At 38.6% G+C, this 72,089-nt stretch overlaps 1 protein-coding gene across 50 annotated transcripts; it reads left to right on the plus strand.

Moving 5' to 3' along the window:
• The first annotated feature begins 3,769 nt into the window (after positions 1–3,769).
• Positions 3,770–46,264, plus strand: LOC116408742 (high mobility group nucleosome-binding domain-containing protein 5-like). 50 transcript variants are annotated; one of them, XM_031896471.1, is made up of 70 exons: positions 3,770–3,852; positions 6,710–6,730; positions 7,361–7,384; positions 8,566–8,595; positions 8,786–8,815; positions 8,995–9,024; positions 10,705–10,734; positions 11,016–11,045; positions 11,275–11,304; positions 11,495–11,524; positions 11,712–11,741; positions 11,819–11,848; positions 12,021–12,050; positions 12,128–12,157; positions 12,344–12,373; positions 12,562–12,591; positions 12,779–12,808; positions 13,088–13,117; positions 13,492–13,521; positions 13,710–13,739; positions 13,930–13,959; positions 14,148–14,177; positions 14,455–14,484; positions 14,672–14,701; positions 14,779–14,808; positions 14,997–15,026; positions 15,104–15,133; positions 15,305–15,334; positions 15,443–15,472; positions 15,661–15,690; positions 15,768–15,797; positions 15,985–16,014; positions 16,199–16,228; positions 22,953–22,982; positions 23,275–23,304; positions 23,493–23,522; positions 23,817–23,846; positions 24,035–24,064; positions 24,142–24,171; positions 25,266–25,295; positions 25,484–25,513; positions 25,701–25,730; positions 25,903–25,932; positions 26,226–26,255; positions 26,364–26,393; positions 26,581–26,610; positions 26,688–26,717; positions 26,906–26,935; positions 27,013–27,042; positions 27,231–27,260; positions 27,447–27,476; positions 27,585–27,614; positions 27,802–27,831; positions 27,909–27,938; positions 28,125–28,154; positions 28,452–28,481; positions 28,654–28,683; positions 28,873–28,902; positions 29,132–29,161; positions 29,341–29,367; positions 29,840–29,869; positions 30,153–30,182; positions 30,373–30,402; positions 30,592–30,621; positions 30,699–30,728; positions 30,935–30,938; positions 31,125–31,150; positions 31,548–31,574; positions 37,377–37,406; positions 46,121–46,264. In XM_031896471.1, the coding sequence occupies exons 1-70, from the start codon at positions 3,777–3,779 to the stop codon at positions 46,141–46,143; spliced, it is 2,088 nt and encodes a 695-aa protein (XP_031752331.1). In that variant the 5' UTR covers positions 3,770–3,776; the 3' UTR covers positions 46,144–46,264. The 50 variants fall into 50 exon arrangements, with proteins under 50 accessions (XP_031752331.1, XP_031752330.1, XP_031752347.1 ...); XM_031896470.1 differs by lacking the exon at positions 22,953–22,982 and adding an exon at positions 23,060–23,089; XM_031896487.1 differs by lacking the exon at positions 23,493–23,522.
• Positions 46,265–72,089: the final 25,825 nt, after the last annotated feature.

Here is a 72,089-nt window from a genome sequence, read left to right on the forward strand (position 1 = left end):
ACGTGCAGCATTTTCTGCTGTTTTGCAAATCTTTTGAAAGATTCACAGATTTTTCAGTGAAACGGGACAGATTCACTCATCACTAGTGATAAGCGAAACGGTGAAAAATCTGTGAAATGCGTTTGTCACGTGCATCTTTTTATGCCTTGAAAGCACTCGTTTTCACATGATTACGTCCATTCTGATGCGACCATGCCTAGTTTGACGCGACCCTCCCAATTTGATGCCAATTTTGTCATGACTGCACCCAATTTGAAGCAACAGCGCACATTTTTTGACGTGCAACGATTTGTCCACACCGAATTTTCTCTGACATTTTGCACAACAAGTGGGGTCCTTAACCTTTTTTTCCTGTGAGCCACGTTCAAATATCAAAAAGAGTTGCAGAGCTACACAAGCATGTAAAAAATTCCTGGGGTTGCCAAATATGTGATTGGCAATTTGTAGCCCATTAGTAGCCTGGCAGACTTCCAAAGGACTTTAAAAACAAGCAACTGCATTTAGGCCCATGGGAGCAATATCCAATGAGGTGGCGAGGAAGGACAAAAATTGCAATAAATATAAATACACATGGTTACAAGTTATTAAGTGCCATGTGCTAAGAGACACACAAGGAAGGAAATCCCTGTAACTTACAGAAACAAATAAAAGATTTATAAGAAAGTGCTTCACAGTAATTAGGGCACTGGCCCAAAAGTGCTAAGACTGAATCAGATACCGTGCTACTGCTTCAAAAGGAAAGATCTGATTATATTCTGAGGAGGCTGAGAGAGTTCCTTATGATTTTGAGGATGAATTCCAACCAGGGTGTTGTCTGCAAGCAATTTGTATCTTCTCCCCATGTCTGCATGGATTTCCTCTGGTCACTCCAAAAACATATAGACAGGTTAAATGGCTTTTAATGAAATTTATTTTTAGTAGTATGTGCCTTTGGGTAATCCTATATAAAAAAAATTGCCATTTGAGGACTACGGGCCATCTACTGGGATCACGGTGCACAGAAACAAGCCAAGGGAACACATACATGTTAAGTCACATCAGCCAATGAATGGGCAAAGTTCTGTTTATTACTCCCACACTACTTCCTGTTACAGTTAAAGCTGCATCACTTCCTGTCAAATGACCTCTCACAAAATGGTGGTTCAAAGGAAAGTATGTAAGGGCATTTACTATATATATATATATATATATATATATATATATATATATATATATATATAGCACAGTTTGGCAAGCTTCTATAGTAGGCCACTTAATATAATATAAACTATCTGTTGGTTAAGTATTCATTCTGAAGATATACTTTTCCTTTAATGAAGATTCACACATAGGGGCTCATTTATTAAAGTATGATTGCTTCCAAATACAAAAAATAATTTTTTTACGTTTTCTTACTGTGCATATTTTTTGTGACTTTTTCATTAATTTGTAACTTTTTTGTACTTTGAACTTGTGAATATTTTGGATTCATTCAAGCTTTGGTATCATGACTTTCCTCCAGGTCGGAGCTGCAGAGTGCCATTGAGCCCTATGGGAGACTTTCCTTGGGCCGGGTTGGAGCTGCAGAGTGCCATTGAGCCCTATGGGAGACTTTCCTTGGGCCGGGTTGGAGCTGCAGAGTGCCATTGAGCCCTATGGGAGACTTTCCTTGGGCCGGGTTGGAGCTGCAGAGTGCCATTGAGCCCTATGGGAGGCTTTCCTTGGGCCGGGTTGGAGCTGCAGAGTGCCATTGAGCCCTATGGGAGACTTTCCTTGGGCCGGGTTGGAGCTGCAGAGTGCCATTGAGCCCTATGGGAGACTTTCCTTGGGCCGGGTTGGAGCTGCAGAGTGCCATTGAGCCCTATGGGAGACTTTCCTTGGGACGGGTTGGAGCTGCAGAGTGCCATTGAGCCCTATGGGAGACTTTCCTTGGGCCGGGTTGGAGCTGCAGAGTACCATTGAGTCCTATGGGAGACTTTCCTTGGGCCGGGTTGGAGCTGCAGAGTGCCATTGAGCCCTATGGAAGACTTTCCTTGGGCCGGGTTAGAGCTGCAGAGTGCCATTGAGCCCTATGGAAGACTTTCCTTGGGCCGGGTTGGAGCTGCAGAGTGCCATTGAGCCCTATGGGATACTTTCCTTGGGCCGGGTTGGAGCTGCAGAGTGCCATTGAGCCCTATGGGAGACTTTCCTTGGGCCGGGTTGGAGCTGCAGAGTGCCATTGAGCCCTATGGGAGGCTTTCCTTGGGCCGGGTTAGAGCTGCAGAGTGCCATTGAGCCCTATGGGAGACTTTCCTTGGGCCGGGTTGGAGCTGCAGAGTGCCATTGAGCCCTATGGGAGACTTTCCTTGGGCCGGGTTAGAGCTGCAGAGTGCCATTGAGTCCTTGAACTCTTACTTGGATGAATCAGCCCCATAGCCTCAAATACATTTTGGTACTATTCTTTCTTCAGACAATGGGGATTATTTATGTCCGCAATTGTTGTGTTTTTTCCCCACAATGCAGTGTTTTCACGAGAATGATAGCATCATTTTGGTCTAAAGGGGGCAATGTACCTGGTGCAATTGCATCTGATTTGCCAAAATTAGCGCAAATGTGCTTGCAAGTGACACCCCCACCCAATTCTTTAGGCTCAGGTGTGCTGTGCCTATTAATGCGGGGCATGAAGGGAACCCTGAAACTTTCACCTAGTCAGGAGGTGGCAGTAGCTCCAGAAGTCAGAAAGCACTGAGCGGTGCAGATTGCAACTACAGTAGAACCCCCAATTTACATCCCCGGATTTTAAGTTTTCCCGCTTTTTACACCGTTTTTTTGTGGTCCCACCAATTTTAATGCATTCCTATGGGCTCTATTCCCGGATTTTACATATGAATTTCCCGCATTTTACACTGTTTTTATCATGCCTCTCCCTAGCAAATCGCTTAGTTTTAAGGTAAAAATACAGCTTACTTTAGGAATTAAAGTTTCCCCCATGTCTTGCGATCACAGGCGCCATCTTAGGAAGGTCAGCGGCACCACTATCGCCTCATATTTCATACTGCGCATGCGTACCTATCGGGGAGCGTGCAAAATACCGCGAGAGTGGCACAAGTATGGGGAACAGCTGTTCAAGGTGCAGATTTTTAAAAGAGTACAGATTTTTGTTTCAGTGCTGTACAGTATTCTTTTCCGCATCTTATTAATTTATAGTGATATTCAAACTTTTAGCAAACACATGCATTAAATGCAAAATGTTTTACAGTACTGTAAAAAGTTGTTTCAGTACTTCTGCTAAAACCTGTGAAATAACTCAGTAAAGGAACTGTGTTGCAAATAAAAAATTATTCCTGTACTTATTTCCTTTAAATCATTGACATTTATGTGTCCTTAACGCATTTCCCTGATTTTACATTTTCCCTGATTTTACATCTTTTTTTCATGGTCCCCTGAAAAACGTAAAATGGGGGTTCTACTGTATACTGAAGCATCTTTAATGAGAGGGGTATTTTGCACAATTGATTGTGGGGAAATTTGCAGGACAGCAACTGCCCTTGTGGTTGTAAATGTCCCCTAATGTCTCACATGCCCTGCACTCCTGGAACCAAGATGCTTTCTCAAGATGAAAGTGCTGACTTTGCTTTTAAGTTCACCGCTCTTCCAAAATATTGAATTGGTGAATGTTTGCTTTTCATAACCTTGTTTATTCATGATTGATTTTAAAATCTCTTTGTTGTGGCTTTGTCACACGATCACTGTACACACACTGTAACAATATATAAAATGTGAATGGGATTACGGGATGTCTGCAAAATTTTGTAAAGATGGGAACTACAAAGCCAAAACTCCTCTGTGCTTACATTTTACTTCTTTTACACCTAATCAACACTCAAGATGTTGGTAAGAAGACATTTCCCTATATGTGCAGCTTTAATTGATGTAGTTTCCTTTTTAATATATAATGTATGTATATGACATGTGATTCCTTTCTCAGAAATGTTCATACTGATGGTAAAGTAAAGGTGTACAATATTATATCTAACACATCTTATGGTGCTTTAACACTTTTTCCTTTGCATTTGGAATAAGTAAATCTTGCTCAGTGTTTAAAAGCAGATATCACAAGAAGATTCCAATAATTTGATAATTTTATGACCAAAGGTTAGTGGGCTAACCTTTCTTAGGGGAGTGGGCTCCCCTAAGAAATTATATTTGGCTATACAAATTGAGGATCATTGATGAGTTTTTCATTTTTCAGTTGTTCCACAAAGTGAGGTCAACTTTTTAGACCAATATTTGGTGGACCCATTCTCAGTAAACACTTCAACACTTTGAGTTCACAAAGGGCTGTAGATTCATGGGTCTAATGTTTAAATGGTCTATAGGTTTTGGCTTTAGTTTTTTCAGTGGTAGTGATAACGCCTTTATCGAAGTGTACTGAATGACTAACAACCACATTTCATTAACAACTGCGATGAATATGGATTAACTGATAGACCCATCCCCATTTAATTGACTCCATATTAATTGTTACCATATAACCTTTTCAATGTATTTCTGCTATCTTTCATTTGATCTTTTATTTTAACTTTTAGAAAAGATACACATTGGTTGCAGGGCTTGTTGCATTAATACATTCTTAGTGCTAGAAAATGAGAATGGACAGATCTGACAAACTACAATTTCTTTTACTGCTTCATTAAGGATTTTCTTTTATCTCCAATAGTTGTAATAATTACACAAATACTAAAGAGTCAGCTTTTGGATCTCTGCCACACTTTGCATGTTAATAAATGTGCATAAATCAAAGATCTGCCAGTGCATATCATACAAAAAGTCTTGTGGGGAGGACTAACCAATCAGTAGGCATTTACTATGAGTTTTATGCCTACAAACAGCATCTTTACACAAATTAAGAAATCCCCCATGAGCACTGGAGCACCATAAATGATTTCAAAAATTGCTTTTATTTCTTCCAATAAAATCAAACAGCACTACTCAGGAGCAAATACCCCATCCCATAGAGATTTATCTGAAGCTCTGTGGGAGGCTTAAGCTATTTTCAAATGCATGCTTCATACTACAATTGAATGACACACAGTTTGGTCACTCCTGGCCAGATAACATAATTAGTTCAATTTTGTAATTGAAAAGTTGTGCACAATTACTGCAGGAATCAGTGAGAAAATAACATGTTTTCAAATGTTAATGCACAGTTACATTTTATATCACAAACTTTTAAAAATAGGAATGAAAAACAAATATTAATTGTTGCCCTAGTAAGTCAATATTTGGCTCAGATCACAGTGTCTCATATTCAGCTTTTCTTGTTGTGGGATTTTTCCCACTCTTCCAACTCCCAAATCTTGGGCAAGTTTCTTTCATGTTTAGAAACCACTCACAGATTTTTAATGCTGTTTAAGTCATTCCAAAGCAATCTGCTCACTTCTTTAAGTAGCTCATGGTGGATCTGAGGTATGCTGTCTTGATTGTCTTTTTGTAGGAGCTGGATTCTTTTTTCATCTCTGCTTACTGGCTGGCTGTTGCACATTGGCAAATTGGCAAATATTAAATGGAATCTTCCCACTACATATACAATTTTTCCTGTGCCACTGGCTGCCACAGAACTGCACCCCATGCACCCCATGTTTAACAGTTAGCAAGTTGTTTACGATATCCATCCACAGAACTTGTTTCCAAAATGCCTCTGGCTTGTCTAGATGCTGTTTTACATACCTCAAAAACTACTGTTTGAGATGAAGCTGCAGGTAACTCTAAGCCTGATGTTTATTTTCTTTACATTTGCAAATGTGTTGTTGGCTGGTGTCCAGCATTAAATTGCATTTATTTTGGTTATTTTGTAAAGACATAGACAATAATCAATACACTTGAACAAAATTATAAACAATAACAACAAAAAAGGGCTAACAAAAGGTGGACAAATAATCATTATCTCTAATTAAATCTTCCACAAACAAAGTCTAAATGCCCCCATACACGGGCCGATAGAAGCTGCCGATATCGGTCCCTCGGACCAATTCAGCAGCTAATCGGCCCGTGTATGGGCAGAAACGAGCGGCCTGGCCGACCGATATCTGGCCTGAAATTGGCCAGATATCGATCGGCCAGGTTAGAAAATCCAGTCGGATCAGGGACCGCATCGGCTCGTTGATGTGGTCCCCGAAATGACTGCCCATGGCCGCAAATGTAATCCGATCGTTTGGCCCCAGGGCCAAACGATCGGATTATTTTTTTTTTAAAGCAACTTGCTACCCGATATCGCCCACCCGATCAAAGCCCATCGCCAAGCGAGCGGATCTTATAGTGTATGGGGACCTTTAGATTTCTGGATTGACCCTCTGTTCTTTTTCCCTATGTTTTGCCCATTGGTTGCACTGTGATCACACTGGTATCTCTTGGTTTTGCAAAGCTTTTATGGCTAAAAGGTGTGTCATTGGCTGTTATATGGCAAAACTCCTTGCATTTGTTTGTCAATCATCTGCTTATTGAAGAAAGAAGAAGTACATTTTCTGTAATATGAGGAAATATAGACATAGACTGAATGATTCCAGACTACTGGACACAGAGCATTTTACTTTTTACATACTACAATATATTCTCCTTCTTATATTGGGCTGTGATCATAATGATTAAAAAAAAACTTATAATACATACAGCATATATTCTATTATTTGTTATATTAATTGTTAGTTTATTTCCTGAATTCTATGAATAAAAATCCTTTTTTTAATTTTAGGTACAGCACAAGCAGAAGAATGTAAGGGCTCATTTCATTTTCAATCATTTTCTAGCTCTTCAAGATCATGTTGAGCAGATTTATCTATTTTTGAGTTTGAGGGAAAAATCATATTGTTAGATTCATTTTCAATCAGGCTAAAAATGAAATGTTTTAAAACATTAAAAAATGAAATAAAGTTCTGCTACAGAAACTCACCCGTTTTGACTTGCCAGGTTTTTTTTTTAATGCAAATTTTCTTTTGCATTATTCTTTAATAAATTGCGAAAGACGAAATCATACATTTTGATAAATCTATCTCTTAAAGTCATTAAGTGTGACATTTTGTGAAAAAAATATATATACCCCCCGCCCAGCAGTATCTCAATGTGTTACAGGAAGGAGTTACCATACCCAGGGCAAATATGCAAATGGTAAAGACCCTTCTGTCTAAAAACTAAAGCTGTAGGGATTTAAAGCCATACATTCTGTTAACCCTATGGGTCCCTACACATTTTTAGTCTGAAGAGCAGAGAGTTTCCTAGGCACAGCTGCTGTTGAAATGTATAATTCAGTTTAAATTTTACCTTTAGAGCCATGTGTCCCTGGTTGCTAGAAATAGACGAAAACTAACTTTAAGATACTAAATCTTTGTAATTCTTGTGGTTCTAGGTATGGAATTACAACCAGAAAAAGGTTAGAAGACATCTATCAAGAAATACATAAATGGTTGTATGCATTGTTATCTACAGAAATATTTTTTTAGTCAATGCTACAAATGTAATTTTGTTTCTAGAAGCTAAAAATGAGAGCCTGCACTTAACAGATATCTCTTTTGCAAACTGCAGAGAAGAAAACACATTTTTTACCCAAGGTGGCAATTAAAAGAAAATATTCGACTTGAAAGGGGGAATTTAACAATGATTTAGATGCATGTGCTAGAGCATTTAAGTACACAGAATCTTGATCCTTAGTTCTCCTTCACCAAGCTCTTTCATATAAGTCAATTAGGTGTGAATGCATGTGTGAATGCGTTAGTGTGCTCTAATGTGGGCATCTGAATGATGGGCAAAATAGACAGTATATAACTCTCCTCGCCCTTCATGAATACAACAATGATAAATGCAGGCAGGATAGTATTCTTGAGAAAAGAGCAAATACTTGTGCTCCATATCTAATACATAACTAAAACTCATCTGGTGGTATCCATTGAAGGGCCAAAAGGTACTTAGAAAACAGTTTACTAGAACACTATGAGGCAGATTTATCAAGCGTGAAATTAGAGCTGACCACTAGTGATGGCCAAATCTGTCTCAGTTTTTTTCACCAAAAAATTTGTGAAAGACACAAATTCGCAAAAACATTGCACTTTTTTTTTACAGCACAACTTTTTTTTTGCAGCCATTAAAGTCTATGGGCATAATTTCATGGTGAAACAGACAAAAAAAATCACATCTTAGTATTTTGTGACCCAGATTTAACACATTTTGGCCATATTGTTTCAATAATTCATGTTTAAAATAGGTTTACATTAATATAAACATGATATATTTAATACCTTGGTTTGAAAAAGTGGCATCATAGGGTTTTTTTTTTTTACTGATTTTAGATAACCAACAATGATGGTAAGGGTATTTCCAATTTTAGGTAAAGGATAAAATATGTTCAAACATTTTCAGAAAATGCTCTACTAGAAATCTTGCCAATTTGTTGGAGACAAAAACATAATACAAATTGCGTTATACATGCAGCTTCAATGTTAACATTTACATTTTAGCAATTTCTACCAAAGAAAATAATGAGATTACATTTATGAGAGTTAAATAAGAGATCTTTAATTGGTTTCTAATTTGGAAATATTCACCTTTTTGTGCTAGATGTACAACAGAATCAAGAAGCGACACAGGGTAAGGTGACATTTGAGTATTTTGTGACCCAATCTAACATATTTTGGCCACATAATTTCTACTGCTTCAATGCTAATATTAAAATGTTAACACTTAATACAAAATAAAATGTTGAGATTATATTCATAAGAATTAAATAAGATATCTTTAACTGGTTTCTAATTTGACAATATTTACCTTTTTATGCTAGATGGACAACAGAAACCAAAAGCAACAGAGGGTAAAATCACAGCTCAATATTATGTTACCCAGATTTGGCCATATTGTGTCAATAATCCATATTAACTTTCAAATATAATCAACTTTTACTTTAGAAAATGATGAGAATATATCAATGAGAGTTAAACAAGGTATCTTTAATTGGTTTGTAATTTGATAATATTCACCTTTTAATGCTAGATGGACAACAGAAACCAGAAGCAACAGAGGGTAAGATCACAGGTCAATATTTTGTGACGCAGGCTTAATTGGTTTCTAATTTTATACAAACCGGATTCCAAAAAAGTTGGGACACTAAACAAATTGTGAATAAAAACTGAACGCAATGATGTGGAGGTGCCAACTTCTAATATTTTATTCAGAATAGAACATAAATCACGGAACAAAAGTTTAAACTGAGAAAATGTACCATTTTAAGGGAAAAATATGTTGATTCAGAATTTCATGGTTTCAACAAATCCCAAAAAAGTTGGGACAAGTAGCAATAAGAGGCTGGTAAATAAAAAAAGTAAATTTGAGCATAACGAAAAGCTGTAAGACCAAATAACACTAATTAGGTCAATTGGCAACATGATTGGGTATAAAAAGAGCTTCTCAGAGTGGCAGTGTCTCTCAGAAGCCAAGATGGGGAGAGGATCACCAATTCCCACAATGTTGCACAGAAAGATAGTGGAGCAAGATCAGAAAGGTGTTACCCAGCAAAAAATTGCAAAGATTTTGCATCTATCATCATCAACTGTGCATAACATCATCCGAAGATTCAGAGAATCTGGAACAATCTCTGTGCGTAAGGGTCAAGGCCATAAAACCATACTGGATGCCCGTAATCTCCGGGCCCTTAAATGACACTGCACCACAAACAGGAATGCTACTGTAAAGGAAATCACAGAATGGGCTCAGGAATACTTCCAGAAACCATTGTCAGAGAACACAATCCACCGTGCCATCCGCCATTGCCAGCTGAAACTCTACAGTGCAAAGAAGAAGCCATTTCTAAGCAAGATCCACAAGCTCAGGCATTTTTACTGGGGCAGGGATCATTTAAAATGGAGTGTGGCAAAATGGAAGACTGTTCTGTGGTCAGACAAGTCACGATTCAAAGTTCTTTTTGGAAATCTGGGACGCCATGTCATCCGGACCAAAGAGGACAAGGACAACCCAAGTTGTTATCAACGCTCAGTTCAGAAGCCTGCATCTCTGATGGTATGGGGTTGCATGAGTGTGTGTGGCATGGGCAGCTTGCATGTATGGAAAGGCAGCATCAATGCAGAAAAATATATTAAGGTTCTAGAACAACATATGTTCCCATCCAGGCGTCATCTCTGTCAGGGAAGACCCTGCATTTTTCAACAAGATAATGCCAGACCACATTCTGCATCAATCACAACATCATGGCTGCGTAGGAGAAGGATCTGGGTACTGAAATGGCTAGTCTGCAGTCCAGATCTTTCACCTATAGAGAACATTTGGCGCATCATAAAGAGGAAGGTGCGACAAAGAAGGCCCAGGATGATTGAACAGTTAGAGGCCTGTATTAGACAAGAACGGGAGAGCATTCCTATTCCTAAACTTGAGAAACTGGTCTCCTCGGTCCCCAGACATCTGTTGAGTGTTGTAAGAAGAAGGGGAGATGCCACACAGTGGTGAAAATGGCCTTGTCCCAACTTTTTTGGGATTTGTTGACACCATGAAATTCTGAATCAACATATTTTTCCCTTAAAATGGTACATTTTCTCAGTTTAAACTTTTGTTCCGTAATTTATGTTCTATTCTGAATAAAATATTAGAAGTTAGCACCTCCACATCATTGCATTCAGATTTTATTCACAATTTGTTTAGTGTCCCAACTTTTTTGGAATCCGGGTTGTAATATTCACCTTTTAATACAAGATGGACAACAGAAACAAGAAGCGACAGAGGGTAAGATCACAGCTCAATATTATGATACCCAGATTAATATATTTGGCAATATTGTGTCAATAATCCATGTTAGAAAAAGTTTGCATTAACCTAAATATGATATATTTAATTCCTTGGTTTGATCTAAAATTTCATTTGCACTGCATTATATTACCTGTTTCAAAGTTCACATTTAAATACAATCACTTTTTACTTTAGAAAATGATGAGAAAATATCCACAAGAGTTAAATGATATCTTAAATTGGTTTCTAATTTAAAAATATTCACCTTTTTATGCTAGATGGACAACAGAAACAAGAAGCGACAGAGGGTAAGATCACAGCTCAATATTATGTGACGCATATTCTATTGGTTTCTAACTTGAAGATATTAATTTTTTTTGTGCCTGATTTTTTCAGACTAAAACATGATTGAAACTGCATTACATTTGCTACTTCATTGCTGAGTTTCAAATATTAGCAGTTTCTACAAAAGGCAATGAGAGTTAAAGGATATATTTTATTGGTGTTTAATGTGAAAATATTTACATTTTTTTCTAGATGGACAACAGAAACAAGAAGCAATAGAGGGTAAGGTCACATTTTAGTACTTTATGACCCAATCTAACATATTTTGCCCACATAATTTCTACTGCTTCACTGCTAATATTAAAATATTAACACATTATACAAAAGAAAATGTTGAGATTATATTCATGAGAGTTAAATAAGATATTTTTAACTGGTTTCTAATTTGAAAATATTCACCTTTTAATGCTAGATGGACAACAGAAACAAGAAGTGACAGAGGGTAAGATCACAGCTCAATATTATGTTACCCAGATTAACAAATTTGGCCATATTGTGTCAATAATCCATATTAACTTTCAAGTATAATCACCTTTTACTTTAGAAAATGATGAGAATATATCAATGAGAGTTAAATAAGATTTCTTTAATTGGTTTGTAATTTGATAATATTCACCTTTTAATGCTAGATGGACAACAGAAACCAGAAGCGACAGAGGGTAAGAACACAGCTCAATATATTGTGACCCAGGCTTAATTGGTCTCTTATTTGATAATATTCACCTTTTAATGCTAGATGGACAACAGAAACAAGAAGCGACAGAGGGTAAAATAACAGCTCAAAATTATGTTTCCCAGATTAACATATTTTGGCCATATTGTGTCAATAATTCATATTAACTTTCAAAAATAATCACCTCTTACTTAAGAAAATGATGAGTTAAAGAAGATATGTTAAATTGGTTTCCAATTTGAAAATATTCACCTTTTAATGCTAGATGGACAACAGAAACCAGAAGAGACAGAGGGTAAGATCACAGCTCAATATTTTCGGACCCAGGCATAATTGGTTTGTAATTTAATAATATTCACCTTTTAATGCTAGATGGACAACAGAAACCAGAAGCGACAGAGGGTAAGATAACTGCTCAATATTATGTTACCCAGATTAACATATTTTGGCCATATTGTGTAAATAATCCATATTAACTTTGAAGTATAATCACCTCTTACTTAGGAAAATGATGAGAAAATATACACAAGTTAAATAATATATGTTAAATTGGTTTCCAATTTGAAAATATTCACCTTTTAATGCTAGATGGACAACAGAAACAAGAAGCGACAGAGGGTAAGATCACAGCTAAATATGATGTTTCCTAGATTAACATATTTTGGCCATATTGTGTCAATAATCCATATTAACTTTCAAGCATAATCACCTTTTACTTTAGAAAATGATGAGACTATATCAATGGGAGTTAAATAAGATTTCTTTAATTGGTTTGTAATTTGATAATATTTACCTTTTAATGCTAGATGGACAACAGAAACCAGAAGCGACAGATGGTAAGATCACAGCTCAATATTTTGTGACCCAGAATAACAAATTTGGCCATATTGTGTCAATAATCCATATTAACTTTCAGGTATAATCACCTTTTACTTTAAAAAATGATGAGACTATATCAATGGGAGTTAAATAAGATTTCTTTAATTGGTTTGTAATTTGATAATAATTACCTTTTAATGCTAGATGGAGAAAAGAAACCAGAAGTGACAGAGGGTAAGATCACAGCTCAGTATTTTGTGACCCAGGCTTAATTTGTCTCTTATTTGATAATATTCACCTTTTAATGCTAGATGGACAACAGAAACAAAAAGCGACAGAGGATAAGATCACAGCTCAATATTATGTTACCCAGATTAATATATTTTGGCCATATTGTGTCAATAATCTATATTAGCTTTCAAATATATTCATCTTTTACTTTAGAAAATGATGAGTTAAATAAGATAACTTAAATTGGTTTTTAATTTGAAAATATTCACCTTTTAATGCTAGATGGACAACAGAAACAAGAAGCGACAGAGGGTAAGATCACAGCTCAAAATTATGTTTCCCAGATTAACATATTTTGGCCATATTGTGTCAATAATTCATATTAACTTTAAAATATAATCACCTCTTCCTTAAGAAAATGATGAGTTAAATAAGATATGTTAAATTGGTTTCCAATTTGAAAATATTCACCTTTTTATGCTAGATGGACAACACAAACAAGAAGCGACAGAGGTTAAGATCACAGCTCAATATTATGTTACCCAGATTAATATATTTTGGCCATATTGTGTCAATAATCTATATTAACTTTCAAATATATACATCTTTTACTTTAGAAAATGATGAGTTAAATAAAATAAGTTAAATTGGTTTTTAATTTGAAAATATTAACCTTTTAATGCTAGATGTACAACAGAAACAAGAAGCGACAGAGGGTAAGATCACAGCTCAATATTATGTTACCCAGATTAACGTATTTTGGCCAAATTGTGTCAATAATCCATATTAACTTTCAAGTATAATCACCTTTTACTTTAGAAAATGATGAGAATATATCAATGAGAGTTAAATAAGATTTCTTTATTTGGTTTGTAATTTTATAATATTCACCTTTTAATGCTAGATGGACAACAGAAACAAGAAGCGACAGAGGGTAAGATCACAGCTCAATATTATGTTAGCCAGATTAACAAATTTGGCCATATTGTGTCAATAATCCATATTAACTTTCAATTATAATCACCTTTTACTTTAGAAAATGATGAGAATATATCAATGAGAGTTAAATAAGATATCTATATTAATTGGTTTGTAATTTGATTATATTCACCTTTTAATGCTAGATGGACAAAAGCAACAAGAAGCGACAGAGGGTAAAATCACAGCTCAATATTATGTTACCCAGATTAATATATTTTGGCCATATTGTGTCAATAATCCATATTAACTTTCAAGTATAATCACCTTTTACTTTAGAAAATGATGAGAATATATCAATGAGAGTTAAATAAGATTTCTTTAATTGGTTTGTTATTTGATAATATTTACCTTTTAATGCTAGATGGACAACAGAAACCAGAAGCGACAGAGGGTAAGATCACAGCTCAATATTTTGTGACCCAGGCTTAATTGGTTTTTAATTTGATAATATTCACCTTTTAATGCTAGATGGCCAACAGAAACAAGAAGGGACAGAGAGTAAGATCACAGATCAATATTATGTTACCCAGATTAACAAATATGGCCATATTGTGTCAATAATTCATATTAACTTTCAAATATAATCACCTCTTACTTAAGAAAATGATGCGTTAAATAAGATATGTTAAATTGGTTTCCAATTGAAAATATTCACCTTTTTATGCTAGATGGACAACAGAAACAAGAAGCGACAGAGGGTAAGATCACAGCTCATTATTATGTTACCCAGATTAACAAATTTGGCCATATTGTGTCAATAATCCATATTAACTTTCAAGTATAATCACCTTTTACTTTAGAAAATGATGAGAATATATCAATGAGAGTTAAATAAGATTTCTTTATTTGGTTTGTATATTGATAATATTTACCTTTTAATGCTAGATGGACAACAGAAACCAGAAGCGACAGATGGTAAGAGCACAGCTCAATATTTTGTGACCCAGGTTTAATTGGTCTCTTATTTGATAATATTCAAACTTTAATGCTAGATGGACAACAGAAACAAGAAGCGACAGAGGGTAAGATCACAGCTCAATATGATGTTTCCCAGATTAACATATTTTGGCCATATTGTGTGAATAATCCATATTAACTTTCAAGTATAATCACCTTTTACTTTAGAAAATGATGAGAATATATCAATGAGAGTTAAATAAGATTTCTTTAATTGGTTTGTAATTTGATAATATTTACCTTTTAATGCTAGATGGACAACAGAAACCAGAAGCGACAGAGGGTAAGATCACAGCTCAATATTTTGTGACCCAGGCTTAATTGGTTTTTAATTTGATAATATTCACCTTTTAATGCTAGATGGCCAACAGAAACAAGAAGGGACAGAGGGTAAGATCACAGTTTAATATTATGTTACCCAGATTAACAAATATGGCCATATTGTGTCAATAATTCATATTAACTTTAAAATATAATCACCTCTTACTTAAGAAAATGATGAGTTAAATAAGATATGTTAAATTGGTTTCCAATTTGAAAATATTCACCTTTTTATGCTAGATGTACAACAGAAACAAGAAGCAACAGAGGGTAAGATCACAGCTCAAATATAATCCCCTCTTACTTAAGAAAATGATAAGTTAAATAAGATAAGTAAAATTGGTTTTTAATTTGAAAATATTAACCTTTTATTGCTAGATGTACAACAAAAACAAGAAGCAACAGAGGGTAAGATCACAGCTCAATATTATGTTACCCAGATTAACATATTTTGGCCATATTGTGTCAATAATCCATATTAACTTTCAAGTATAATCACCTTTTACTTTAGAAAATGATGAGAATATATCAATGAGAGTTAAATAAGATTTCTTTATTTGGTTTGTAATTTTATAATATTCACCTTTTAATGCTAGATGGACAACAGAAACCAGAAGTGACAGAGGGTAAGATCACAGCTCAATATTTTGTGACCCAGGCTTAATTGGTTTCTTATTTAATAATATTCACCTTTTAATGCTAGATGGACAACAGAAACAAGAAGCGACAGAGGGTAAGATCACAGCTCAATATTATGTTACCCAGATTAACAAATTTGGCCATATTGTGTCAATAATCCATATTAACTTTCAAGTATAATCACCTTTTACTTTAGAAAATGATGAGAATATATCAATGAGAGTTAAATAAGATTTCTTTATTTGGTTTGTAATTTTATAATATTCACCTTTTAATGCTAGATGGACAACAGAAACAAGAAGCGACAGAGGGTAAGATCACAGCTCAATATTTTGTTACCCAGATTAACAAATTTGGCCATATTGTGTCAATAATCCATATTAACTTTCAAGTATAATCACCTTTTACTTTAGAAAATGATGAGAATATATCAATGAGATAAGATATCTATATTAATTGGTTTGTAATTTGATTATATTCACCTTTTAATACTAGATGGACAACAGAAACAAGAAGCGACAGAGGGTAAGATCACAGCTCAGTATTATGTTACCCAGATTAATATATATTGGCCATATTGTGTCAATAATCTATATTAACTTTCAAATATATTCATCTTTTACTTTAGAAAATGATGAGTTAAATAAGATAAGTTAAATTTGTTTTTAATTTTAAAATATTAACCTTTTAATGCTAGATGGACAATAGGGATGTAGCGAACCTGAAAAAAAATGTTCGCGAACCCGTTCGCGAACTTTCGTCAGAAAGTGCGAACGTTCGCGAACTTTGCGAACCCCATAGACTTCAATGGGAAGGCGAACTTTAAGACCTAGAAAAGCCATCTCTGGCCAGAAAACTGATTTTAAAGTTGTTTAAAGGGTGCCATGACCTGGACAGTGGCATGCAGGAGGGGCATCAATGGCAAAAATTTCTCTGAAAAATACGTTGTTGACACAGCATTGCGTTTTGTGCTGTAAAGGGCAGAAATCACACTACATTCCTAAACTTATGTAATAAACTGCTTTAAAAAGTCCGGCATCTACATTCCAATCAAGTCGTGTAAAGGTTACGGCCGGTTCACACGCAAAGACAAAACGCCGCATTTACTGCAACGAAAAAAAACGCAAAAAGCTTTAATGATACTGTCAAGTGTGCGAATATTAGTTTTTACTAGTTGCTTGTCACCTCCAGGACGTTCGTCCCGTCGGTGGGAATATTTCTGTAGTGGTGTGTTTAGCAGTCACCGTGCTTGTGCGCACGTGCATGGTCAGGCAGAGGTAATTCAATGTAGAGTAACGTGAACCAAAAAACACTGATTCTGCAGTGTGGGCCCAGGTTTGTCCTACCTTTTCGATCACCTGTGGTGACCATAAAAGATACGATTTTGCCGCAGTTGCAGAACCCTGAAAAATCAGGAATGTGTACATTCCTAAAAAATTATGGTTTTTTTGTTGCAGCCACTGAAGCACAGAGGACAGAAAAAATATCTCAGATAGATGGTATCATAACCATGCCCCAGGCAAACCCTTTCAAAGAACTAAGATAGGGTGACAACAAGCACAGAAGACATTAAAAACATCAAAGCTAGATGGTATAATAACCATGCCCCAGCCAAACCCTTTCAAAGAACTCAGATAGGGTGACAACAAGCACAGAAGACATTAAAAGCATCAAAGCTAGATGGTATCATAACCATGCCCCAGCCAAACCCTTTCAAAGAACTCAGATAGGGTGACAAGCACAGAAGACATTAAAAACATCAAAGCTAGATGGTATCATAACCATGCCCCAGCCAAACCCTTTCAAAGAACTCATATAGGGTGACAAGCACAGAAGACATTAAAAACATCAAAGCTAGATGGTATCATAACCATGCCCCAGCCAAACCCTTTCAAAGAACTCAGATAGGGTGACAAGCACAGAAGAGTAGAAGAGAGAAAAATTCAGGATTTACCTGTCCAAAAAGTTTGGCTTACAATTAAGCCAGTAGGATTTGCACCCTAGTTTGTACGGTGGTGGAGGAGGACGCTAAAGGACAGCTGTGTGTGGTGTCAAGCGGCGTGCAGAGAAGGACAGCTGCATGGGCAGTCAGAACAAGTCTTCCGGCGTGCAGTAACCCTCCGAGATCCATGCCTCATTCATTTTAATAAAGGTCAGGTAATCAACACTTTTGTGACCTAGGCGAGTTCTCTTCTCAGTTACAATCCCTCCTGCTGCACTAAAGGTCCTTTCTGAGAGGACACTTGAGGCAGGGCAAGACAACAGATTTATGGCAAATTGTGACAGCTCTGGCCACAGATCAAGCCTGCGCACCCAGTAGTCCAGGGGTTCATCGCTCCTCAGAGTGTCAATATCTGCAGTTAATGCCAGGTAGTCCGCTACCTGCCGGTCGAGGCGTTCTCTGAGGGTGGATCCAGAAGGGTCCTGGCGCTGCCTTGGACTGAAAAAACTTTGCATGTCTGACGTTACAGAGTGGCCAAAGTGCATTGTCCTTGCAGGTGTGCTCGTGGGAGGATTACCGGCACCTCTGCCCCTGGAATGTGGAGTGACATCACCCTTAAAAGAATTGTACAACATGTTTTGCAGGCTGGTTTGGAAATGCAGCATCCTTTCGGACTTGTGGTACGTTGGTAACATTTCTGCCACTTTATGCTTGTAACGAGGGTCTAGTAGCGTTGCCACCCAGTACAGGTCCTTCTCCTTAAGCCTCTTGATACGGGGGTCCTTCAACAGGCATGACAGCATGAAAGACCCCATTCTCACAAGGTTGGATGCAGAGGTATCCATCTCCCCTTCCTCGTTATCAAGGACTACGTCCTCATCCACCACCGTCTCCTCCCCCCAGCCACGTACAAGACCAGGGCTCCACAAAAGGTGACCACAAGCCCCCTGGGAAGCCTGCTCCTGTTGGTCTTCTGCCTCCACAAAGCCACCTTCCTCCTCTGACTCCGCTTCTGACACCTCTCCCTGCGTTGCAGCAGGTGCCTGGGAACGTTCTGGTGATTCCGCCCAGAAATCAGGCTCTTGGTCACGCTGGTCTACAGCGTCATCTGTCACTCGTCGCACGGCACGCTCAAGAAAAAAAGCAAAGGGTATTAGGTCGCTGATGGTGCCTTCAGTGCGACTAACCATATTTGTGACCTCGTCAAAAGGGCGCATCAGCCTGCAGGCGTCGCGCATAAGCACCCAGTAACGGGGGAAAAAAATCCCCAGCTCTGCAGATCCAGTCCTACCACCCAGTTCAAATAGGTATTCATTGATGGCTCTTTGTTGTTGCAGCAGACGTTCAAACATGAGGAGCGTTGAATTCCAGCGAGTCTGGCTGTCGCAAATTAAACGCCTGACTGGCAAGTTGTGCCGCCGCTGAATGTCAGCAAGGCGTGCCATGGCTGTGTAGGAACGTCTGAAATGGCCAGACACCTTCCTGAACTGCCTGAGAATGTCCTGCAATCCTGGGTACTTCGAGACAAACCGTTGGACTATCAAATTTAAAACATGTGCCATGCAGGGCACATGTGTTAAATTGCCCAGTCTCAGTGCTGCCAACAGATTGCTTCCGTTGTCACACACCACTTTTCCAATTTTCAGTTGGTGTGGGGTCAGCCACCGATCGGCCTGTGAGTGCAGAGATGACAGGAGTACAGATCCGGTATGGTTTCTACTTTCCAGGCACGTCATGCCCAAGACAGCATGACAACGGCGTACCTGGCACGTCGAATAGCCTATGTGGAGCTGGGGGTGCACAGGTGTGGAGGAGGACACAGCAGCAGAGGAGGAAGAAGCCGAGGAAGAAGTCAAGTTAGAAGACGACTTAGAAGACGACTTAGAAGACGAGTTAGAAGATGAGTTAGAGAGCAAAGGAGGAGTAGAGGTGGTGGCAGACCCGCATGCAACCCGTGGCGGTGACACCAACTCCACTGTTGTTGAACCACGCATTCCCTGCTTCCCAGCCATCACCAGGTTCACCCAGTGGGCAGTGTAGGTGACATACCTGCCCTGACCATGCTTGGAGGACCATGTGTCAGTAGTCATATGGACCTTTGCCCCAACACTAAATGACAGAGATGCGGTGATTTGGCTCTGCACATGCTGGTACAGGTGTGGTATTCCCTTCTGTGAAAAAAAATTGCGGCTGGGTACCTTCCACTGCGGTGTCCCAATTGCTACAAATTGGTGGAAAGCCTCAGAGTCCACCAGCTGGTATGGTAAAAGCTGGCGGGCTAAGAGTGCAGACAATCCAGCTGTCAGACGCCGGGCAAGGGGATGACTCGGAGGCATTGGTTTCTTACGCTCAAACATGGCCCTCACAGAAACTTGGCTGGGGGCAGATGAGCAGGAACTGGAAGGCGGAGTGGAGGGTGGTTGAGACGGGTCAAGGACAGCAGAGGTAGAGCAGTAAGATGCTGGAGCAGAAGGAGGGTGGCTTAGCGTTTGGCTGCTGCCTTTGAGGTGTTGCTCCCATAGTGCTTTGTGTTTGGCGTTCATGTGCCTTCGCATAGCAGTTGTACCTAAGTGGGTGTTGGGCTTCCCAAGACTCAGTTTCTGACTGCACTCATTGCAAATTACAGCGCTTTTGTCAGAGGCACACACATTAAAAAAATGCCACACTGCTGAGCCTTTTGATGTGGGCTTTCTAGCAGTAACAGTAGAAGTTGGCGGGTGCGTTGGCTGGCTGACCACAGGTGCCGATTCATGTTGTTGCCCTACTGTTCCCTGGGAGCTGTCCCTGCTTCTTCTAAGTCTTAATCTCCTCCTGCCTCTCTGACTCTCCGTCTCTCCATCTGAACTATCCTCCTCTTGCTCTCTTCTTGTGGGCACCCACAAAATATCACTCTCCTCATCATCATTCTCCTCAGATGCATCAATTTCTTCTGACAGCTCACAGAAGACAGCAGCAGCGGGGACCTCATCATCATCACACCTTATGTCCATCTCTGTTGTGTTGCCTGCCTGAATTATGATATCTGGTGTAACGTCCGCATCTCCTTCATCTTCTTCTGGCAATAATGGTTGCGCATCACTCAGTTCAACAAACTCATGAGTAAATAACTCCTCTGATTCCAGTGAAGAAGGGGCGGCGGTGGTGGAGGAAGTGGTACGTGGGGTGCCCATAGCAAAGGAGGATGAGGATGTTGTGGCAAAGTTAGAAACAGCATTTTGGGAGTTCAGGGTAAGTGCCTTCGGAAAACTGGGCAATTTCCTAGGGCCACAGGATATCATAGCAGCACGGCCCCTAGTGCCTCTGCGTGGCGGCCTGCCTTTGCCTGGCATTTTTTTTATTTTTACAAAACAACAACAACTTGGGTGATGTTTCTGGACACGGAATTATTATTGTTATTTAGACAAATTGTGAAAAAGATCACACAGCTAGGTGGCACTTGGTTGCAGACACCGGGCAACAAGGCCTGCAAGGGCAACGTATACAGTAGTGGATACGGAATATTTTATTGCTGGTGGAAAACCGTCACTCAAGTGATGTTTCTGGACACGGAATTATTATTGTTATTTAGACAAATTGTGAAAAAGATCACACAGCTAGGTGGCACTTGGTTGCAGACACCGGGCAACAAGGCCTGCAAGGGCAACGTATACAGTAGTGGATACGGAATATTTTATTGCTGGTGGAAAACCGTCACTCAAGTGATGTTTCTGGACACGGAATTATTATTGTAATTTAGACAGATTGTGAAAAAGCTCACACAGCTAGGTGGCACTTGGTTGCAGACACCGGGCAACAAGGCCTGCAAGGGCAACGTATACAGTAGTGGATACGGAATATTTTATTGCTGGTGGAAAACCGTCACTCAAGTGATGTTTCTGGACACGGAATTATTATTGTTATTTAGACAAATTGTGAAAAAGCTCACACAGCTAGGTGGCACTTGGTTGCAGACACCGGGCAACAAGGCCTGCAAGGGCAACGTATACAGTAGTGGATACGGAATATTTTATTGCTGGTGGAAAACCGTCACTCAAGTGATGTTTCTGGACACGGAATTATTATTGTTATTTAGACAAATTGTGAAAAAGATCACACAGCTAGGTGGCACTTGGTTGCAGACACCGGGCAACAAGGCCTGCAAGGGCAACGTATACAGTAGTGGATACGGAATATTTTATTGCTGGTGGAAAACCGTCACTCAAGTGATGTTTCTGGACACGGAATTATTATTGTAATTTAGACAGATTGTGAAAAAGCTCACACAGCTAGGTGGCACTTGGTTGCAGACACCGGGCAACAAGGCCTGCAAGGGCAACGTATACAGTAGTGGATACGGAATATATTATTGCTGGTGGAAAACCGTCACTCAAGTGATGTTTCTGGACACGGAATTATTATTGTTATTTAGACAAATTGTTATTTAGACAAAAAATACAGAGCAGTAGAAAGTAGATTACTTGCCAGAAATCCTACTTAAACTCTCCCTGAAATGAATGCACAGCTCCTATCCCCACACAAATACAGAGCAGTAGAAAGTAGATTACTAGCCAGAAATCCTACTTAAACTCTCCCTGAAATGAATGCACAGCTCCTATCCCCACACAAATACAGAGCAGTAGAAAGTAGATTACTAGCCAGAAATCCTACTTAAACTCTCCCTGAAATGAATGCACAGCTCCTATCCCCACACAAATACAGAGCAGTAGAAAGTAGATTACTTGCCAGAAATCCTACTTAAACTCTCCCTGAAATGAATGCACAGCTCCTATCCCCACACAAATACAGAGCAGTAGTAGATTACTAGCCAGAAATCCTACTTAAACTCTCCCTGAAATGAATGCACAGCTCCTATCCCCACACAAATACAGAGCAGTAGAAAGTAGATTACTTGCCAGAAATCCTACTTAAACTCTCCCTGAAATGAATGCACAGCTCCTATCCCCACACAAATACAGAGCAGTAGTAGATTACTAGCCAGAAATCCTACTTAAACTCTCCCTGAAATCAATCACAGCTTCTCTCCCTACACTATCTCTTCAAGCACACACAGGCAGAATGTAAAATGGCTGCTGGGCTTCGGTTTATATATGGAAGGGAGTGGTCCAAGGGGGGGGGGGTGGCCAAGGAGGGAGAGCTGCCTGATTGCCTGACATGTATCTGCTGGTCTGGGGTGAGAGGTCAAAATTTGGCGCCAGCTAAGGCGAACCCAAATGGCGAACATCGCCAAAAGTTCGCGAATTTGCGGACTTGCGAACACCCGATATTCGCGCGAATTAGTTCGCCGGCGAACAGTTCGCTACATCCCTAATGGACAACAGAAACCAGAAGAGACAGAGGGTAAGATCACAGCTCAATATATTTTGACCCAGGCTTAATTGGTTTGTAATTTGATAATATTCACATTTTAATGCGATATGGACAACAGAAACCAGAAGCGACAGAGGGTAAGATCATTGCTCAATATTATGTTACCCAGATTAACAGATTTTGGGCATATCGTGTCAATAATCCCTATTAACTTTCAAGTATAATCACCTCTTACTTAGGAAAATGATGAGAAAATATACACGAGTTAATAAGATATATTAAATTGGTTTCCAATTTTAAAATATTCACCTTTTTATGCTAGATGGACAACAGAAAGAAGAAGCGACAGAGGGTAAGATCACAGCTCAATATGATGTTTCCCAGATTAACATATTTAGGCCATATTGTGTCAATATTCCATATTAACTTTCAAGTATAATCACCTTTTACTTTAGAAAATGATGAGAATATATCAATGAGAGTTAAATAAGATTTCTTTAATTGGTTTGTAATTTGATAATATTTACCTTTTAATGCTAGATGGACAACAGAAACCAGAAGCGACAGAGGGTAAGATCACAGCTCAATATTTTGTGACCCAGGCTTAATTGGTTTTTAATTTGATAATATTCACCTTTTAATGCTAGATGGCCAACAGAAACAAGAAGGGACAGAGAGTAAGATCACAGATCAATATTATGTTACCCAGATTAACAAATATGGCCATATTGTGTCAATAATTCATATTAACTTTCAAATATAATCATCTTTTACTTTAGAAAATGATGAGAATATATCAATGAGAGTTAAATAAGATTTCTTTAATTGGTTTGTAATTTGATAATATTTACCTTTTAATACTAGATGTACAACAGAAATCAGAAGCGACAGAGGGTAAGATCACAGCTCAATATGATGTTTCCCAGATTAACATATTTTGGCCATATTGTGTCAATAATCCATATTAACTTTCAAGTATAATCACCTTTTACTTTAGAAAATGATGATAATATATCAATGAGAGTTAAATAAGATTTCTTTAATTGGTTTGTAATTTGATAATATTTACCTTTTAATGCTAGATGGACAACAGAAACCAGAAGTGACAGAGGGTAAGATCACAGCTCAATATTTTGTGACCCAGGCTTAATTGGTTTCTTATTTGATAATATTCACCTTTTAATACTAGATGGACAACAGAAACAAGAAGCGACAGAGGGTAAGATCACAGCTCAATATTATGTTACCCAGATTAATATATTTTGGCCATATTGTGTCAATAATCTATATCAGTGCTGTCCAACTTCTGTTGTACCGAGGGCCGGAATTTTTCTGACCTACGTGGTGGAGGGCCGATAATGGAAGCCAGTTTTGACCACTCCCCTTTTTGAAACTGCACCCACTTGAAACCACGCCCATGTTATCACATGACCATACCCATATTAATGGTTGTAGGACAGCAAAAACCTGCCATACTCTGCCTTCCCTACCCTGCCTGTGTGTGCCATACTCTGCCTTCCCTACCCTGCCTGTGTGTGCCATACTCTGCCTTCCCTACCCTGCCTGTGTGTGCCATACTCTGCCTGCCCTACCCTGCCTGTGTGTGCCATACTCTGTCTTCCCTACCCTGCCTGTGTGCCATACTTTCACTGTGTTTGCCATTCTTGGCTGGTTTGTGCCATACTTGGCCTGTGTGTGCCATACTCTGCCTTCCCTACCCTGCCTGTGTGTGCCATACTCTGCTTGCCCTATGATGCCTGTGTGTATGGCACACACAGGCAGCCTACAGTGACACAATGCTGGCACTGCTCCTACAGTCTGCACAATAACTATATGTTAAAAAACTTTTTAATTGAAGTACCACCTCAGTATATGTTCTTTTTGTAGTGTGCAGGGATTATTTGTGGGTTTCTACTGCTCCTGAGGTGTGAACAGGGGAACAATATGGGTGATTACAGCCTGAGCCTGAGGTGTGAACACTGCAGGGGGTGAACAATGCAGAGATTAAAAGGTGTGAACAACACAGGGGATTACATATTTAAACAATACAGGGGGATTACAGCCTGAATCTGAGGTGAGAACCATGCAGGGGGCCAGTTAATCTTAGTACTGATACCATTTAAAGCTTACACAAGAGTAAGCCATCAAAGCAGCCAGACAGGTGGGGGGCCACACAGAGGGGGGCCGCCAGTTGGACAGCACTGATCTATATTAACTTTCAAATATATTCATCTTTTACTTTAGAAAATAATGAGTTAAATAAGATATGTTAAATTGGTTTCCAATTTTAAAATATTCACCTTTTTATGCTAGATGGACAACAGAAACAAGAAGCGACAGAGGGTAAAATCACAGATCAATATGATGTTTCCCAGATTAACATATTTTGGCCATATTGTGTCAATAATCCATATTAACTTTCAAGTATAATCACCGTTTACTTTAGAAAATGATGAAAATATATCAATGAGAGTTAAAAAAGATTTCTTTAATTGGTTTGTAATTTGATAATATTCACCTTTTCATGCTAGATGGACAACAGAAACCAGAAGCGACAGAGGGTAAAATCACAGCTCATTATTATGTTACCCAGATTAACAAATTTGGCCATATTGTGTCAATAATCCATACTGACTTTCAAGTATAATCACCTTTTACTTTAGAAAATAATGAGAATATATCAATGAGAGTTAAATAAGATTTCTTTATTTGGTTTGTAATTTGATAATATTCACCTTTTAATGCTAGATGGACAACAGAAACAAGAAGCGACAGAGGTTAAGATCACTGCTCAATATTATGTTACCCAGATTAATATATTTTGGCCATATTGTGTCAATAATCTATAATAACTTTCAAATATATTCATCTTTTACTTTAGAAAATGATGAGTTAAATAAGATAAGTTAAATTGGTTTTTAATTTGAAAATATTAACCTTTTAATGCTAGATGGACAACAGAAACCAGAAGAGACAGAGGGTAAGATCACAGCTCAATATTTTTTGACCCAGGCTTAATTGGTTTGTAATTTGATAATATTCACATTTTAATGCGATATGGACAACAGAAATCAGAAGCGAAAGAGGGTAAGATCACTGCTCAATATTATGTTACCCAGATTAACAGATTTTGGCCATATTGTGTCAATAATCCATATTAACTTTGAAGTATAATCACCTCTTACTTAGGAAAATGATGAGAAAATATACATGAGTTAAATAAGATATGTTAAATTGGTTTCCAATTTGAAAATATTCACCTTTTAATGTTAGATGGACAACAGAAACAAGAAGCGACAGAGGGTAAGATCACAGCTCAAATATAATCACCTCTTACTTAAAAAAAGGATTAGTTAAATAAGATATGTTAAATTGGTTTCCAATATGAAAATATTCACCTTTTTATGCTAGATGGACAACAGAAACAAGAAGCGACAGAGGGTAAGATCACAGCTCAATATGATGTTTCCCAGATTAACAAATATGGCCATATTGTGTCAATTATTCATATTAACTTTCAAGTATAATCACCTTTTACTTTAGAAAATGATGAGAATATATCAATGAGAGTTAAATAAGATTTCTTTAATTGGTTTGTAATTTGATAATATTCACCTTTTAATGCTAGATGGACAACAGAAACCAGAAGCGACAGAGGGTAAGATCACAGCTCAATATTTTGTGACCCAGGCTTAATTGGTCTCTTATTTGATAATATTCACCTTTTAATGCTAGATGGACAAAAGCAACAAGAAGCGACAGAGGGTAAAATCACAGCTCAATATTATGTTACCCAGATTAATATATTTTGGCCATATTGTGTCAATAATCCATATTAACTTTCAAGTATAATCACCTTTTACTTTAGAAAATGATGAGAATATATCAATGAGAGTTAAATAAGATTTCTTTAATTGGTTTGTTATTTGATAATATTTACCTTTTAATGCTAGATGGACAACAGAAACCAGAAGCGACAGAGGGTAAGATCACAGCTCAATATTTTGTGACCCAGGCTTAATTGGTCTCTTATTTGATAATATTCACCTTTTAATGCTAGATGGACAAAAGCAACAAGAAGCGACAGAGGGTAAAATCACAGCTCAATATTATGTTACCCAGATTAATATATTTTGGCCATATTGTGTCAATAATCCATATTAACTTTCAAGTATAATCACCTTTTACTTTAGAAAATGATGAGAATATATCAATGAGAGTTAAATAAGATTTCTTTAATTGGTTTGTTATTTGATAATATTTACCTTTTAATGCTAGATGGACAACAGAAACCAGAAGCGACAGAGGGTAAGATCACAGCTCAATATTATGTTACCCAGATTAACATATTTTGGCCATATTGTGTCAATAGTTCATATTAACTTTCAAATATAATCACCTCTTACTTATGAAAATGATGAGAAAATATACATGAGTTAAATAAGATATGTTAAATTGGTTTCCAATTTGAAAATATTCACCTTTTAATGTTAGATGGACAACAGAAACAAGAAGCGACAGAGGGTAAGATCACAGCTCAAATATAATCACCTCTTACTTAAAAAAAGGATTAGTTAAATAAGATATGTTAAATTGGTTTCCAATATGAAAATATTCACCTTTTTATGCTAGATGGACAACAGAAACAAGAAGCGACAGAGGGTAAGATCACAGCTCAATATGATGTTTCCCAGATTAACAAATATGGCCATATTGTGTCAATTATTCATATTAACTTTCAAGTATAATCACCTTTTACTTTAGAAAATGATGAGAATATATCAATGAGAGTTAAATAAGATTTCTTTAATTGGTTTGTAATTTGATAATATTCACCTTTTAATGCTAGATGGACAACAGAAACCAGAAGCGACAGAGGGTAAGATCACAGCTCAATATTTTGTGACCCAGGCTTAATTGGTCTCTTATTTGATAATATTCACCTTTTAATGCTAGATGGACAACAGAAACAAGAAGCAACAGAGGGTACGATCACAGCTCAAAATGATGTTTCCCAGATTAACATATTTTGGCCATATTGTGTCAATAATTCATATTAACTTTCAAATATAATCATCTCTTACTTAGGAAAATTATGAGAAAATATACACAAGTTAAATAAGATATGTTAAATTGGTTTCCAATTTGAAAATATTCACCTTTTAATGCTAGATGGACAACAGAAACAAGAAGCGACAGAGGGTAAAATCACAACTCAATATTATTACCCAGATTATTACCCAGATTATATTACCCAGATTTGACCATATTGTGTCATTTATACATTTTCGAAAAAGTTTGCATTAACTTAAATAGGATACATTTAATTCCTTGGTTTGATCTAAAACTTCATTGACACTGCATGATATTACCTGTTTCAAAGTTCACTTTCAAATATAATTACCTTTTCCTTTAGATAATGATGAGAAAATATCCACAAGAGTTAAATAGGATATCTTAAAATGATTTCTAATTTTAAAATATTCACTTTTATGTTAGATGGACAACAGAAACAAGAAGCGACAGAGGGTAAGATCACAGCTCAATATTATGTTACCCAGATTAACATATTTTGGCCATATTGTGTCAATAGTTCATATTAACTTTCAAATATAATCACCTCTTACTTATGAAAATGATGAGTTAAATAAGATATGTTAAATTGGTTTCTAATTTGAAAATATTCACCTTTTAATGCTAGATGGACAACAGAAACAAGAAGCGACAGAGGGTAAAATCACATTTTAAAATTATGTTTCCCAGATTAACATATAATTTGGCGATATTGTGTCAATAATTCATATTAACTTTGAAATATAATCATTTCTTAGGATAGGAAAATTATGAGAAAATATACACAAGTTAAATAAGATATGTTAAATTGGTTTCTAATTTGAAAATATTCACCTTTTTATGCTAGATGGACAACAGAAACAAGAAGCAACAGAGGGTAAGATCACAGCTCAATATTTTGTGACCCATATTTTATTGGTTTCTATCTTGAAGATATTAATTTTTTTTGTGCCTGATTTTTGCAGACTAAAACATGATTGAAACTGCATTACATTTGCTACTTCAATGCTGAGTTTCAAATATTAGCAGTTTCTACAAAAGACAATAAGAGTTAAAGGATATATTATATTGGTGTTTAATGTGAAAGTATTCACATTTTTTTCTAGATGGACAACAGAAACAAGAAGTGATAGAGGGTAAGGTCACATTTTAGTATTTTGTTACCCAGATTAACATATTTTGGCCACATCTTTTCTATAATCCATGTTGAAAATGGCTCACATTAACATGAATAATTCAATTCCTTGGTTTAATCCTAAAAATGTGGCTTCATATTGTCTCTAAATATTATGTATTTTCTTTTTACTGATTTTAGATAACCAACAATCAGCACCAGCAGATGGTAAGGGTATTTCTAATTTTAGGTAAAGGATAAAATATGTTCAAACATTTTAAGTGAATGCTCAACTGGAAATCTTGGCAATTTGTTGGAGACTAAAACATAATTAAAATTGCATTACACATGCTGCTTCAATGCTAACATTCAAATATTAGCACTTTTGACAAAAGGTAAAGATAAAATGATATCCATGAGAGTTAAATAAGATATCTATAATTGGTTTCTAATTTGAAAATATTCACCTTTTTGTGGTAGATGTACAGCAGGAAAAAGTTGAAACAGAGGGTAAATGCACCACTTAGTATTTTGTGACCCAATCTAACATATTTTGCCCACAAAATTTCTACTGCTTCACTGCTAATATTAAAATATTAACACTTTATACAAAAGAAAATGTTGAGATTATATTCATGAGAGTTAAATAAGATATCTTGAACTGGTATCTAATTTGAAAATATTCACCTTTTTATGCTAGATGGACAACAGAAACAAGAAGCGACAGAGGGTAAGATCACAGCTCAATATTATGTTACCCAGATTAACATATTTGGGCATATTGTGTCAATAATTCATGTTAGAAAAAATTTGCATTAACCTAAATATGATATATTTAATTCCTTGGTTTGATCTAAAACGTCATTGACACTGCATTATATTACCTGTTTCAAAGTTCACTTTCAAATGTAATCACCTTTTCCTTTAGAAAATGATGAGAAAATATCCACAAGAGTTAAATAAGATATCTTAAATTGGTTTCTAATTTAAAAATATTCACCTTTTTGTGGTAGATGTACAACAGAAACAAGTATCAACAGAGGGTAAGTTCACAATTTAGTATTTTATGACAGAATCTAACATATTTTAGCCACATAATTTCTACTGCTTCAGTGCTAACATTCAAATATTAGCACTTCTGACAAAAGGCAATGATAAAATTATAGTCATGAGAGTTAAATAAGATATCTATAATTGGTTTCTAATTTGAAAATATTCACCTTTTAATGCTAGATGGACAACAGAAACAAGAAGAGACAGAGGGTAAGATTACAGCTCAATATTATGTTACCCAGATGAACATATTTGGCCATATTGTGTCAATAATCCATATTAACTTTCAAATATAATCACCTCTAACTTAAGAAAATGATAAGAAAATATACACAAGTTAAATAAGATAAATTGGTTAAATTGGTTTCTAATTTAAAAATATTCACCTTTTTATGCTAGATGGACAACAGAAACCAGAAAGGACAGAAGGTAAGATCACAGCTCAATATTTTGTGACTCAGGCTTCATTGGTTTCTAATTTGATAATATTCGCCTTTTCATGCTAGATGGACAAAAGAAACCAGAAGCGACAAAAGGTAAGATCACGTCTTTGTATTTTGTTGCCCAGATTAATGTATTTTGGCCATATTGTTTTTATAATCCATATAAAAAAGGCTGACATTAACTAGACATGCAGTTTTTAATTCATTGGTCTAATCTTAAAATTTAGAGACCAAATAAAGCCACTTTTATATGTTTTCTAAGCTAATTTTAACTAACACAGAACAATCAGCTCCTACAGATGGTAAGGGTATTTCTAAGTTTATTTAACGGATAAAATATGTTTAAAAGTTTGTTAGAATATGTTCAACTAGAAATCTTGCCAGATTGTTGCAGACTAAAACATCATTGATACTTCATTAAATGATCTACTTTAAATATTAGCCCTGTTTACCTTAAAAATGATGAGATTATATAATTGAGAGTTTAATAAAACAGAAACAAGAAGCTACAGAGGGTAAGGTCACATCTTAGTATTTTGTGACCCAGATTAACATATTGGCCACATGATTTCTACTGCTTCAATGCTAATATTCAAATATTAGCACTTTTTACAAAAGACAATGATAAAATTATACCCATTAAAGTTAAATTAGATATCTTTAATTTGTTTCTAATTTGAAAATATTCACTTTTTTGTGCTTGATGGACAACAGAAACCAGAAGCGACAGAGGAAGATCACATTTTAGTATTTTGTGACCCAGATTAACATATTTTGGCCATATTGTTTCTATAATCCATGTTTAGAAAGGCTCACATTAACCTAAGCATGAATAATTTAATTTCTTGGTTTAATCCAAAAAATGTGGCTTCATTGGGTCAATAATTTTTATGTTTTCTTTACTGATTTTAGGTAACCAACAATCAGCACCAACAAATGGTAAGGGTATTTTTAATTTTAGGTAAATAATAAAATATGTTCAAAAACTTGTTAGAATATGGTCAACTAGAAATCTTGGCAGTTTGTTTTACACTAAAACATTATTGACACTGCATTACATAGTCCATAGTCCATAAAGTTCAACCCTTCCAAGTGAACCAAGAACATACAAACCTATACTGACCTATCCATACACTTACATACATACACCATAATAGAATATTGTAGAAATCTTGTCAGTTTGTTGCAGATTAAAACATCATTGACACTTCATTATATGATCTACTTCAAAGTTAACTTTCAAATATTAGCACTGTTTACCTTAGAACATCATGAGATTCTATCCATGAGAGGTAAATCAGATATCTTTCATTGGTTTCTAATTTGATAAGGTTCAGCTTTTTGTGCTAGATGGACATCAGAAACCAGAAGCAGGACAGGAGATAATATACACCTGTAAAAAGAAAGCGGTCTTGTAACATTATTAAAGGGCTATAATATATGACCAAATGGCTAGCTAGCACTTTGCCCCAGGCACACAAAATTGGTGGACATAGAGAATTGTTTGTATAAAACCTACTTTGCCCAAACTGTTTTTTCAGTTTGGGAAATACTTCTGATCACCTTTGGTACTCCTACCTCTGCTGATCACATTGATGGTATACCATCAGTTTGAACAACATTCCTACAAAACCCCCAGCTGCGCTAGCTCCACTCAATGTCCTGAAAGGTACTATCACCAAACTTATCACTAGGTCAATGGCTGCAAGTTTGGGCAATACAAAATTTGACACAAATGGCCTGAAGTCCTTTCCCAGCATTCAAAGTTTGGACTACCCAATGCTCAACTCTACACATACCTAGATATCTACAAACCAAATCATAGCAATAAGTCATCTCATGCAATTTGAGTAACAGTGCTAGTTAGCCTCAAACAAAAAGGAAGGAACAGATTCAGAACAGAGCCTACAACTATTTAACCATGAATTCCTGAAATATTGGCAGCAGGTAACTGTTTTTTATAGTGATGAGCTAATCTGTCCCGTTTTGCTTTGCTGTAAAATTCGCGAAACTACAAGAAAATTTGTGAAAAAAAAAATTCACTCAAAATTCACTCATCACTAGTTATTTATATATTAAAATGTTTCTTTCCTAAAAATGTTCCTTCAAGTATTTAGAAACTGATCTGTTTACCTAATCTGATACCCTTGTAAAACTGCTGGATTGTGTTTTACTGCTTTAAGCTTTCAAAAACCATTATGCTCTATGCTGTTGGGTTCCCATTCAAATCATGGCTTCTGGATTAATATCACATATAGGGAGAAAGTATTCATACCATTTTATTCCACACTAGAACTAAGGATTCAGGATTAACTCTTTAATGAGTATTACATAATGGTACAACTTGTAAAGAAATTAAAATAAAAGTTGGCCACTGTATACAACATTGTTTTTTGTTTAAGATGGAAAAGAGAAATTAGCAGCAGAGGGAAATCTATGTTAATATATCATGCTTTTGGGAAGAACAACAAATTCAACTCATATCAAATCCAAAGTGATTATAATCATTGGTCAGTGCTTAACAACTTAGCACCCCTAGTTATATTATTTCTCCTTTGATAAAGGTTTCCATAACCCAAAGTATAAATAGTGTATTTCTATTTATTTTTGCAAGTCTTGCAAGTATTTTTTCTTATATTCTTTCTTAGATGAGCAACAAAAATCAGATATACTGTAGATAAATTTTGCCTATTTCTGATAATGCAGAAATTGAAAAAAAAGTGTTATATTGTTAAATTGTTTAGCAATTGTAACTATATAAACATTCACACTTGTTTAATTTAGAATTTAGAACTGATGAATATTGATAATAAGATAATATTATTGTTCTAAAGTGTTAAAACCTTTGCCAAATAGAACGATTTACTCTATTTTAATATTACTAAGATCAGTTAAATTAGTCTCCAAATTATATTTATTTATGCAGATGAACAATAGAAACCTGCAATTTTTTTTGACCCAAAACCAACACTTTTTTTTAATTTGCTTTGTGTATTAGTAGTTGATTTGAGTCTTTGAATTTTTATTTTTACTTTAGAAGTGCAAAAACAAACAGCACCTACAGAATGTAAAAGCATGCTCCATGTTTAGGTAGTGGATGAGCTAGTCTTTTCCATATGTTATGATACAGATATATACATTTATGCAAAGTTTCTTTTTCAGTTTTGTTGTGTTTTTGTTTTGTGTTCAATGTGGCTTTGTATGGTCTGTTTTGTTTGCCCAATGGCAAAATGTAATTTGCCATTGGGCAATAAAGATTGCTTTATGTAAAAAAATTATTTTTTTTACAAAAAAGCATACCACTCTTGATAATATATTGTTTGCAGAATAAATTACAATTTATGAACTGTGGACTCTTCCACTCAGATGAAATTCCTGATAGCAGTACAACGACAACAAGGTAAACAAAACAGGCCATATAAAGCAGTAGTCTGCCTATTTATTTACATAAATTCTCATTTGTCCAATGGTATCTACTTTCTGGTAGCTCTTTTCATTCTACTGGGTAGTATGCATGTATTGAAATGCACTTTAGAAAAATATTTTTCTATGTTACTTTATTGTATTGCGTCTATTGCTTAGTGAAAACTATTTTTTGCAAAAAATCATATCATACTGTTGCCAATTGTAGAGCCTAATAAAATCTCCTGCAGTCCAAGTGATACCTATAAAGCATGGGAGGGCATTAAAGAGTGTAAAATGCTTCCAGTTCACAATTTCCACTATCTGTAATATAATCAGGAAATTTTAGTTAAGGTGAACTGTGAAAGTCAAAGCAAAATCTGCAAGACCTTTCAAAGCAACTACTCGTATGTTGGCCAGAAAGGCAAAGGTAAACCCTCAGATGACTGCAAATGACCTGCAGAAGGTTTGGCTGAACCATTCCAAGGTGTTTGTGTACCCTGCACAGGATTTAATAAAAGAAAACCTTGGGAACTGATAAACATGGGACTAGATCCATTATGCTTTGAGTTTTTGTGGCAGCCAGTGGCAGAGGAAACACTGTACACAATGTAGAGGGAAGAATGGGTTCCAGTAAATGTCAGCAAAGTCTGGATACCAATGTAATATGTTAGCCAAGAAGCTAAAGCTAGAAAGGAGAAGGCTTCTATAACAGGACAATAATACTACACATACCACAAAATCCACCATGCTACCAGCTACTTAAAAAAACACAAGCTGAAGGTTTGGAATGGCTCTTAAAATCCCCTGTCTTAAATATCATTAAAAATGTATGGGCACATTTTAAACATGCAAGACACTGGTCCAAGAAGATCTTTGATTAGAAGTGATCTGGAAAAAGCATTGGGCAAAAGTCCATATAATGAGAATTGAAAGACTTGAATGGATACTGAAGGCATTTATAAGTTGTAATCTGTGCCATTCCAAACATTTTCTGGCTTGCAAAGTACCATTTTGTCTATTTGAGATTCACAAGATGCATTACATTAAGATATAAGGGAGTATTTGAAGATGAGCAGCAACAATCAAAACCTTCAGCAGGTTAATGCACTAAACACTACTTTGTGAAAATAAATATTCTATATTTTGTTCATGTTAAAAGACAAATGGGCTGATTTTTCAAATATCGACCTAGGTAATCCTAAAGAGTAGTGATAACAAATGAAACAGGTTAACAGAAAAATGTGGTGTTTTGCTGTGAAGATTTTCCCCTCAAAAAACACTTCTGCATTAAAATACCGTTTTACTTCATTGCATTTAGTATAAGAAAAAAACTCCCATTTACTGTATATACTCAAGTATAAGCCTAATTTTTCATCACCCAAAATGTGCTGAAAAAGTCACCTTTGACTTATACTCGAGTCGGGTGCCATGGGTCCCTCCAGACTAGCACCCTCTGTCCTTTGTATGCAAATTAGGCCCCCCGCAACCAGACCCTCCAGTGCCCTGGCCCGCTTCCAAATTCATCTTCATCTACCATCCTCACCTGTCCCATTCTGCACTAGACATTGCACTTTATATTCTATATAAACTCTATACAATTTTGAAGGATTTTTACTGATTGAGCTAAGGGGGTAGTACTCTTAAGGTATCATTGTTGATACCATATTGTTTTTGTTGACCCTCTTCTCCACTTACAGAGCTAGTTTACTGTTTTTTTTTTTTATTTAAATAAACCATATTGAAACTTAGCAGTAGCTGCTGCATTTCCCACCCTAGGCTTATACTCAAGTCAATAAGTTTTTCCAGTTTTCTTAGGTAAAATTAGGTACCTCGGCTTATACTTGGATCGGCTTATGCTCGAGTATATACAGTACTTCAATGTATTTGGAAGAAAAACTCCTATTGACTAGTATGCATACATAAGAAAAATGTTCATTGACTTCAATGCATTTTGTATGAAAAAAAGCAGTGAAAAACACCCATTAACCTGAATGTGTTTTCAAAGAAAATTTCTGCATTTTCACTAATTTTTCACCAAAGCAAAGCAGAAGATTCTCTCCAGGGAATTTTATATATAAGGAGTGGCAAGGCAGTAAGGTTTAAGGCTACAAACAACAGTAGAAGTGGGGGTGCGGCTAAGCAGTTGCTGATAGAAGAGCAGATGCGTCAGGCAAGAATGGATAGAGACACAAGAGAAGAAATTTAATTAGGCGCAGAGGTGTTCATAAACTACTAACCAGTCTAACTATTCATATTCCCACTCTCTCTTCTTATCTTCCATTCTCTTTTGCTCTTCTTAATACCTACTCTGTTACTAACAAATCCACTTTCCTTCATGATCTGTTCTGCTCCAAATCTTTCACCTGTTGCCCTAACAGAGAATGATAATGCTACTGAGGCAGCTCTCTCTTATGGTGGTCACTCCTTATCTCATACTCTCCGCATTACTGGCTGTGGGCGAGGAGTGGGCATTTTGGTCTCCCCTCCTTGCCATTTTAAACTGATCTCTATACCTCCTACTTTTATTTCTGTTGAGGTGCATGCAGTTCAACTGAACCACTCTCTCTCTCTGTGGGCAGCAGTTGTTTACAGACCACCATCTACAAATCCTTGGCTATATTGCTCTATGGCTTTACATCCTGGCTCTCTTTTTCCTATGTTTGGACACCCCTGCAATTGTTTTGGGTGATTTCAGTTGCCATATAGATGACCCTTCTCAGTCCTGGCCATTTTGATTTCTCCATCTAACCACCTCCTTTGATCTCCAGCAGTGGACAAATACAGCCACCCATAAGGATGGTCATATTCTAGATCTGGTTTTTACCAGAGATCTAAACCTTTCAGCCAAGGCTGTTCATGTGTTTTTAATACACAATTGATCTTTTTTTTAAATAAAACTTGGTATTGCTGGTCTTTTTTGGATATTTAAATAATTTACCTTGCACCCAAAGTAAGAACTGAAGCAGAGTGCCACCCTGGGTTCGATATATATATATAAAATATATATAAAATTATTTTATTTTACTTTGGTAAAATTTACTCAGAAGGGTGCTAATGTATATATATTTCGAATGTTTTTATAGTTTGTATTTGTCTGTAAATGATAAATAAAGCCATCACCAGTGTATTTTTAAAAAAGGTATCTATTTTGCTCATATCAAGTGGCAGAAAAAGTAATGCATGATGCCAGTAGTAGATGCCATAGTATTTTCTGTAAATATACCCCTCAGTATAATTTGCTTTGGTTTTGTTTGGATTTGTTTACTTTTACATAAACGCTGTTATGCCAGTGTAAATTAATTCACTTATTCTTATATCTTTTACCAATGATTATAGATAAACAAAAACAGTCAACATCAACAGAAGGTAAGAGAATATATATATGGAATAATTCTCTTGCATACAGTTTAATATTGCACTGATCTGCAATGCTATAATATAAGTTGTCAAACTTACTCCTAAATTTAAATGATTTTAATGATGACAATATGCATTAGGTAAAGACCTAAATTCTATATTTTGATTAGATATTTTATTTATCACGACTGTTAATAACAACAGTAGTCAGCAGTGGCATTGCTTCCCCCAAGCCCACTATACACAGTGACACAGTGATTATTGCCCTCCCCAAGCCCACTATACACAGTGACACAGTGATTATTGCCCCCCAAGCCCACTATACACAGTGACACAGTGATTATTGCCCTCCCCAAGCCCACTATACACAGTGACAGACAATGATTATTTCCCCCCCAAGCCCACTATACACAGTGACAGTGATTACTGCCCCCCCCCAGCCCAATATACACAGTGACAAACAGTGATTATTGCCCCCCAAAGCACACTATACACAGTGACAGACCATAATTATTGCCCACCCAAGCCCACTATACACAGTGACAGACAGTGATTATTGGCCAATTTGTTAGGTAACCTTTAGTAATAGCAATCACTTACAGACTTCACAGTGATTTTCTAATGAGCACCATAACAAACATTTGTTTCATGTCCCCAAGATCTTTGCTGAAGGCCTGGGCTGCGCATATGAACAAAAGAGCATAATTCAGCTTTTTGCATTTAAAGGAGAAGGAAAGTCATCTTGGCATTTTACTGCCAATAGATTTGCCACATTAGTGCCACCTAGAATGCTATATTTATTCTGCAGAAAGCTTTACCATACCTGAGTAAAAAGCCCTAGAAGCTCCCTCTGTTTGTTTAAGACAGCTGCCATTTTAGCTTAGTCTTCATAGCTTCCTGCTGGTAGCTCAGATTACACATTCCTAAGGAAGGAGCAGTGAGTTTTATACATTCTTATGGGAGGGAGAAGCAGGAGTGAGGAGAGAACTGCACAGACTCTGGCCCTGGGAATGAAGATTTTTCTGAAAGAGGAATTCAGATACCAAAGAACATGTTTACAAAATAGGAGACAAGAAATCCTGTGTTTCTTTTGATAGAGGACTCAGTGCAGTGTTTCTGTGAGTGCTTATGGCTGTATTTATATACAGTAGACCTTTCTGAGAAAGTAGCACATACTCAAATAGTAGCCCAGGTTGAAGTAAGTAACAATCACTGGGGGGCAACTAATATATTGACACCTTTGAGGGACACACATTACACATTATTACACATTGTATTAGACTTTATCATTGATAAAGTTGTATCATTGATACAACTTAGATGAGCAACTACTATCAAGCACATAAATAATCAAGGGCACAGCTGACTTTTTTTCTCTAAATTGATTTTTAAAAATTCACCTAACAGAACAAATAGTAAAAAATAGCTAAATATTTCAGATTTGTTGGAAACACTTTATAGGGAATTGACAAGATACATTCAAAAGTTGTCTCATTTTTGAACCACAAATCAAGTCCTATTTACACAGAATATGTCAGTAATGTAAGTACAAAAAGAACTTAATATAAGGTTTATAGAAATATGCCATCTTGCAATTAACAGAGATAAAACAAAAGAGTCAATCTGGGAGAAAGAATCATAAGCCCAAGCATCTTCCAAGGGGGGCAGTTTTGGTTTGACCAGTCGCGGTTTTCTTCCCAAATAATAATGTAAGCAGCGTTTGATTTACGTTTGTATAATGTGTCATTATGTGCCAGAAAATCATAAATCTGGTAAGGCCTATCAATGAGCATAATTTTAAAATATTCAGATTTCATTAGCTATATAGTTACTTAGTTACATAAGGTTGAGAAAAGATCAGAGTCCTTCAGGTTCAACCTTTCCAAGTAAACTCAGCACCCACAACCTATACTGACCTATCTTAAAAACATTAACAGAATCTGCCATTACCACATCCCCCGGCTGGGCATTCCCCAACCTCACTGCCCTCACCGTGAGGAACCCCCTACCCAACATCCCCCTGGCTGGGCATTCCCCAACCTCACTGCCCTCACCGTGAGGAACCCCCTACCCAACATCCCCCGGCAGGGCATTCCCCAACCTCACTGCCCTCACCGTGAGGAACCCCCCACCCAACATCCCCAGGCAGGGCATTCCCCAACCTCACTGCCCTCACTGTGAGGAACCCCCTACCCAACATCCCCCGGCAGGGCATTCCCCAACCTCACTGCCCTCACCATGAGGAACCCCCTACCCAACATCCCCCGGCAGGGCATTACCCAACCTCACTGCCCTCACCGTGAGGAACCCCTACCCAACATCCCCCAGCAGGGCATTCCCCAACCCCCTCACAGCCCTCACCATGAGGAACCCCTACCCAACATCCCCCGGCAGGGCATTCCCCAACCTCACTGCCCTCACCGTGAGGAACCCCTACCCAACATCCCCCCGGCAGGGCATTCCCCAACCTCACTGCCCTCACCATGAGGAACCCCCTACCCAACATCCCCCCAGCTGGGCATTCCCCAACCTCACTGCCCTCACCGTGAGGAACCCCCTACCCAACATCCCCCGGCAGGGCATTCCCCAACCTCACTGCCCTCACCGTGAGGAACCCCCTACCCAACATCCCCCAGCAGGGCATTCCCCAACCTCACTGCCCTCACCGTGAGGAACCCCCTACCCAACATCCCCCAGCAGGGCATTCCCCAACCCCCTCACGGCCCTCACCATGAGGAACCCCCTACCCAACATCCCCCGGCAGGGCATTCCCCAACCTCACTGCCCTCACCGTGAGGAACCCCCTACCCAACATCCCCCAGCAGGGCATTCCCCAACCTCACTGCCCTCACCGTGAGAAACCCCCTACCCAACATCCCCCAGCAGGGCATTCCCCAACCCCCTCACGGCCCTCACCATGAGGAACCCCCTACCCAACATCCCCCGGCAGGGCATTCCCCAACCTCACTGCCCTCACCGTGAGAAACCCCTACCCAACATCCCCCAGCAGGGCATTCCCCAACCCCCTCACCGTGAGGAACCCCTACTCAACATCCCCCGACAGGGCATTCCCCAACCCCCTCACTGCCCTCACCATGAGGAACCCCCTACCCAACATCCCCCGGAAGGGCATTCCCCAACCTCACTGCCCTCACCGTGAGGAACCCCCTACCCAACATCCCCCCGGCAGGGCATTCCCCAACCCCCTCACTGCCCTCACCATGAGGAACCCCCTACCCAACATCCCCCAGCAGGGCATTCCCCAACCTCACTGCCCTCACCGGAGGAGCCCCCTACCCAACATCCCCCGGCAGGGCATTCCCCAACCCCCTCACTGCCCTCACCGTGAGGAACCCCCTACCCAACATCCCCCGGCAGGGCATTCCCCAACCCCCTCACTGCCCTCACCGTGAGGAACCCCCTATGCTGCTTCAAATGAAAGTTCTGTTCCTCTAATCTAAAGGGGTGGTTTCTGGTGCACTGGTCATTTTTATAATCCCCTCTAATGAATTTGTACAGAGTAATCATGTCCCCTAGCAAGTGCCTTGACAGTCCAACCTCGTAGTTTAAATCTTCCATACCCTTTAACAGTTTAGATGCAGTCTCAGCACCCTCTCCATATACTATATACTTTTGGCTACACAATATTGTCCTATTAATATAGAGAAAGGCCTAAAATCAATGAAGAATTAATGGGATTTACATATTAAAATAATTTGTTATAGATATTTGTTATTGCGCTGGAAATTTTTTTGCCCATTTTGCAAAAAAATCCACCACTTGTGAAACATGGCAATTCCCCTTGAATTTATGCCTTCCAAATTATTTCGCCCATCACTAAAAATAATTACATTGTGTAAATTATTCCTTCTTTTTCTATAATAATAAAACAGTACCTGTACTTGATCCCAACTAAGATATAATTACCCCTTATTGGGGCAGAACAGCCCTATTGGGTTTATTTAATGGTTAAATGATTCCCTTTTCTCTGTAATAATATAACAGTACCTGTACTTGATCCCAACTAAGATATAATTACCCCTTATTGGGGGCAGAACAGCCCTATTGGGTTTATTTAATGGTTAAATGATTCCCTTTTCTCTGTAATAATAAAACAGTACCTGTACTTGATCCCAACTAAGATATAATTACCCCTTATTGGGGGCAGAACAGCCCTATTGGGTTTATTTAATGGTTAAATGATTCCCTTTTCTCTGTAATAATATAACAGTACCTGTACTTGATCCCAACTAAGATATAATTACCCCTTATTGGGGGCAGAACAGCCCTATTGGGTTTATTTAATGGTTAAATGATTCCCTTTTCTCTGTAATAATAAAACAGTACCTGTACTTGATCCCAACTAAGATATAATTACCCCTTATTGGGGCAGAACAGCCCTATTGGGTTTATTTCATGGTTAAATGATTCCCTTTTCTCTGTAATAATAAAACAGTACCTGTACTTGATCCCAACTAAGATATAATTACCCCTTATTGGGGCAGAACAGCCCTATTGGGTTTATTTCATGGTTAAATGATTCCCTTTTCTCTGTAATAATAAAGCAGTACCTGTACTTGATCCCAACTAAGATATAATTACCCCTTATTGGGGGCAGAACAGCCCTATTGGGTTTATTTCATGGTTAAATGATTCCCTTTTCTCTGTAATAATAAAACAGTACCTGTAATTGATCCCAACTAAGAGATCATTAATCTATATTGGTAGCTAAAAAATCCAATGTTTAAATGATTTTTAGAAGACTTAAGGTATGGTGATCCAAATTATAGAAGGATCCCTTATCCAGAAAACTCCAGGTCCCGAGCATTGTGTATAATAGATTTCATACCTGAATCATAGAAATAACTAACTGTCTCTGTAAGTTCATCACACGACGTATCATCACGTTCCGTGTATAGGTCAGTTAAATTGATTTATAACAAACTAATTTGTACAAACAGGTTTTACATATTATATCTAGACACTTTAGGACAATACCACATTGAGGGGTTTCTTGGCCAGCAAATAAACACAGGCCAAGGATCCATCCCTGTGCTGGAAAAAGCTTTTGGTTGTGCCTGAACCCTGAGCCATTTTGCTGGCCTGGTTGCTCATGGAATCTAATATATATATATTGTGTATGGAATGTTATGTATGAGTGCATTGCTCTGCAGGTCTTTTTCAACAAAACCAAAGTATAAACCAAACAGTCTGTGTGATTTGTTCCTTTGAGAAAGGTCATGGTCAGTGAGAGAAATGTTGGGTCTTTGAACCAACAGATACACCGAGACATTTGACTTATTTTTAATGGTGTGCTCCTCTTTGTATTCTATATCTAGATTATATATATTTATATCTGTGTGTGCGTGTGAAGACTGAAATGTGGAAACAGCAAATAACAAGCCCTGTAACTGTCTTACTTCATATTAAAAAAAAAAAAATATATATATATATATATTTTTTCTTTTTATTATTATTTTTTTTTAATTTTATCAGGGGTTAGGTAGCTGGGACCTGATTTCTGGGGGTAAAGCAGCCCTTGGCACAATTACAACACATGAGAGCGTAGTCTCTTTAAGGCAGTTTATTTTTCACTTGGCATCAAAATGGCAAAACAGTTCCAAAATAAAATCCTTGCCGCTTAATGGGCTCTAACTAACACGTTAGTTGTCCTAACTAACCAGGAGCAGGCCTACCGCCTGTCTCCCACACAGAGAGAAGAAAAATCAATGTTCAAACCTTGTAGTGGTTTCAAAACTCTCTGTAAGCTCATACAGGCAGCTTCCCTGTGTCTTTCCCCCAGACTGCAGCTTTCTACTTTGGCCCAGGCTGCCTTGTAATTAGCCAGCTGAGAAGCCTCAGGCAGACCCACAACATCCGGGCCGGACCACTAGTCCCGGAACCATTCTCTTAGGAACCTGGGACATATATAAGCTCTGTCCTGGACTTTCCCAGGTATCCTGACAGTGACTTTACCACAAAATATATATATACTGTATATATATATATATACATACACAAAGGATGGCACACCGCTACATAACATACTTCGAGTGCTTGGTAAAGGGTTCCAATAGTATAAAAAAGACCAGCAACTCCGGGATTTCTTGTGAAAAATCAAAACATAAACTGTTTATGCTACTTTGAATATATGTTTTGATTTTTCACAAGAAATCACGGAGTCGCTGGTCTTTTTTATACTATATATATATATATACAAAATCAAAAATACAGATGCACACCAGGTATTTTTAGTAAGAGAAAAACTTAACTTTTAATTAGCATCCTTAAAAAGAAAATAGCTTTTTAAGGATGCTAATTAAAAGTTAAGTTTTCCTCTTACTAAAAATGCCTGGTGTGCATCTGTATTTTTGATTTTGTGTATTGCAGAGCTTGGATAGCACCCAGGTTTAATGCTTTTTTGCTTTTCTGTTTTTTTTGTTTGGTGTGCTTGAACTTTCAGGCTTTATATATATATATATTATACAAAAAAAGGAAAGTCATACTCATCACTAAATTTTAAACCATTAGGTGGGGGTATAATAAGGCTTGCACTCCGCACTTGGCCATTTTCAATACAAATAGGGCATTAAGACTTTCTGTGCATTAAGCTACCGAGCAATGCCCTCCCCAAAAACAGGGATTGTTTGTCCATATATTGCAATATATTCAAGCTGGTCAACTATGTCACACTCACCCCGGTCTGGCCTGTCCTACACTCACTCACCCCCGGTCTGGCCTGTCCTACACTCACTCACCCCCGGTCTGGCCTGTCCTACACTCACTCACCCCCGGTCTGGCCTGTCCTACACTCACTCACCCCCGGTCTGGCCTGTCCTACACTCACTCACCCCCGGTCTGGCCTGTCCTACACTCACTCACCCCCGGTCTGGCCAGTCCTACACTCACTCACCCCCCGGTCTGGCCTGTCCTACACTCACTCACCCCCAGTCTGGCCTGTCCTACACTCACTCACCCCCCGGTCTGGCCTGTCCTACACTCACTCACCCCCGGTCTGGCCTGTCCTACACTCACTCACCCCCGGTCTGGCCTGTCCTACACTCACTCACCCCCGGTCTGGCCTGTCCTACACTCACTCACCCCCGGTCTGGCCTGTCCTACACTCACTCACCCCCGGTCTGGCCTGTCCTACACTCACTCACCCACCCCCGGTCTGGCCTGTCCTACACTCACTCACCCCCGGTCTGGCCTGTCCTACACTCACTCACCCACCCCCGGTCTGGCCTGTCCTACACTCACTCACCCCCGGTCTGGCCTGTCCTACACTCACTCACCCCCGGTCTGGCCTGTCCTACACTCACCCCCGGTCTGGCCTGTCCTACACTCACTCACCCCCTGTCTGGCCTGTCCTACACTCATTCACCCCTGGCCTGGCCAGTCCTACGCTCACTCACCTCTGGTCTGGCCAGTCCTACGCTCACTCACCCCCGGTCTGGCCAGTCCTACACTCACTCACCCCCGGTCTGGCCAGTCCTACACTCACTCACCCCCGGTCTGGCCAGTCCTGCACTCACTCACCCCCAGTCTGGTCTGTCCTACACTCACTCACCCCCGGTCTGGCCAGTCCTACACTCACTCACCCCCGGTCTGGCCTGTCCTGCACTCACTCACCCCCAGTTTGGCCTGTCCTACACTCACTCACCCCCAGTCTGGCCAGTCCTACACTCACTCACCCCCAGTCTGGCCTGTCCTACACTCACTCACCCCCAGTCTGGCCTGTCCTACACTCACTCACCCCCAGTCTGGCCTGTCCTACGCTCACTCACCCCCAGTCTGGCCAGTCCTATGCTCACTCACCCCCGTTCTCGCCAGTCCTGCACTCACTCACCCCCGTTCTGGCCAGTCCTGCACTCACTCACCCCCGGTCTGGCCAGTCCTGCACTCACTCACCCCTGGTCTGGTCAGTCCTACACTCACCCACCCCCGGTCTGGCCAGTCCTACACTCACTCACCCCCGGTCTGGCCAGTCCTACACTCACTCACCCCCGGTCTGGCCAGTCCTACACTCACTCACCCCCGGTCTGGCCTGTCCTACACTCACTCACCCCCGGTCTGGCCTGTCCTACACTCACTCACCCCCGGTCTGGCCAGTCCTACACTCACTCACCCCCGGTCTGGCCTGTCCTACACTCACTCACCCCCAGTCTGGCCTGTCCTACACTCACTCACCCCCGGTCTGGCCAGTCCTACACTCACTTTCATCTGATTCATGAAGAATCCCACTGCTTTATTAAACATTCTACATAGGGGCCAAGTCTCACCTACAATCCATCTGCCACCCCCCCCAAGGCTAAAGTAGAATTCTAAACAGTGCCTACTTTCTGACCTAGGGTTGGCACCTGTCTGGTTTTGATTCAAACAACCCCTATTTTAATGGGGCTAAACATGGGAGATAAGAGATGGCTTTCCTGTAAATGCAGAGTTTTCTGGATAATGAGGGTCCAGATAATGGATCCCTGGAAAATTGTTTCATACTCTGCAAGAGGTGATTTTGCACACCTCATATGACTTCAGTTTGATGTGCAATCTATTTAGTTCGTCTTCACAAAATGTTGTTTTTTAGCTTGTTTGTTCATTGCTATTTATTCAAGCAGCTTACTCTGCTAGTCTATGCACATTTAACAAGCATATGTTTTAATATAGATTGATATGGATGAAAATTTATTTTTTATTATTTCAGTATTTCTATATTTTTCTTGCAGGTCTTCAGTGCAAAGACGCTTAAATAACACTTGGATACAGACATATTTTCAGCATATTACTTATCTTTAATACAGTTTATTGTATAGGATTGTATTTGTTTTGTGTTAGTGCTAGAACACTAATAAAATAGTTTCCCACATGTGCTCACTGTGTATTTTTTTCAAGGTTAATTATCATTAAGATATAGAGTGGAAAGATACACTTACATTTACAATCTAATCTTGAGACAGGAAGATCGGTCACTGACCCATGGAGCTAGCAATCTAAAAAGAAAACAAAAACAATTTTTCAGTTCTAAAATATTTTTTGACATGGTTGCAGAAAATAATCATTTTCCCCAGAGCATAGATAAATTCTATACAAATATTTTACAAGTAGAGTTGTACATATTAATACATAGAAGACTACAAAGGACCTTTAGATCTAATGTCTCTATTATCTCATTTGATGGACATCTGATTATCTGGAACTGCTAATGAATGATATTCAATCAACTTGATGGGGATATATTTGGACCTGCTACCTTTCATTTGATTTTATTGATGATCTGTTCTGTTTTCTTTAAAAATCTGAATTATCCTTCAAGATAAATGATCACAGTAGGACTCACAAGGCTTTTGAAAATTTTTTGGAAGTGTTACAGCTCGTGTCAAATTGAAACCAGAAGCTGAAAAAGCACTGTTTCCATATTCAGGAGAATAATATGTGCTGCATCCACCTCTATGTAGGCAAAATGTATAGTCAACGTGCTGGTACAGCTGAGAAATAAAGAAATTAGTAACCCAGCTCTGAGGTGTAAGGATGTATGTTTCTGGGGTCGAATAAACATATTCATAAATATCACCATTTTCAATTTGCAATAGATTCTGCTTGATTATTGCAAAAAAAAAAAAAAAAAAGGCGATGAATGGTGTTAGATTACAAGTATTTAATAAATACAGGTATGGGATCCGTTATCCGGAAACTCAATATCTAAATTACGGAAAGCCTGTCTCCCATAGACTCAATTTTAATCAAATAATTCAGATTTTTAAAAATGATTCTTTTTTTCTCTGTAAAAATAAAACAGTGCTTTGTATTTGATCCCAACTAAGATATAATTACCCTTTATTGGGGGCAGAACAGCCCTATTGGGTTTATTTAATGGTTAAATGATTCCCTTTTCTCTGTAATAATAAAACAGTACCTGTACTTGATCCCAACTAAGATATAATTACCCCTTATTGGGGCAGAACAGCCCTATTGGGTTTATTTCATGGTTAAATGATTCCCTTTTCTCTGTAATAATAAAACAGTACCTGTACTTGATCCCAACTAAGATATAATTACCCCTTATTGGGGGCAGAACAGCCCTATTGGGTTTATTTCATGGTTAAATGATTCCCTTTTCTCTGTAATAATAAAACAGTACCTGTACTTGATCCCAACTAAGATATAATTACCCCTTATTGGGGGCAGAACAGCCCTATTGGGTTTATTTAATGGTTAAATGATTCCCTTTTCTCTGTAATAATAAAACAGTACCTGTACTTGATCCCAACTAAGATATAATTACCCCTTATTGGGGGCAGAACAGCCCTATTGGGTTTATTTAATGGTTAAATGATTCCCTTTTCTCTGTAATAATAAAACAGTACCTGTACTTGATCCCAACTAAGATATAATTACCCCTTATTGGGGGCAGAACAGCCCTATTGGGTTTATTTAATGGTTAAATGATTCCCCTTTCTCTGTAATAATAAAACAGTACCTGTACTTGATCCCAACTAAGATATAATTAATCCTTACTGGATGTAAAATAAACCTATTGGGTTTAATTCATTTTCTATTGATTTCTTAGTAGACTTAAGGTATGAGGATCCAAATTATGGAAAGACCCCTTATCCGGAATACCCTTGGTCCTGAGCATTCTAGATAATGGGTCCTATACCTGTACCACTTTTAGTCTACATTCTTTTATTCTACAAAGGAGAAGGAAAGGCTAAATCACTCTTGGGTACCAAATGTTAGGAGCACTTGCCAGGGGGTTCAGGTAAGCAATTGCAATCACTGGGGGGGGGGGGTCCTTAACATTTTGGCACCCCCCAGTGATTGCAACTTTCTTTCTCATTTATTGCATTTACTGGATTTGCTTGCATGAATATTTATAAATCAGCCCACAAGTGACAAATGGTAATTTCTTTTGACTCATTTTTCTTCTTTAGACAGACTATTAACAGAGATGTATAATATGCAACATAAAAAAATATATAAATATATATATATTTTATGATAAAACTGACAACTTTACCATAAATTAACATAATTAAACTTCCTTAATCCTTATTTAGTCAGGAAAAGTTGTTTAGGATTTACTCTTCTGGTTTATCTTCCTATCAGAGTAGGAAAGTTGCTGTTTATATTATATTATATATTAAAATTGATAGTTTTTTAAAAAATTATTGCATTATGAATTAATATTAAAATATTATTGTATGTGGGGCTGCTTGAATGTGAACTGGCTCCAAGCTGTCTGTTCTGTTATATAACCCACATGTTTGTTTATACAGAGGAAAAGGGAATCACACAGGAACATGAGCTTATGCTGTTGTGTTGTGTTAGTATTATGACAATAACATATGTATTGTATGCTGTAACTCAACATCAGAATTAAAACAGGACAAATGGGGTTTAACTTTCTGAATTAAATAAATCATTTGGAAAATACATTCCATCCATATTTTTGCAACAGAAAAAGGAGGCAGATACTGTGTATTGTCAGCTAATATGCCTTTGTGGTAGTTATTATGACGGTAAAACTTCCAGATTATGTGTGTCAGCTTAGAGATGCATCAGGGTAGGATGGGGGTGTGAGCTAAGTTACAAGGAGAACAAAAGTCGAGTATAAAATGTACAGTAGTAGTATAGTATAGTTCCCCCATGTTAAACTGCACCCTTCCAATGAATGTATGTATGTATATGTATGTATAACTTTATTTATAAAGCGCCACAAAGGTACGCAGTGCTGTACAATCTTACAATATACACAATTACACACTGGGAGGACAAGTGTTCTAATAAATACAATAAATAAGTACAAATACACAGGGGGTAAGTGCCATGGGGTATGAGACACAGTAGGAAGGAGGTCCCTGCCCCGTAGAGCTTACAATCTAAGTGGTTGGGTAACATACAGGCACAAACTGGAAGGTAAGAGGCACCAGGTATGGGCATTTGCCCTTAAGCACAGGACTGGGCAAAATAATGTTTTAGTGCTCCAGAAGGGATAGAGTTCCAGAGGGAAGGAGCAGAAAGATAGAAAGGTTTAAGACGAGAGAGTACAGTGGGTGTGGATGGTGTAAAAAGAGACTCTGAGAGGAGCGGAGGAGATGACAAGGACGTGCAGAGCTACCCCATATATTTCCAAAATTCAGAGTAGCTCTGCAGGGTTGGCACGCACCATATTGCACTGCTTAATAATCTCTCTGAATTGTGCAGTAATAGATGTTATGGATTAGGCTTTAACTGCCACACCGGGTTGTAGGCAGGTTGTACTTAAAAGATCATCTAATCCCAGGACTGGCCTTCATTTATTCCATTTATAACCTTAAAACTCATCCCTCACCCTGTAGCCAACAGCTCAGGTTAAAAGGGCTTAATGAAATATCACCCGTATGTGTGGAAGGTCACCTAGCATAATTTAGGGTAGTTTAAGGGACCTGTGCACTTACCAACTGTGTCCTCTCTCTTAGTTCTGCACTTTGATGGAAGGGATGGGTCTTCATAAATAAAGATGGGTCTTCATAAATGAGGCACAGTGACTTTTCTTACAGTAAGGCTCATTCTGTGGTTACAGAAAATTCTCTTTATTGCTGGAGTGATAATAAGAATAAAAAACTTAATTTCAGAGATGGCTATAAGAGCTGAAATTCATAACTCAGAGAATACACACATACAAGGACAACACTTTTAACTAAGATTTTACATTAAAGTAAATACACTGAAATGGAGCACTGTCAAAAAAAAGCTGCCAGGAAAAAATCTTAGCCTGCCAATGCATGGGATTAAGTAGACATGTTAATAAACTAAATAAAAATGTTATGCCAAATACAGTCCTCGCAACTCCTGACCAAAATGAAATACAAAAGAACACTGAAGAGCTCTTGTAAGAAGGTAAACCTGAAAAGTGCAATTTCATCTGAAATAAACTCTTATTTCAGTAAAAAGCTAATTATATTGATTTATTTATTTATATAAGGTTGGCTTTTGAATCATTTGCTGTCCATTTTGCCTCTCCTGGTCTCCATTTTATATAAAATTGTGTGATTCATTGGAACCCCAACTGTGAGCCAGACCTGATCCTCAACATTAGCTGTGGATCTCCTGTAGCTGAAGAGTAGGGGCTGTTATAGCAGCAAAGGAAAGGGTAATTTGCTATAAAAAAAAAAATCCCTTTGGTTTTGGCACGAGAAATTGGACAGGCAGGTGTTTCGGCCATATGGAGGCCATATGGAGGCCGTTTTTTTTTTTTTTTTTTTTAAAGTGGAAATTTTTTTCCCATGATCTTGTTTTTTACTCAACCACTAGCTTATGGTATTTAAAAATAAACAACCAAAACTTAGACAAAAAATGAAATTGTTCTACACATTTTCTTGGGACTCTTCTAAGTTTTTCTTTGATAAATCACCAGTATTCAAGCTTGAAAGACTATTCTTGATTACATTCACTTTTTGCCATGCTTTCTTGGCAAAAAAATGGAATCTTGAATTTTGATTAATTGCCACCATACTGTATGAGCCCAGTGGCACTTACAGTTATTCCAGGCCTTATGTGAGAGCGGTAATGGTCATTTCACAGAGGAGCAAAATTACCAAAGGTTTTTAGAACTCACCACTAGTGATGAGCTAATTTCTTCAGCAGGCGTGGATTTGCAGCTAATTTCTGCAGATTGCCATTGGCAAAGTGTTTTGCAAAACTTACTCAAAAATTTGCTGGGGAAAAATTAGTTACGAGGCAAAAAAAAGTCACAATTGCGTCAAATTGGGTCACATCAAAATAGGCGCGATCCATGAAAAAATGTTTCGTAGATTTTTTTGCCGTTTCGCGAATTTTACGGCAAAACAAAATGGGACAGATTTGCTCATCACTACTCACCACATTCTGCCAGAGTGAAATTCTGCCTCTCTAGAGATCACCCTAGAAAAATCCTTTACAAAGGAATGAAAAGGTTTATTTTCTCTAGCAGACTGTGGCGATCTCAAATCTACCTTTTTTTTTAAAATATGCCCCCAAATATGTAGTACAGGTATTGGATCCCTTATCCAGAAACCCGTTATCTAGAAAGTTCTGAATTACGGAAAAGTCATCTCCCATTGACTCCATTATAAGCAAATAATTCTAATTTTTAAAAATGATTTCCCTTTTATCTGTAATAATAAAACAGTACCTGTACTTGATCCCAACTAAGATATAATTACCCCTTATTGGGGCAGAACAGCCCTATTGGGTTTATTTAATGGTTAAATGATTCCCTTTTCTCTGTAATAATAAAACAGTACCTGTACTTGATCCCAACTAAGATATAATTACCCCTTATTGGGGGCAGAACAGCCCTATTGGGTTTATTTAATGGTTAAATTATTCCCTTTTCTCTGTAATAATAAAACAGTACCTGTACTTGATCCCAACTAAGATATAATTACCCCTTATTGGGGCAGAACAGCCCTATTGGGTTTATTTCATGGTTAAATGATTCCCTTTTCTCTGTAATAATAAAACAGTACCTGTACTTGATCCCAACTAAGATATAATTACCCCTTATTGGGGGCAGAACAGCCCTATTGGGTTTATTCAATATTTAAATGATTGTTAGCAGATGTAAGGTATGGAGATGCAAATTACGGAAAGATCCATTATCTGGAAAACCCCAGGTCCCAAGCATTCTGGATAACAGAATTGCAAATTGGTGAAGTGCTTCGCTTCGTATCGTACAAGCCTTTCTTTGTAAATATCAAGCAGACAAGATTCATTTCCAGTGAGTTTCACATGAAGTAAACTTTTCCCCCAAAGTTTGGATAATAGGAATTATTTTTAATACAATTTACATTGCTTTTATTAACTGGGTGCAGCTCACACAGAGTACATAAAATGCAGTCTGAATGTGTAGCCTGTATAAAGAAGATATAACAGAAAAGTGTCCACATTCATATAGTGTAAAGTATATTAATATCTTCATTTAATGTTTCACTTGGCTGTAATCCAGGTCCTTTAATTAACAGTGAATGTCTTTTCCCACACAGGGTTTTGACTCTAAATTATTTTTTATAATTTTTATCATGTGTTATCATTAGTGAGACCAAGTAGACCTTGGGATTGGATTCTCAGGTGGGCCCCAGGAACCCCAGACTGACACTGCTTGACCTTGCAGGTCAAAAAAGGCAAAAGACTTCTACGTTCTCTATAAACAGTTAAAGGCAAGGGGAGGTATTGCTCAATGACTGTGAAACCCTTAGGTGAATAACAGAGAATTAGATACCCCTTCTTGAAGCAATGATAATAATTCACATATAAATACAAATACAGGGACAGGGCAAGAATTAGGGATGCACCGAACCCATTTTTTTGGGTTGGGCCAAACCCCTGAACCCAACCCCGCAGGATTCAGCCAAATCCTTAACTGAATCTGAATCCTAATTAGCATATGCTGATTAGGCTGATCAAATTTTTTTCACTGCCCATTTAACCCTTTCCGAATCCTAATTAGTATATGCTAATTTATGCTAATTAGGATTCAGATTCGGTTTCGCTGGGTCCGGATATCTGGCCGAAACCGAATCCTTAAAAAAAAGCCGGGATTCGGCCAAATCACAAACCGAATACAGAATTTGGTGCATCCCTAGCAAGAATTGTGACATGGTACAGCAACATTTTTTTAGACCACACTATGAATATATAGATAGTTAGGAATACTGTATATAGATAGTTAGGAATCATGAACTACCAAGTACTTTGTGAAAGCAGCTTGTCACAGAGGAAGTCTGAAGGATCTTAGCCTAACCTACACCTCCCACAAAGTGAAAAGTCAATGAGGGTAAGAACAGGACTGCCACTAGGGAAGGAGTAGCATGAGTACCAAAAATAACCAGGCATCACAAATCAGCAGGCAAGAAGCAATGTCAAACTGGCAAATTTGTTGGTCCAGGCAGCAGAGAATGAGAGTCAGGAGTCAGGCCAAGGGTCAGAAACACAAGGATCAGGCAGGAATACAAGGCTCAGCATTAGGCACAATAGCAGTGGTCACTTCACAAAGTTAATAGGCTACTGCATCCTGACATGCATCCAAGAAAGAATGTGCACATGATAGCCAGAGGACAAGATATTGTAGGTAACCCCTAGAAATTCTGGAGACAAAAATAACCTGGACCTCAAATTCTTCTGTCTCTCAATAATAGTTTTAGGCGGAGAAACTGTATGACCAGTAAAATGATTCTGCACCACTGGTTTAATGACTGAGATATGGAAAACTGGATGGATTCAAAGATTCTTAGGTACTTCAGCTTAAAGGAAACTGCATTAACTTGTCAAATAATAGGGAAAGGTCCCAGATATTTTTGTCCAAATTATAAGTAGACTAGATCACCCACTTAAAAAAATGCTGGGATTCTCCTGTGTTTAATTAGAATAGATCTGTTAAAGAACCTTAAAGTTCTCAGTCAAAAATGAAAGTCTATCTTGGACTGCTGGGACAGGGACCTCAGGCAGGGAGACTGGATGAAAGCTGAAGTTAGAAAAAAATGGTGTCTGTTGAGTACAAGAATGAATGGAGTTATTATAAGAAGCTCAATTGTCCTGCATATATAAAGAAAAGCATTGGATATATTGCTCAAGATTCTGTTTAGTCCATTTAGTCTGTCCATTAGTTTGAAGATGGAAAGCCATTGATAAAGAAGGTTGGGTGTGAAGACCATGACCAAGAGACTTCCAGAAAACTGAAGACCACAGTCAGAAATGATTTCTTTGGGAAAATCATGAAGAAAGAATATATCTCTGATGAAAACTTCAGTGGTAGCAGCAGCAGAAGGTAATAAACTTAAAGGGATAAAATGTGCCATCTTAGAGAGGCTATCCACTACCACAAAAATTGTGTTAAAGCCAGAGAAGAGCAGACGATCCAGAACAAAATCAACTAAAATACTCCCCCAAGGCCTCTTAGGAATGGGAAATGGATGAAGCAGGCCTTAAGGATGTGAATGTGAGCCTTTGAATAGGGCACAAGTGCCACACAAGAGAACACACTGTTGACAATCCTTAACAATATCAGGCCAGAAGAAATAAGGTTTTGCAAATATAAAGTTTTGCTTTTACATTTTTGATCCAGGTCTGAAAGTTACATAAAAAAATTAAATCTTAATAAGCTAGATGGGCACTATTCTTTTCGAGGGCTTAGGCTCTTGGCTGTGCACAAATATTACAGGTTCTTGTGATCAGAATAAACCAAGATAAGATGATTCACCACTTCAAGAAGATGGCACCACTCTTCGAAGGCGGATTAAATAACAAGCAGCTCCCAAACCCCCACATTGTAGTTTTGTTCAGACTGAGAAAGGTTTCTGGAGAAAAAAGCAGTTGGAGGTAGGAGACCACGATTAAGGGATCTTTGAGAACAGCCTTTATTGCAGTTTCAGAAGCATCCACCACTAGAATACGATGAGAAGGGTCAGGGTGTTTGAGAATAGGTGCAGAGATGAATCAACTTAGGTTTACTTGACCCTGCTGGAACTCATGCAGGAAGTTATTGCTCCCAGTATCAAATTGGCCAAACCATCAGATCAGTAGAATATCAATCTTGTCTTTTTGTCCAGTAATTTCCCACATGCATCAGCTAAAGAACACTGATTTATCAGGTGAACCATATAATACTAAGCAATCAGTCATGTGCTTTTGGATCAGTCTATAAGAATGGCATTCTGACAATAGACATGGAGCAATAATTTGTATTTGGATAAAAGCTGCTCATCTGGAAAGAGCCTAATGTGGTATGACCATTTAAGCCCCCAATATTTCATAAATGTACAGCAGGAATCCCCAACCTTTCTTACTTGTGAGCCACAGTCAAATGTAAAAAGACTTGGGGAGCAACACAAGCACCATAAAAGTTCATAGAGGTGCCAAATAAGGGCTGTGATTGGCTATTAGGCAGCCTCTATGCACCCAATCAGCTTACAGGGGGCTTTATTTGGTAGGAAATCTTGTTTTTATTCAACCAAAACTTGCCCCCAAGTCAGGGATTCAAAAATAACTCCCTGGTTTGGGGGCACTGAGAGCAACATCCAAGGGGTTGGGGATCATGATATACAGTAACAGCACATACTGTCTCTTTAATGACTAATCTAATTAAAAAACCAGGATGCTGCCTTACCGTTCTGTGGTTTTTCAAAATAATAATTTACGCATGTTTGATTTTCATTATCTTGTTTGTGCATGATTCATTGCAAATACCTCTGAGCCAACGAATGGCCTTTCCACTATGTACACATAACAGAAGCATATAAAAAGGGGTTCTAATGTGTATGCTATTGCAGTAGTTCGGAAAATATGGCTACAATGGAGCGTAAGCTTCATTGTATTGCTATTCTTCTTTTAATTTTAGGGTTTGTCCAGGCTGAAGGTAAGAAGAGATTCATATACTTTTAAGTATAGCCTAACATTTCAAACAATATGTATTTGTCGAGCATCTAATATAGTTATATATAATCATATCAAATGTTAATGACTTCTTTGCACAAACACAAATGATCAGTTAGGTTTTAAAGCATCATAGATTGACCTAGGTACCCCCAGCACTGTGGAAACTATTGTTCCCAGCATCCTCCTGTTTATGTGTGAACCCATAACCACTTTTTCCATAGGTCAAAAACTAAAAATCCCCACCTAGGTATAGTTTTAGGCTACTTCAGTACCCATCAGTGCCAAATTGTTATTTATCTATTTTTTGTTCAACTTGTGTCATGAACTTAATGGGACCAGACATTTTTAATTAGAAAGGGCACACAAAACCTCCCAAAAATATAATTTAATATAAGTTTAATAGTAACTTAAATATCTAGTACATTTAGTAATCTAGTAATTTTCATTTGTTTTATGAAAGTTCTCTTTCAAATAGGACAGGGATATAATTAAAATATTTAGATAGAGATTCATAGTTTATAGTGTACATACTGAACCGCATGTCAAACAGAGCCCGTATTTAGTGATGACCAACGACCACCTTAAACAGGAATAAAATGAGCACAAAAATATCCCCCGTGTAAAAGTAGGGCTTACACTTAATGAAAGGGGTTGTTCATCTAAAATTAACTTTTAGTATGATTTAATCTGATATTCTGAGACCATTTATTGATTTATTTACCTTTTTGTTCAGAAGCTCTCCAGTTTGGAATTTCAGTGGTTATCTGGTTGCCAGTGTCTAATTGGGCAATTGGGCAACTTGGCCATTCTTTGAATAAGAGACTAAAAGATGAATAGGAAAAAGCCTAAATAGAAAGATAAGTACAGGTATGGGATCTGTTATCCGGAAACCTGTTATCCAGAAATCTCTGAATTATGGAAAGTCCATCTTCTATAGTACCTGTACTTGATCCCAACTAAGATATAATTACCCCTTATTGGAGGCAGAACAGCCCTATTGGGTTTATTTCATGGTTAAATGATTCCCTTTTCTCTGTAATAATAAAACAGTACCTGTACTTGATCCCAACTAAGATATAATTACCCCTTATTGGGGGCAGAACAGTCCTATTGGGTTTATTTCATGGTTAAATGATTCCCTTTTCTCTGTAATAATAAAACAGTACCTGTACTTGATCCCAACTAAGATATAATTACCCCTTATTGGGTCAGAATAGCCCTATTGGGTTTATTTCATGGTTAAATGATTCCCTTTTCTCTGTAATAATAAAACAGTACCTGTACTTAATCCCAACTAAGATATAATTACCCCTTATTGGGGGCAGAACAGCCCTATTGGGTTTATTTCATGGTTAAATGATTCCCTTTTCTCTGTAATAATAAAACAGTACCTGTACTTAATCCCAACTAAGATATAATTACCCCTTATTGGGGCAGAATAGCCCTATTGGGTTTATTTAATGGTTAAATGATTCCCTTTTCTCTGTAATAATAAAACAGTACCTGTACTTGATCCCAACTAAGATATAATTACCCCTTATTGGGGCAGAATAGCCCTATTGGGTTTATTTAATGGTTAAATGATTCCCTTTTCTCTGTAATAATAAAACAGTACCTGTACTTGATCCCAACTAAGATATAATTACCCCTTATTGGGGCAGAACAGCCCTATTGGGTTTATTTCATGGTTAAATGATTCCCTTTTCTCTGTAATAATAAAACAGTACCTGTACTTGATCCCAACTAAGATATAATTACCCCTTATTGGGGCAGAACAGCCCTATTGGGTTTATTTCATGGTTAAATGATTCCCTTTTCTCTGTAATAATAAAACAGTACCTGTACTTGATCCCAACTAAGATATAATTACCCCTTATTGGGGGCAGAACAGCCCTACTGGGTTTATTTAATGGTTAAATGATTCCCTTTCTCTGTAATAATAAAACAGTACCTGTACTTGATCCCAACGTAGATATAATTACCCCTTATTGGGGGCAAAACAAGCTTGTTGGGTTTATTCAATATTTTTTTTAGCAGACTTAAGCTATGAAGATCCAAATTACGGAAAGATCCCTTATCCGGAAAACAGGTCCCATTCTGGTATAATTTAGTAATTAAAACTACACAATTAAAAGTATGATAGAATCCACTTAATATGAAATGTAAAGAAAGCTGACCATTTTGCATCTTATTCAAGCCAACAAAGTAATAATTCTCAATTGCGCTAAATGGTATTTGGCACATACATTATAGATTTATGCAGGTACCCTCTAGTGGGTTTCTTTAACCTATTGCAATATTCTCTTTTGTCCTCCAATTGCCCTATTATTGTAGTATAGCCAGTTAGTAAATAATATCTTTTGTGTTTTTTGATACAGATAGTATCTATAAGATTGAGTTAAACTATAAGCACCATTAAAGACCCATAAAGTATCAGAGTGAAGATACTAGTGAAAATGGTCATTTTTTCCTTGGAACCATTTACTTGACCCTTGCAAAGGTGCAAAATATGTGACTCTACAAACAAGAACACTAGAAGAAAAAAGTAGTCAAAATCAGCGATTGTGTTGAAGTTGGAAATCAAAATGTTTAAAATGTCAATTATTTAATCCAAATATATTTAAATGTTCTTTTGCAGTCTGGGTACCCTGTTCTCAGATTTGTGATGGGATACCTCAGTGTCCAAACGGGGAAGATGAAAGGTCCTGTGGTAAGTCTGATAGAGTATTTGCACTATAACACAAATAGCTTAAAGCAAGAAAAAATTCTTAATGTCATGCAGGAATATCCTGGATAGACTAGTTCCCAATGACTAGCCTTTGGCCAGGGCCCATTGGTTTACTGAGTACCAATAATTGCCCCATCTGTTGGGGCTATGTCTGATAAGGGGCAAGTCATCTGGTTCTTATGGAGGTAGACAGTTCCAACAGTAAATCCTACATAGCTTAAATATTATTGTTGTGGAAAAGGGTTTTTTTTTGTTAAGTCTGTTAATTACGGGAACTAAAGTCTACAATTAAATTGAATTAGAAATGCTGTATTTTGTATACTGAACATAAACACAAAACATTCTGAACTTACTGCCCAAACCCAGAAGTTGCGAAGCCTAATTAAAGTAAGGAATTACGCTTTCAAAGTTGTCCACAGTTATCTATCTATCTACCTTTCTATCTACCTACCTACCTATCTGAGCTCTAATCTGACATTCTGATAAATCTGCCCCGGGTGTAATCCCTATAATAATAGATGTCTCTGCATTAAGGAAAATCTTGCATTATAAGCAAAACATTGCCTTTGCATTAGATTGATTAATCCTTTTGACCAAGAAAATACATGAGTGTATATTTCCTTCAATTAATTATACAATATCTATCTATCTATCTATCTATCTATCTATCTATCTATCTATCATCTATCTATCTATCTATCTATCTATCTATCATCTATCTATCTATCGATCATCTATCTATCTATCTATCTATCTATCTATCTATCATCTATCTATCTATCATCTATCTATCTATCTATCTATCTATCTATCTATCATCTATCTATCTATCATCTATCTATCTATCTATCTATCATCTATCTATCTATCTATCTATCTATCTATCGATCATCTATCTATCTATCTATCTATCTATCATCTATCTATCTATCTATCTATCTGCTTCAGAACAAATGTAACTTGAGTTGTTACATATAGAACTAGTAAAAACAGTGTGTAAGCTGTCTCATTATCCTATTATCCATATTACTATCCAAGGAAAGGTTTTACTGGATCTTGCAAAATATAAATAAGGATTTGTTCATAGTTAAATAATTAAAGTTCATCATAAACATTTTGGTTGTGTGGTGTCATGAGTGTCATGTTCATTCCTCCTCCTATATTAAATCTGTCAGTACACATGTGCATTAAGCCTCTATGGAGGGTTCTGAGCCGTACTACAAAACCGAGCAGATGCACATGTGTGAAAGTCATGCTTCTAAGACAGTTGCGACTAATCATGAACTGGTTGTGATCTTGGGGCAGAAGATGCTGCAGGGCCTCATCTGTCTCTCTGCTAACTTCATCCTGGCCTACAAAGTCAAGTTCTTAGGATTTCCATTCCTCCCCATTTCAGGAGTCCTATCCCTGCACAAAATTTACATGAATGAATGAATACTCCAATGGGGAAAACGAACTTTAAGGTTGATGACACACTGAGCTACTAGTAGCTGCTACTTTTTTACATGGATACTACACTCCAGAAAATACCCTGCCATTGACAATAATGAGAATTGCTTCTGCTAACACACACATAGAGACAATTATAAGTAAATTACCAGCATTGTAGTAGCCGTGACAAGTAGCTGCTACTAGTAGCTGTGTGTGTCCTCACCCTAAAGATAACTATTGCAGCACATAATATCAGGATGCAATCATGTCTCAGAAGAGATCTATGAAGAGTGAAACAATTTCCGATTAGTTATGATGGCAAAATGCTTTAATTGCTAAATGCCTCTCTGCTGTGAGAGTGACAATGCTGCCAATGTCATATCGCAGCACTTAATGCAGGGGTCCCCAACATGAATAACAAGTATGGGATCCCTTATCCGGAAATATGTTATCCAGAAAGTTCTGAATTACATTAAGGCCATCTGTGATAGACTCTACTATAAGCAAATAATTCTGATTTTTAAAAAGGATTGCCTTTTCTCTTTAATAATAAAACAGTACCTGTACTTGATCCCAACTAAGATATAATTACCCCTTATTGGGGCAGAACAGCCCTATTGGGTTTATTTAATGGTTAAATGATTCCCTTTTCTCTGTAATAATAAAACAGTACCTGTACTTGATCCCAACTAAGATATAATTACCCCTTATTGGGGCAGAACAGCCCTATTGGGTTTATTTAATGGTTAAATGATTCCCCTTTCTCTGTAATAATAAAACAGTACCTGTACTTGATCCCAACTAAGATATAATTACCCCTTATTGGGGGCAGAACAGCCCTATTGGGTTTATTTAATGGTTAAATGATTCCCTTTTCTCTGTAATAATAAAACAGTACCTGTACTTGATCCCAACTAAGATATAATTACCCCTTATTGGGGGCAGAACAGCCCTATTGGGTTTATTTAATGGTTAAATGATTCCCTTTTCTCTGTAATAATAAAACAGTACCTGTACTTGATCCCAACTAAGATATAATTACCCCTTATTGGGGACAGAACAATCCTATTGGGTTTATTTCATGTTTCAATGATTTTTAGCAGATGCAGATTTTTAGGTATGGCGATCCAAATTAGGGAAAGATCCCTAATCTGGAAAACCCCAGGTCCCGAGCATTCTGGATAACAGGTCCCATACCTGTTTTTTGTTATGGGACATTAAACATTAAGCTGATACTGTATGTATGGTTTTTTGATGTAGGCAATAACATTAAATAGGAATATTAAAGACTGATTTGATTTATACTGTAATGCATGTTGGCACTACAGTTAAACAAATCATGGATTTAATTTATCAGGTTTTTTTTTCTATATTTAGATAAAATAAAACAGGCATCTAAACTGCTGAATTTCACTTAGTGTGGCTGATCATGGGCTGGCACATTGCCTCCGGGTGCAGGCACAACAATAATATTTTTACAGCATAAGGGTGGATCCTTGCTCTGCGTTTATCTGCTTGCTGAGAATTAGGGATGAGCACATTTTTTGCCAGGGATGGATTTGCACTGAATTTTTAAAAAAAAAATTTGACTTTTTTTTTGACTTTTTGAATTTTTTTGACTTTTTGAATTTTTTGAAGTTTGAATTTCTGAAATTCTGAACCATTGGCGAATTGTTTGCATGAAACTTCAGAGAAAATTTGCATCAGTCGGTGTGCGTCAAACAAAGCTGCAGTCGCGACAAATTTGGCGCAGTCGCAGCAAAATAGGTGTCTGCGTGACAAAAAATCATGCGACAACACCCAGATTTTTCTCTGTTTTGCTTATTTTCCTGTTTCATTAATTTTCCGTTGAAGCAAAACGGAGAGATTTGCTCATCACTACTGAGAATCTGTCCCATGTGGCTTCAACGTAAAGGAGATGCCAATATGCTTTATTATTTTATGAGGAACTGAAGTCACTAAAATTTGTTGCAGTCATTGTCGATTGTCCAGAAAAAAAAATCCCTTCGGTAAAGGTAGGGATGTACCGAATCCCGGATTCGGTTCGGGATTTGTCCAAATCCGGGCTTTTTTTTTTTTTAAGGATTTGGGCATATGCTAATAAGCATTTGTAAAGGGTTAAATTGTCAGGTGAAAAAATGCCTCCCATCCTCTGGCTTCCTGGTCTGCGTCAGTGATGCAGAAATGTGTGATTGACAGAGAGTGAAAGCTGATTTGCTGTGGCATGTCATGAGGCCACACCCCTCAACAGCAAAAATTGGCAAAGGGAAAGTAAAGGAATGGAGCCGGGCTGGGTCCTGATGAAGCTGCATTTGTACATAGAACAGTAAAGCAGCTTATTTTTTATATTCTTTATATCCACATATACACAGCGCTTCAGGCTTTTTTGTATTTGGGTTTGTGCTGCTCAGCAGCAGACTTACTTCAATAGCCAGATACAAGTGTAAAAAAAAAACGTATAAAAGACTTCCATACCAGTGACAGGAAGACATCAAATTGCAGCAATATTACAGACCTCTGCGCAGGCAACTGTGTGTGTACAGGCACATAGATTCCTGTATGTTGGATTCACAGATACCTTTCTATGTCTCTCAGTCAGAGCTCTCCTATAGATTGACTAGCCAGGCTTTCAGGCTTCTTGATTGGCCAGCTGAGTCTCATCAGGCCCACCTGGTCAGTCTTTACTCAGCATTTACTCAGTCCATGTAATCTTAAAAAATGGCTATATATTCTATTAATTAGCCTGCATACATATAAAGATTAACTACAATTTTATCACACAGTAGCTCAAGCTACTGTAACCTCTATTTCAGCTCAATAGCTGCCTTCCCGGACTAGTACCAGTAGAACATGGGTTACACTGTACTCTCTCACTCAGAATGGGCCTTCGCTAAGTGGCAGAGGAAGGTGAGGGTGTTGTAAAACTACACCTCTCTTGCTGCTATGCAGAAAAATAAAAACAGAGGGCGCCAGAGGTTATTGCAAACAACAAAATAACAAATGTCTACAGGGTTTATTCACAATACAGCTTCTCAGAGGCCAGTGGTACAGGCAACACATACAGAGTGTATATACATACTGACACTCCCCTAAGGACAGACTTGGCAGGAATCTCACTTCAGTTCTGCGACACACCCCGTAGCGGATCACCCCAGGGAATTCTCTTTCCTAATTCAATATGCACTGCTCTTTCTAGCTCAACCCTAACTGCCTTACACCCCTAGAGTGGTACTGATACAGGGGCCCAACCCTAACTGCCTTACACCCCTAGAGTGGTACTGGTACAGGGGCTCAACAATAACTGCCATACACCCCTAGAGTGGTACTGGTACAGGGGCCCAACCCTAACTGCCTTACACTCCTAGAGTGGTACTGATACAGGGGCCCAACCCTAACTGCCTTACACTCCTAGAGTGGTACTGATACGGGGGCCCAACCCTAACTGCCTTACACCCCTAGAGTGGTACTGGTACGGGGGCCCAACCCTAACTGCCTTACACCCCTAGAGTGGTACTGGTACAGGGGCTCAACCCTAACTGCCTTACACCCCTAGAGTGGTACTGGTACGGGGGCTCAACCCTAACTGCCTTACACCCCTAGGGTGGTACTGGTACGGGGGCCCAACCCTAACTGCCTTACACCCCTAGAGTGGTACTGGTACGGGGGCTCAACCCTAACTGCCTTACACCCCTAGAGTGGTACTGGTACGGGGGCTCAACCCTAACTGCCTTACACCCCTAGAGTGGTACTGGTACGGGGGCCCAACCCTAACTGCCTTACACCCCTAGAGTGGTACTGGTACGGGGGCCCAACCCTAACTGCCTTACACCCCTAGAGTGGTACTGGTACGGGGGCCCAAACCTAACTGCCTTACACCCCTAGAGTGGTACTGGTACGGGGGCCCAAACCTAACTGCCTTACACCCCTAGAGTGGTACTGGTACGGGGGCTCAACCCTAACTGCCTTACACCCCTAGAGTGGTACTGGTACGGGGGCCCAACCCTAACTGCCTTACACCCCTAGAGTGGTACTGGTACAGGGGCTCAACCCTAACTGCCTTACACCCCTAGAGTGGTACTGGTACGAGGGCCCAACCCTAACTGCCTTACACCCCTAGAGTGGTACTGGTACGGGGGCTCAACCCTAACTGCCTTACACCCCTAGAGTGGTACTGGTACGGGGGCCCAACCCTAACTGCCTTACACCCCTAGAGTGGTACTGGTACGGGGGCCCAAACCTAACTGCCTTACACCCCTAGAGTGGTACTGGTATGGGGGCCCAAACCTAACTGCCTTACACCCCTAGAGTGGTACTGGTTCGGGGGCTCAACCCTAACTGCCTTACACCCCTAGAGTGGTACTGGTACAGGGGCTCAACCCTAGCTGCCTTACACCCCTAGAGTGGTACTGGTACAGGGGCTGAACCGTAACTGCCTTACACCCCTAGAGTGGTACTGGTACAGGGGCTCAACCCTAACTGCCTTACACCCCTAGAGTGGTACTGGTACAGGGGCTCAACCCTAACTGCCTTACACCTCTAGAGTGGTACTGGTACAGGGGCTCAACCCTAACTGCCTTACACCCCTAGAGTAGTACTGGTACAGGGGCTCAAACCTAACTGCCTTACACCCCTAGAGTGGTACTGGTACGGGGGCTCAACCCTAACTGCCTTACACCCCTAGAGTGGTACTGGTACGGGGGCTCAACCCTAACTGCCTTACACCCCTAGAGTGGTACTGGTACGGGGGCTCAACCCTAACTGCCTTACACCCCTAGAGTGGTACTGGTACGGGGGCTCAACCCTAACTGCCTTACACCCCTAGAGTGGTACTGGTACAGGGGCTCAACCCTAACTGCCTTACACCCCTAGAGTGGTACTGGTACGGGGGCTCAACCGTAACTGCCTTATACCCCTAGAGTGGTACTGGTATGGGGGCCCAACCCTAACTGCCTTACACCCCTAGAGTGGTACTGGTACGGGGGCCCAACCCTAACTGCCTTACACCCCTAGAGTGGTACTGGTACGGGGGCCCAACCCTAACTGCCTTACACCCCTAGAGTGGTACTGGTACAGGGGCTCAACCCTAACTGCCTTACACCCCTAGAGTGGTACTGGTACGGGGGCCCAACCCTAACTGCCTTACACCCCTAGAGTGGTACTGGTACGGGAGCCCAAACCTAACTGCCTTACACCCCTAGAGTGGTACTGGTACAGGGGCCCAAACCTAACTGCCTTACACCCCTAGAGTTGTACTGGTACGGGGGCCCAACCCTAACTGCCTTACACCCCTAGAGTGGTACTGGTACGGGGGCCCAACCCTAACTGCCTTACACCCCTAGAGTGGTACTGGTACGGGGGCTCAACCGTAACTGCCTTACACCCCTAGAGTGGTACTGGTACGGGGGCTCAACCGTAACTGCCTTACACCCCTAGAGTGGTACTGGTACGGGGGCCCAACCCTAACTGCCTTACACCCCTAGAGTGGTACTGGTACAGGGGCTGAACCCTAACTGCCTTACACTCCTAGAGTGGTACTATAAAGGGAGCTACACCTGCCACTATCTAATGCCTCATTCACAGGGCCCTGTTTTGCAACCATGACTAGGCCTAGGCCTGGGCCCGTGCCCTGGGCTCACAGCAACACACACCCTGTTCCTCAGGTGGAAACAAACAGGAAGCTGCCGCTCCTTTCCCAGCACTATACCAAAGTGAGGCAGGAAGTGGTCACCATACCTGCTAGCCAATAGCATGCATATGTTAATGATCTTACTTAGATACATTCCCTTCTGCCCAGCAACAAAGGGAACTGAACCTGTAGGGATTTAAAGCCATAGGGGCCATTTAACCCTATGGGACCCTAAATTAATGTTCCTCCAACATCTATTTATAAGTTATACAAAAGGTAAATTGTTGTTTCATAGAAATAAAATGCCCTACAGTTATTGTCTATGAAGATTTTCATTCATCCAGGTCATGGTATATCTAGTATAAATAAATTTAAAGCAACTGGACTTGTTAAGTAATCATTGAAGACGTTTCACTACTCATCCGAGCAGCTTCTTCAGTTCAACTGACTGGTATGGGAAGTTCTCAGCATATATACTCTTCCACTAATCACAATGGCACTTTGTAACTCTTCAGAAAGTGACATCTGAAACTCACAGAGGTGTGAATGCTGGGGAGTTACCAAAGTATCATGCAACTGTATGCAACTCAGGTGTTACTTGTTAGAGTTGCATACAGTTATTGTTTAACTACAACTCCCAGCATCACCTACCAGCTCACTGGGCATGTATGTTTCAAATAACTTGATTGCTGCTGCTCAAAAAAGCAAGTGCTATGTTTCTTCTTTTATGTTTTTCTCACAAATAACCAAGAAATAAAGTTCTAAGTGTTTGTTAGTGACTCAGGCGAGTGAAAAGACAATGAAGTGTCAGGGGAATTAGGTTGAATTTTTAGACCTTCAAAGTCTTTTCCAGGTTATGTACAGTAACATGGTTTAAAAGGCCGATTTATACATTTTTGAAATCTTGTTCAAAAAACAAAACAAGTACCTCCTTCTAGGCTATATTAATCTGTTAATTTGAACAATGGACTTTTTAAACTTGGGGATACCCCAGTGGTCCTTGATGTTAGGTTCTCTGGTGGGCCTTTGATGTCCCAGACCAACACTGCTGTTTATCAGCTGGCTTGTGTTACATTAGGGGTCCCCAATCTTTTACACCTGTGAGTAGTGATGAACAATTTTTTTTGCCAGGCATGGATTCGCAGCGAATTTCCGCATTTCACCATTGGCGAATTGTTTCGTGAAACTTCGGTGAAAATTCGCTGCAGAAAAATTCGTTCTGCAAAATATTTATTGTCGCGCGTCCAATTGGGTGCGGTCGCATCAAAAAAGGTTGCAGTCGTGTCAAATTGGGCACATTGCATCAAAAAAAGGAAGCAGAATATAGGCATGGGGGACAAAAAAGACGCGGGTGACAAAAAAATCGTGCAACAAAAACGTTTCGCGAATTTTTTGGGACAGATTCGCTCATCACTACCCGTGAGCCACATTTAAGTGGAAAAAGTGTTGGGGAGGAACACAAGCATGAAAATGGTTCCTGGGGTCCGATAAGAGCTATAATCACCTACTTAATAGCCCCTATGTGGACTGGCAGCTTATAGAAGGTTCTGTTTGGCATTATACTGGGTTTTTATGCAACCAAAACTTGCCTCCAAGCCAGAAATTAAAAAATGAGCTTTGAGGCCATTGGCAGCAACATCCAAGGGGTTGGGGAGCAACATGTTACCCCATAGCCACTGTTTGGGGATCACTGTGTTACATTGTTTCATAAGTCAGAGCCACCAGAAATGGCTTTCAATTACACGTACAAATAACTTTAAACTAGTGATGAGCACATTTTTTCGGCATGGATTTGCATCGAATTTCAGCATTTGGCCATTGGCGAATTGTTTTGAGAAGCTTCCGTGAAAATTAGCTGCGAAAAAAAATTAATCACACATCAAAAAAGCCGCGGCCACAGCAAAATGGGCGCAACAAGCGTGTTTTGCACATTTTTAAGTCATTTCGCTAATTTTCTTTCAAAGCGGACAGATTCGCTCATCACTACTTTGAACCATTGGAAAACTGTAATAAATGTATATTGCAAAGTTGCTTAGAATTAGATTTTATTAGGCAGCCTTTCTTGTATTATTGAAATTCTAGCACGCTGTATTTTCCATTCAAAAATATTCCAAAATGAACTGCTTTAAATATCTGTATTTCTCTATTCTTCTATTGTAGCTCCACAAATATCACCTGTAAAAACGGGCTCACGTAAGGATAAATCTTCTTTACATTTTTAAATCATATCTTTTGTATTTCAATAATGCATCAAGATTAGTAAAAAAAAAATAGTTTGTTTTTAAATAATCTATCATTTTTTATATTCTCTATATTTATCTATAAAAATCTTGCAATTTTACCCAATGTTAACAATGGTTTGTATGCAGTAAAAATATATAGATGAAATCTAATTTCTGTATATTGTAATAACATTATAATCTCCATATTGTAAATTTGATTAAAAACTTATAGGGGTGCTAGAGCTTAGCCCTGCCAGTAAGCTCCTCCCCATTTAACAGAACGGTGTTGACAGCTCAAAGCAGCCAGAAGCTTTGTGATATACGGATACATTAATTAGCTTTGATAACTGTCTCAAATAGTCATTAAACTACAGCAGGGTGATTGTTACCCCAATGTTTCTATATATCTGTAACCTTGTTATGGGCTAAGGGGGCCCAGTCTGAAGGCCAGTTAGGGGGGGATTTGGGGTGAGTGCTTATTTGTGCCCTGGGTACCCCTGGAACTATAGCAGGGTGATTGTTACCCCAATGTTTCTATATATCTGTAACCTTGTTATGGGCTAAGGGGGCCCAGCCTGAAGGCCAGTTAGGGGGGGATTTGGGGTGAGTGCTTATTTGTGCCCTGGGTACCCCTGGAACTATAGCGGGGTGACTGTTACCCCAATGTTTCTATATATCTGTAACCTTGTTATGGGCTAAGGGGGCCCAGCCTGAAGGCCAGTTAGGGGGGGATTTGGGGTGAGTGCTTATTTGTGCCCTGGGTACCCCTGGAACTATAGCAGGGTGACTGTTACCCCAATGTTTCTATATATCTGTAACCTTGTTATGGGCTAAGGGGGCCCAGCCTGAAGGCCAGTTAGGGGGGGATTTGGGGTGAGTGCTTATTTGTGCCCTGGGTACCCCTGGAACTATAGTGGGGTGACTGTTACCCCAATGTTTCTATATATCTGTAACCTTGTTATGGGCTAAGGGGGCCCAGCCTGAAGGCCAGTTAGGGGGAGATTTGGGGTGAGTGCATATTTGTGCCCTGGGTACCCCTGGAACTATAGCAGGGTGACTGTTACCCCAATGTTTCTATATATCTGTAACCTTGTTATGGGCTAAGGGGGCCCAGCCTGAAGGCCAGTTAGGGGGGGATTTGGGGTGAGTGCTTATTTGTGCCCTGGGTACCCCTGGAACTATAGCAGGGTGACTGTTACCCCAATGTTTCTATATATCTGTAACCTTGTTATGGGCTAAGGGGGCCCAGCCTGAAGGCCAGTTAGGGGGGGATTTGGGGTGAGTGCTTATTTGTGCCCTGGGTACCCCTGGAACTATAGCAGGGTGACAGTTACCCCAATGTTTCTATGTATCTGTAACCTTGTTATGAGCTAAGGGGGTCCAAACTGAAGGGCAGTTAGTGGGAGATTTGGGGGTGAGGGCCTATTTGTTTCCCTGGCAGCCATCCCAATGCTAATTTAGGTGAGAATTAGGATGAGGTTTTTTTGTGCTTTAGGTACCTCTAAAAATATAGCATAGTCAAAGTTCTACCAGTGTATCTGTAATCTTACCCTGCATAAAATAGCAGCTTATATAACTGTAGTTCTAGAAATTAATCATTAAGCCCTTAGAGTGACCAGACCATGCATGAAAAAGGTTATATGTGCTACATGACATATGGAAAATTGTGTGCATATAAATATGCCATATTTAAAAAGCCTTCTCCCGTTCAGATGATCAGAAGCCTCATAGGAAAAAAAATGCTGAGCTGTGTAAAGAAAGTTCCCATAATGCCTCACTCCTGCACAGACACCCAGACCCCTGTACATGCTCAGTTAGTAAGACTATGGGGCTGATTTACTAACCCACGAATTCGAATCCGAATTAGAAAAATTCCGATTGGAAAACGAACATTTTGCGACTTTTTCGTATTTTTTGCGATTTTTTCGGCGCCTTTACGACTTTTCGGAAATTATCTCGACTTTTTCGTTACCAATACGATTTGCGCGAAAAGTTGCGATTTTTTTCGTAGCGTTAAAACTTAAAAGGCGCAACGTTTTGCGCAAGTTTTAACACTACGAAAAAATCGCAACTTTCCGAATGGCTACGAAAAACTCGCGTTTTTCCGCAAAAATCGTATTGGTAACGAAAAAGTCGCGATAATTTTCCGAAAAAATCGCAAAATACCGATCATTACGAAAAAAACGCAATCGGACGCATTCGGCCCGTTTGTGAGTAAGTAAATGGGCCCCTATGAGTAAGCTTCCTGCTGATTGGCTCAGATCCACATTCCTAGGGGGGGTGAGTTCTTAGCATTCTTGAGGGAGAGAGGCAAGAGCTGCGTGTCTCTGGCACAGGAAAAAAGAGACAACAAATCTTTTGACAGAGGACTCATTGCAGCATTTCTGTGAGTGCTTATGGCTGTATTTACATAGCCCTTTCTGATAAAGCTTACTTAGCTTTTACCTTCCCTTCTCCTTTAAATGCACCAATGTTCTCCAACATTTTAAATATAAACACAGGCAGAGCAAATATGTTCACTGTGTGAATAATTCTGCCCTGTGCAAATTTTATAAATGTTCTCCAGTGACATATTGTTGGGCACTGCTGTTGTGCTGTTTTTCTCTGGAAAAAAAGTTAAAACAGATGGAATGAAATTTTAATTTCAGTACTTAGAACTTGAAGGTGTAACCATGTAAAATTACATATACATACATAATGGCTCATTTCTGTCCACGAATGCAATGGGCCACATGCACTTTTAACATTAAATTGTGTGCTTCGCAATTCTGTATAGTTGCACTTGGCACCACTTAGTTCTTCCAGCCTTTCATCCTGAATCAAGTGCTGCTGCCCTATAGATGCAAGAGAACCCTGAAGCAACTATCACCTCTAGATAAAGAAGGTCAATCACTGAAGTGCAGTTACACAAAAAGAAGGGCTCATACATCATTTGCACACTGAACAATGAAAATGGCGCCATATGGTGCAGTGCATCTGTGTCAGATTCAATGCTACTTCTCCAGCAATGATGCCGGAATTCTAGGGGAAAACATCACTGCACTTACAGATAAGCCATTTAGTATTTCAGATAATACATGCATACATAGTTCATACATGTTATTAGGGCCAAGATATTAATTAGAAAGGAAAAGCAAGAGTATATTCACATTCGTAAGAACCTTGAATAGTCAACATTTATAAAGGAAAAAACTGCTGAGGTTGTCAGACAAAATTACTTGGGACAGAATAGGCACCTTAATATTAATTCTAATATTAAGGTGCCTATTCTGTCCCAAGTAATTTTGTCTGAGGGAAAAAACTGTGGTAGTGGAAAAAATTCAGTTTTTTCCCCTTGAAAATCAAATCAGAATCAAAATTAGATCATTTTTTTCTTAAAAAAAGACAAATTAATATTAGGAAAAAGCTTACACAAAGTTTTCTGTACACTTTCATAAGTAAATATTATTGTCCAAGAACATAACTATATGCCAAAACACAAAAATTCTGTTTTTTTCCCCTTGAAAATCAAATCAGAATCAAAATTAGATCATTTTTTTCTTAAAAAAAAGACAAATTAATATTAGGAAAAAGCTTACACAAAGTTTTCTGTACACTTTCATAAGTAAATATTATTGTCCAAGAACATAACTATATGCCAAAACACAAACATTCAGTTTTTTTTCCCCTTGAAAATCAAATCAGAATCAAAATTAGATCATTTTTTTCTTAAAAAAAAGACAAATTAATATTAGGAAAAAGCTTACACAAAGGTTTCTGTACACTTTCATAAGTAAATATTATTGTCCAAGAACATAACTATATGCCAAAACACAAAAATTCAGTTTTTTTCCTTGAAAATCAAATCAGAATCAAAATTAGATCACAAGATAACTAGGAAAGACATTCAACAACTTCACTGCCCTCACAGTAAAAAAACACTTACTGCTGCTTCAAATTAAAATTCCGTTCCTTTAATCTAAAGGGAGGGGGCTCTGGTGCGCTGGTTATTTTTATGGGAAAAATAGAACTCCCCCTATCTGCCTATAATCCCCTCTAATGTACTTGTACAGAGTAATCATGTTCCCTCGCAAGCGCCTCTTTTCCAGAGAAAACAACCTTTAACAATTTAGTTGAACATCTCTGCACTGCTGGACTGGAGCCCAAAACTGCCCCCCATACTCACTGTTACTGCCCCCCATACTCAAGGTGAGGCCTTACCAGGGACCTATAAAGGGGCAAAATTATGTTCTCATCCCTTGAGCCAATGCCCTTTTTATACAAGACAGCACTTTATTTGCTTTAGTAGCCACAGA

This window comes from Xenopus tropicalis, chromosome 2 (genome assembly GCF_000004195.4).
Source record: "Xenopus tropicalis strain Nigerian chromosome 2, UCB_Xtro_10.0, whole genome shotgun sequence".
Taxonomy (NCBI): Eukaryota; Metazoa; Chordata; class Amphibia; order Anura; family Pipidae; genus Xenopus; species Xenopus tropicalis.

Excerpts from the sequence above, each read along its gene's own strand:
- LOC116408742 (XM_031896471.1), top strand. The coding sequence starts at position 3,777 with ATGGGAACTACAAAGCCAAAACTCCTCTGTGCTTACATTTTACTTCTT. Across the intron at positions 14,809-14,996 it reads GAAACAAGAAGCGACAGAGG|ATGGACAACAGAAACCAGAA; the intron begins GTAAGATCACAG and ends TTTTAATGCTAG. Across the intron at positions 27,477-27,584 it reads GAAACAAGAAGCGACAGAGG|ATGGACAACAGAAACAAGAA; the intron begins GTAAGATCACAG and ends TTTTTATGCTAG.